The sequence below is a fragment of the Cibotium barometz genome, chromosome 19, assembly GCF_041138505.1.
Source record: "Cibotium barometz isolate CiBa-2024 chromosome 19, ASM4113850v1, whole genome shotgun sequence".
Taxonomy (NCBI): domain Eukaryota; kingdom Viridiplantae; phylum Streptophyta; class Polypodiopsida; order Cyatheales; family Cibotiaceae; genus Cibotium; species Cibotium barometz.
The window spans coordinates 38,187,537-38,259,625 of record NC_141064.1 but is presented as its reverse complement, the minus strand read 5'-3'; positions in this window follow the sequence as shown (position 1 = coordinate 38,259,625).

The window sequence follows — 72,089 nt, the reverse complement described above, 5'->3', positions numbered from 1 at the left end:
GATTTTGGAATTCCTCAATATAGGTGCTCATAGTGATCCAAAATTGACATGTTGAGGCTGGGGGAAGAAGGGCTTGCAAGATAGGTGGTTGCAAGTCATTTATGCATGTATCCCTCCATTGTTGTACTTGAACCTCCTCAGCTAATCTACGTTGATTTGGTCCTCGGTCTGGTACTCTCACATCAAGAAGGTTATGGCGTTGGGGTGTAATTCCCACAATTTGTTTCATTAAGCCCATGCCATATCGTCGAAAGTAAGAGCGGCATAGCCAGCACATGTGTGAAGCTTCTCCTAATACGAGTCGTGCACACTCTTGATAATGTGGAAATGGATGATGTTGTTGATAGAATAAAGTGACAAAGTGATGCCCACAGCAATTTTCACCTAAGGGAGCATAAAAGTACCTAGAATGAGTTTGAAAAGGAGCACTATAACCCCCGCGATGTTCAGGTTGAGTACTATCAGGGTCAATGCATGGTGGACATGTATCTCGCCAAGTATCCATCATGAGGTATCTAGGCGTAGAACAATGAAATTTAGAAACTTCAAACTTTATACACTCATATCCATCATTACAATCCCTATCAAAAACAATGTAGATAAGATCATCTCAAAAAGAACACAATCCTCTAAAGGCATAAGGAACCACATTAGTAAAAGTGAGACTATTCAAACACTGATCTACTAAAGAATGGAGGGTATCCTCAAGGTTTGAGAACAGTTCTCATATTCTCCCAAATAAGATAGTAAGGTTTTCATTGTTTGCTTACTTCTAGGAGAAACAATTGTTTGAACTTCCTCCTGGGTGCTTGGGCGTCTAAAGTTGTTTTCTGTGCCCCTGGTAAAATCCACTTTAGAGAATGGAGGTGAAATAATAGAGGACATATTCTCATTAACTTTCTCATGAACTGCTACCCACATCTCATTTGCCATGTCCTCGTTAGCATCAATAACTTCATCATTGCATGGGAAGGCAAGACTAGGTGGTGGCAGAATGTCTTCTTTCAATGGGGTGTCAATTGGTGCAGACTTCTCGCTATGAGCTTGTGAGATCAGCTCACTTTTCATTTCCCAACTTGATGATACTTCTGGTATGGTTTCTAATGTTGGCTTAAGAGAGGTGGGGCCCCGAGGGATAGTGGAGGTGGGCCCTCAAGTATTGATTGAGCTTCCCTAATGAGTTGCTGATGTACAGCTAGATTGATCTTCTCCTCACGAGGGTTTGTGTATTCTTGAAGCTTCTTGGGTAGCTCAGATAAAGCTACAATGTGACTTCTATGAGCATCAATGATGGCATCTAGAGTCTCGTTCACCTTATCCACAAAAACAGAACCCCCAGAACTATCCTCGGTTGTACTAGCCTCATCTTGTTTAGCACTAGGCCCAGGTTGAGGTTGATGCTCCTCATGCACTTCTTGGGATGTAAAAGCTTGATCCTTCATGTTTTGTTTAGAGACTTCTTGAGAACTAGTGGATGCACTCTTAGTTTGCTTGTTGCGGTTCTTTTTCCTTCTAGTGGTCCTTTTTCTATTAGAATGTAGGATTTTGTCCATTAGATTTGCCCTTGCATCCCTAGTTCGAGGTGTCTCATCAGTCTACATTTCGGCATTGCGTGTCTATGATCTAGTCATGACTCTAAGATGCACGACATCCTCATTCTTTGATGAAGGTGGCGATGGAACTACCTCTATAAAGTTGAGTGAGACCTTTGGTTGAGAGGTGCCTTCCTCATGTGGTTTCAGCAAACAATCCTTTAGAAAGTGTTCTAGACAATATCTTTCAATTGGTGAAAACTGTGCTACTGTTGTATTGGATTGAGCTGCTTGCCTTGGGCGATGTGGACAATCACGAGCCTAATGTGGTTCTCCACACTCATAACATGGGCCCATTAGTTTGGCTTCTACTTTCCTTTGCTGCCATTGACCTGAGGGGCCTGGAGTCCTAGGTTGGTAGCCGCCTAGCAACATCAAAGAATTTTGTTCCCCCGGAGGCTCCAGTGCTTGGCTTGGATATACGGGACTTTCAAAGAGATTTTCCTTGGATGAATATGATGCATATGCCTCCTCCACATAGCTTGGGTTTACCAAGTCTCTACACATATTTGAATTGTCGTAGTCAACAAACCTCACAGGAGCAGTCCCAGGAGCAGGAGGTTGAGCTCCAAGTACAGGTCGTGCTTGCTCTTGTGCCATCGGTGGCTTATGTTCAAAATTAGTATATTGTTGATGCATTTGTGGAGCCACTGCACCCCTTTGCTGCTCACGCTCCTGTTTCATTCTTGCAATGCGAGTACATTCCTGTGTGGTGTGGGTATAATTCCAAGCACAGGCCTGGCACCACTTCTTTGTGGGTTGATTTGTGACTAGAGGAGAAAAGGTATTACATTCTTCGGTTTTATGGTTACCGCCACATGCTCCACAAAGATGAGGACCTGTAGGTAGTACACTTCTCATTCTTTCCTGCTGTTGTTGTGGCTGCATGGGTGGACGATAGGTTTGTCCCAATCTTCTTAGTACTAGGTTAGCTATCTGGTCTGGATTTACTAGTGCGCTAGACCCTGAACTTTGGTCATCACCCCACTGATCTCTAGGTTGCACCTCAGGGCCACTATCATCTTGGAATTTGAAGTTATCTATGAAATCCATAGCATCATGGCAACACTCATTGAAATTTGTATGCTTCTTTGCATAGAGATGTGTGTGCAGTGTTGAATTTTTGAGTCCTTTTAAGAAGAGAGAAATTAATCGACTCTAGGTGGGCTTCTCATCTTCTGGGCAACGATTAATGTACTGCTTCATCCTATTTACATAGTCTCTAACACTCTCAGTCTCGCCTTGCTTGAAAGAGTAGATGTTTGCTACTGTGTCATGCTGAATCCCCATCAAGGAAAAAGCAGCAATGAATCTCTCTTCTAAAACTGGTAAAGAAGATTTGTCTAAAGCCTCTAGTGCCTGAAACCAAGCAAGGGCCTTTCCCTCAAGAGTGAGCCCAAATCCTTCAATTTGCGTATGCTTGTCAGTCACTTGCTCAGCTCGAACTGCTTGCCTAAATGCTGCTACATGGTCATATGGATCTCCCGACCCTTCGTACTTCTTTACCAGTTTCTGAAGAGTCGATGGCCTTACTCGTCTTGAATACTCATCATCGGGCCTACGGCCTCTCGCTCTCAGTGGGAACTGTTCCTCTCTTTGGTAAGATGGTCCACATGCATCCCAAATTGGTGTGGGTCCCCTATTACCTGCCTCACCAACCCCCTCCAAAGATCTTGATACCCGCATTTCAGGAGGTGCATTTATGGGAGGCCGAGTTGGCTCCCCTACCCTCCGATTGTCATAGTGAGAGAAACGTTGTTGTGGTGTGATCTGTGGTCGCACTTTTGGTGTAGGATAATATCTTGGTGCTAGAGTTGGGCTACTTGCAGTGGTCCACTTTGATGTCGAGGAGATCAAGCTCTAAGAAAAAGTCTGCGATCTTAACGAGATACCGTTGTTGTGGATCCCTAAAGATCTCAGCTCCTGTCTCACATTGATTGGTAACCCCATGGTGTCAGCTTCAAATGGATTAAAAGATCTTGTGGGTGTCTTATTTGGGGCTAAGGGATGACTATTTGGCCCTAGATTGTCCATAGACAATGAGCTAGTTGTCCTGGAAAGGGTATCAGATTGGGATTTAGAAAAGGTTTCAGTAATATCTGCCAAATTTCCTACCGATTGGGTCCCACTTTCTTGCATAGGTACTCTAGAAGGTGCCCTAGGCCCTATGGCAGTGTCTATATGACGTCCTGACCACAAGTGCATAAGGTCAAATTTTAAGGATTTTTATTTAAAAAAAATCTAAAAATTTTCAAGTTGGCTCAAACTTTGCTAGAACCCATTTTGAACCCCCTCGAACACATTAGGCCAAAAAAATAGCGTATTTTTTGGATCAAAAATCGCCTAAAATTTACCAGTTTCCCATACTGACTCACTATGGGAAAATGGTTCCGGGACCGAAATTTCGACGATGGGTGTTTTCTAACTCCTGTCGAAAAGTTAGATAACCTCTCAAATTTTTACGCGGCAGAAAATGATTTTTTTTTTTGCACCCCCTTATCCGGTGCGGTGGCGGTCTTTATGGTGCGGTGCGTTGTTCACGCACAACCGCTTTCTTTTATTATTTTATTTTTTTCTTTTTTGAAGTGCATGTGTAGTGAACTCAATGCATGTGCAGTTGTGAGATTTACAGCGAATTCAATACATGTGCAGGGAACTTAATGCATGTGCAGCTCTGAGATGTTCAATCTTCATGTGTGTGTACAGATTTTAGTTTCTCTACAGGTGCAGGTTTAACAGAGAACTAAAATGCAGGTTTAACAGAGAACTAAAATGCACAAAATTAAAGATGCAGAAAACTAAACTAAGCTAAGAACAGAAAATAAAACGAACATGCAGAAAATTGAAACTGTAAAAATTATCCTCAAACAGAATGACAGAAATGCAAAAATAGGTCTCTCTCTTTCGCACACAAATTGAAATTTGTAGGTTTAGAGCCTACCTCCAATCCTTCCCGTGTGTTGAATCCTTGTCCTAACCTCAAGGGAGAAGCGTAGCTAGCCAATCGCACTCAAATTGCAAGACAAATAAAGAGAATTTAACAACACAGATTAGTCTTAAATAAATACCAAAATTAGTCCCAAAGCCAGCTCTCCTATCCAACAGTTTTACAACCGCCGATTGGAGCTTAACAAGGAGTGGTAGTGTGTGTATGGTACTCAACTAATGTAGGCACTCGCTCCCCGACAGCGGCGCCATTGTAGAGCGGTTCTCTCTATCGTGCAATATAGTGCTCATAGAGTACTACTGATCAACAAATGTGTTAAGAAACATAATGTCAATCCGAGGACTCGACCCGATTAGTGCATGAAGGCTCATCCCACGAGGGAGAGCTCACATACACAAACCACCACTTGACGATTCAACCATTCAACACCTCAATCAATCTCTCAATCCCTTAAATCCACTACACTAATCAAGAGAACAAGCAATGCATGGCAATCTCTTAATCCCATTCAAACATTGATTAAATCTTAGCTTTCCCTAATGCTTGCAAATCCATAAACGTGCGTCTACTAACCCACAAGCTTAAGCAAGCATAGAATGTAACATTCACACACCCACAAGCTCATAGAGAGAGTCTATCCATGAATAACTCATTGCCAATGAAGTGGGCAAGAGCTTGCATCAATGGAGACTACACACACACACACTACAAGCATGCATAGCATACACAAGAGAAAGAAAGAAGCATTCAACTAATCATAGATTAATCTACTTCAATGATGCTAAAACAGATTAAGAGAAAGAAGTGGAGCTATACTCATTGGAGCTTGATGCTCATTAGAGTACAATAGAGAGAGTTAGAGAGTTGCCATAGCTAGAGAGCTCAAGAGCTTTCTCAATAGCTTATGAGAATGGCCAAAAACGTCCACTTTCTTTAGCTAACATCTCTTTTGTAGAGATGTCACTAACCCTAGCCCTAGGCCTCTTTTACACATGGGTGGACAACCCCATAAGTGAGCCTTGCTTAATACACTTAGAACTCTCATTTAGAACCCACATTGGCCTAAAACGATTTACATTGCACTTCGGCACAACAATATAGAAAAATTATGTGCGTCTTTATGTTCCCATGGCTATAATCCCGCTCTTTCGCATTAATTGCTTTCGGCCTCCTTCCATAATCCGTGTTCCGTGAGTGTTCCCATGGAACACCATCTGATATGCATATTGCTTTGCACTTTGTAGTAAAGCGTTTGCCATATCTGAAATGCACGCATCATACAAGCTAACCTTTTCCTTATATCCTTCACCAGCAAGCCAACTCCCATGTACACTTTCAGATAAGTTTGTTCGAGGGGTTTGTGCTAAATCCACCAAGCTTAAGACCACCTGCACACAAGAGGTTTCATACATGAATTCACAAAATTGACTCTAATGCAAATACATCCATACAACATATCATTTCTCCATAAAATTTCTCACCCTTGACATGAGGTTGCCCCAATGTGCTATTCGTACTTCCCACCAACTCATCCACGTATCCATTATTTACTGATAGTTTTCCCTCATGAACATGTCCATTTCTCCACCACTCATGAATCTCTTTACTTTTTAAGAAAGCTGACTCCTTATTGGTTGCCAATCTCCATTCTTCACACAAGTCAATATGGTGTTGTCGACTTTCTACCTTCACACATTGTTTAGCATGCTTCATCAAACTTTGTTTCCAATGGAATAAGCACGTTTGCTCCCTGTCCTCCATAATGTTGTGCGGACCCCCATTGAAAACGGTCCTAACTGCACACCAATTTGACCTTGCTTCATCAGCTAAACCCATAGAAGTGTGCGGGTGCATAACCGCATTGCTCCATTGTGCTATTCAGCATTTCCCAAAATAGTACTTGGCTTTTTGTATCCTCCTCCTTCATTTTGCATGTGGCATTTGTCAATAGCTCTTGAACACTATAGGATTTTGGAGAGAACTTTTTTCAATCAGCTATATCATTCAAGGTAAATGAAAGAAAGGAAAAAATAGAAGTATGTAGTCTCACCTTGGGTCGTAAACATGTGACAAGCCATTGTTGACCAACCAAAAACTCGATGAGTGTGATCAAACAAAGCCCAGGACTTGGCCAAGTCACCTCCACTATCACACCGCATGCGATTCACCAAGTCCACGCCTGATGCTGGTTCTCGCAAAGACATCTTAAAGACATAACATTTGTCATCAGGGCCACCTTGTCCTGGGAAACGACTACCTTGTATAAATGAATAGCGAGATCTTCTCTACATAAGAAGGATGCTATCAAAGCCCTCTCCTGTCAGCATCAATTTTCTTTTCTCCTGGGATACAATGCGTCTAAACCTAAAAAACATAATTTCACAATAAAGAGAGGACCGAATGTAGAAAAATACATCCAAATATAATTAAGTTATAGAATGAATACTCACCTACAAGAGGACTCAACTCCTCTAAAAAATTGCAGAGCTCATGATCCCCAATACTTGTAGGTAGCTCATCATTTTGATTCATCATGGAGGAAAACAGCATATCCTTCACAATATCCATCTGTATTTTTCGAGGACCTACACTTCTCTGGGCTTTCAACACTTGAGAAACAAACATTTTCACGCACTCCAACATTGACCTTGAAGTTCCTGGTGGCTGAATTGGATGTTCATGCAGCCAGTGTGGAGCATCATTCTTGTAATAGTTGTGTCACGAGGCATTACGTAGTAATACTACACAACACATCTACACACTTGCACATAGTGTGCAGTTTTGTGACAAAAGTGACAAACTATTTTAGTTTTCTCATCCTCTGCCAGAAGTCCAACTACAATCTTTTTTGTTAGATGTCCATGAAAGAAGGTGTTGTTATACCTTTTATTGTTCAAGTAAAAAGGACAGCTGAGCCTATGGCACTCCAAAGTACCAACAAAATAGCTAATACGCACAGTACAACTTACAGACATGTTTGATGTTACTGGAGGTGTCCATAGGTGACCATCATATTTTTGCTCCATTCCATCCATATTTCCTATTTTGCCATATGGTTGTGGAAACTCTAGGATGGAATCACCATCATAATGTCTTGGCACCTCCTGGACTTGGATGACTCGAGTAACTTTTTCCAACAATGAACGTAGAAGAGAAGGTTGCTTCTTCTCACGAAGAACTGAAAGTATACTCTCTAAAGCAATACATTCATCTTCAGAGATATTGTGCTTCGAACCTTTTGGATTGCTTGTGCCTTCACCTAGTTGCAAAACAGTTGTTGAGCCATTCAAGTCACACTTAGAGGAGGAGCTCGAGATATGAACATGGGTATTTTGTGTCCCTAATTCTTTCTCCACTGAGGTCTCCAAATGTCGGACATCTTGGGCAATGTCATTAGCACTAGAATCAAGACTATCAACAGCACAGAGAGGACTACATTGTAGCATATATGTTTTACTTCGAGTAATATCTACAAGGTAGTTTTTATTGCCCTCCATGTCATAATGAGTGATGATTTCTTGTAGGCTTCCATTGGTCCTAGTAGCTTTCACTCCAGAAAGGGCATGTGATGAAGGTAGAAACCCTTGTAGATATCCATGACTGACAAGCATGGTCTGGTGGAGAAGTATTAAAGTTTGAGATTTTTTGCTGCAGCCATCAAGCTCCCACTCAAAGGTGACAGTGTGCTCCATAGGGAAAGCAATACGAAGATGCAGAAAGGACAGGAGAGACGAAAATGTGAAATGAAAATATAAAAACGAAGGAACAGGTGGACTTTATAAAACAAAAATAGAAGATCAGGTATCTAGACCGAATCAATCATTGTCAAGTAAGGCAGCTGAAATGATAAAACAAGGTGGAGCAATCACGCGATTGAGAATGAAGGCGGCTAAAATGATAGAACAAGGTGGAGCAATCACGATTGAGAATGGTCACGATAAATTTTTTTTAATAAAAAATATACAAATATATATGTATCTACAAATACATTAAAAAATATACAAATATATACATTTATTGGTTCTAAGTATTATATGTATCTTTTTATATTAGTTTTTTTATATGTAAGTAACCTTTAAAATGAAAATAATCTGTAACTGTCTATAGGTCCTATTTAGATAGTAGACGGGTTGACATCAAGGTTCATAGTTTGAGTTCCTATATTTATCTCCTATATGTATCTACATATGTACCCACAAAGGAAACAACCTTCCAAGTCAAAGACCCAACCATCTCGACCACAAATAGAACTAGTGCTAAGCCTCATGAACTAGTGCTAAGCCTCTTGATAAAGAAGAAACACGAAACAATACCCAACCACCTTGAATGAAATGGGTAAAGAAACATCTTTTGTTATAATCTCAAGATTACTGTGAAGGAAAAGAGGTGGTGTGGATACTCTCAACTTAGCTGTGGGGCGAACGCATCTATGAACTTCGAACAGGTAAGGTACTTCTCTTTTCTGAAAATTTCTTGCTGTTCTCTCTGCTATTCTCGTTCTGAAAATTTGAGGGCCAGTAGTGGTGGTGGAGGTGGCGGCTGTGGAGAAGATGGCCTGGGCACTTAGAGATGGGGGCGGGCGGCGATGATGGTGAGGGAGAGGGCGATGTGGATAGAGATGGAGGTGGAGGGCGGCGGTGATGGTGAGGGAGAGGGCGAGGCAGAGGTGGAGGTGGAGATGGAGGTGGAGGTGGAGGCGGTCACGATCTCCCCCCTTGCCCCTCGTTGGAGGTGGAGAGGGCGAGGCGGAGGTGGAGGTGGAGGTGGAGGTGGAGGTGGAGGTGGAGAGGGCGAGGCGGAGGTGGAGGTGGAGATGGAGGTGGAGGCAGAGGCGGAGGTGGAGGTGGAGGTGGAGGCGGAGGTGGAGGCAGAGGCGGAGGCGGAGGTGGAGGTGGAGGCGGTCATGATCTCCCCCCTTGCCCCCTGGCTGGGTGCCTGGAGTGGCCGGAGCAACGGGGGGCAAGGGGGGAGATGTGCAGTGGAGATGAGGCGTTCACAGCGATTTGAGGGCCGGCGGTGCTGGGAGGCGGAGGAGGGGGTGGCGCTGGGAGGCGGAGATGGAGGTGGAGGGCGAGGTGGATGGAGATGGAGGTGGAGGTGGGGTGGAGGTGGAGGCGGTCCACGTGGTCATGATCTCCCCCCTTGCCCCCTGTTGCTCCGGCCACTCCAGGCACCCGGCAGAGCTGGGGGATGGTATGCACTAGACCATCCCCCGGCTCTATCGGGTGCCTGGAGTGGCCGGAGCAACAGGGGGCAAGGGGGGAGATGTGCAGGATGGAGATGGAGGTGGAGACGGACATGGACATGGAGGATGGAGATGGAGCTCTAGGTATCATACAGGGACGTGCCTCCAGTTTCTAATTGAAAAAATAATTAGAAAATGGAACGGCAAGTACAAAAATTAGCAATAGTCACCAGTAAAGGCTTGTACGATTCAACTCTACACTCTGTTTGTGAGGGGGAGGAGGCGGCAGCATCCGACACAGAGATGGAGGTGGAGGGCGAGGTGGATGGAGATGGAGGTGGAGGTGGAGGCGGTCCAGGCAGGTGTGATCTCCTCCCCCTTGCCCCTTGTTGCACTGCTTGCTCCCAGCTCTGCCGGGTGCCCGGATTGGCTGGAGCAACGGGGGGCAAGGGGGGAGATGTGGAGGATGGGAGGAGTCACCGTCTGTGCGATAGTAGTAGTAGAGCAAGATTCATGACCTTTCGTCTCCTATTTGTCATTTAGCTGAAACTGTTTGTTACTCATATTCAAGTCAAAAGAGAGAGAGATGGCTCCAAGAAAAGCAGGAAAACAACAGGCAAAGACTAAGAAAGGTATATGATGTGAATAGCCAAGATTCTACTGAGATTGTGTTTTAATGTTTTTAGATATACTTACTTGGGCTTGGTGTGTGTGTGTGTGTGTCTTACAGACAACAGGGGATACTCACTTAGATCTGGGCGTGTTTGTTTGACTCTTATAGTGAGGAAGCTCAATCACGGACACCTGTGTCCTCACATGTATCTCCTGTTAGAGAGGAAACAGAAGCGCATAATTCTCTTGTACATGATGAGGAAGAAGCGCTTGTGTTGGAGAACAAAATTGGCTCAATGAGCTCACCTCCTCCAACTCACATGGAGATGCCTGAATCTAGTACTGGTCAAGGGAAGACCCATAGAAGGCTTCTTGGAAAATCTATTGAATTGGGATTGCTTGGTGATGTATTCACTAAGTTTTTTGTGCAACGCAATTCCTCTACCCCATTGGTCCCTTTATGCAGGCTGATTCCAAATGAAGCCATCCGTAGAGTTTCTAGCCAACTTGAGGTGTTTCGTGATTCCTTTGACTGCCATGGCTATGTCAAAGCATCTCCTCCTTTTTTAGTTTCACTTACACATCCCAGAAGCTCTATGTATTTCGTGGTCACACAAATAGACTTGCAAGAATGGGGACCATACTAGGTGGTACAACATGACAGATTTGAGGATGAAATCAGAGGAACTGAGTGGGAGGATCTCAACGGTAAGAAGTTTCTTGTTTGGGATGGCAATCATTGTGTGAAGGCATGGATGTCTCGAGTGCGCGAAGGTATGTTCTTTTGAATGCCATAGAGTGATTTTATGCAACATTAAAAGTAATATATTGTAATATCTTTATTTTGTTTTCTCTAGCTTGGTCTCATAGCCCCTCACGCCATGTCCGGGTCAAATGTCAATTTTTGGTTGTGGACAAGAAGCAAGAAGGAGAATTGCTATTGGCTTTGCGATCTCAAAATGAGTAAGTGATCTCTCTCTCTACTTAATTACAGACATTGTGAAGTCATTGTGAAGTTCTTGGTTCATTGTGACTCTTTACAACAGATTGGTGCGCACTAGTGTTACACCCACATTGTCACATGAGATCTTCATGTTTCAACGATTTGGAATGGCGGACAAATCATCCATATTGGACTACCTTGGTGAAGACGTAAGGAGGTGGGATTTAATAGAGCTTAGTTTGGAGCGACGAAGTGGAGAGCAATGGTACAATGCTCCAGCTACAATCTTGGCACAGCTTGTGTGGAAGGTAGTATTTGCATTTTTCATCTTTTATTAACAAACGGATTATCAATGTTTTTTAATCGCGTGAGTGATAATGAGTACTTTTTGTTATACGTAGACATCGTTTGAAAATGCGGTGAAGCAAGCTATATCATGCATTGATAGACATGCCATGGGGTTGCAAGAATATGAGACAAAATGTGAGAAAGCCAAACGTGGTGTAGAGCAAACATTTCGAGATAGAGCGTACAAGATGCTCATAATTGCAAACCCATGCAATGGTGATGCATTCTTTCAACTCGTATATAACTATGATTGGTCTAAGAAGGGATTGGTTGCTCTGACCAAAGAAAAGCTCTATATAGTCGCCATATCTCGGATTTCAACTCAAAGGTATGTCACATGTCAATAAACCTCCCTTAACATAAACTAATCTCAAAGGTATGTCACATGTCAATAAACTAACCTTAACATCTAATCTCTTATGGCTTTGGTATGATGCTGAAATAGGAAGACGGAATTGCTTCAAATGCTTATGATGACTGGGAGGGCGAAGGACAAGGTAATTTTGGAGATGTTTGGGGATAATAAAAAAATGTTGCTGCATATGAAGAAAGAGTTGTATTGGGAAGAGCTAATAGGGGAGGCAGACTCTATTTTGGAGGGTTTATTGGTATATGATGATGTTATCTACATCCCACCATTTATGTAATGGGTGCAAGAGGAGCGATCGAAACACATACCATGGGTCTTCCATGAGGTGTGGGCAAAGATTGGAAAAGTGAAGGAAGGCCAAAAGCAACCTGAGGTGGAGAATGCTGCAAAGAGGGTCGTCTACAGGTATATATCTTCTAATGCCATTCTATTTTTGCAGAAAATACATATACGCATTAAAAAAAATATTTTAGTGCTATTTGTTTTATTTTGGATATGTAGGTGGGTCCAGCTACTCATTGGCCAAGGTCTAATGGACGAAGAGACAGAAGTAATTAAAGAATGGGCAGATCCAAATTCCTCGGAAACAATGTACCCGAAGGAATGGGTTGAGAGAGGGGTTTCTCATTGGGAATATAAGAGAAGTCCTTGGTGGCTGGACTATTCTCTAAATCATGTGCCTCCAAGTGAGGAGCTCCTAGACAAAGGTACTTTTTTGCTTTTTTCTACTGAATTATATGCATGTAAATGTATATGTAAACCTTCCTACCTGTACAAATACATACCTATACATACATATAAATATATACAAACTATCCATATGCATATACATATTAGATACATATATATACATATATATATTTATATACAAATACATATGTAAACATATATATGTACATATACATATGCATACATAAATACATACCTACATACATACACTAAATTATATACTAAATTCCTACATACATACAAAGTGCATGTTACATTTAAGATTTGGCATGCTAGATTTTAAAGAAACATTGTTAAGTTTTGAAGTTTATTTTGGATTTTTTAGAAAATACAAAGGAGATGCTGTCCAATTTTTTTGTAAATTTGTACATACATACATACATACGTACATACATAGTTCATGTTACATTTAAGGTTTGGCATATCAGATGTTAAAGAAACGTTGTTAAGTTTTGATATATACATACCTACATACATATACATATAAATAGATACATATACCTACATACATATACATATACATACATATACATAGATACATACCTACATACATATACATATACATATGCATATACACATACATATACATGTACATATACATATACATATACATAGATACATATACATATGTTATATATATAAATATATAAATATATAAATATATATACATAGATATATACACATATACACATATACATACATATATATATATATATATATACACACATACATATACACATATACATACATATATATATACATGCATATATATATACATGCATATAAACCTACATACATATACATATACATGTACAAAAAGGTCTGGGGATTTCTACCTTTTTACTAAATTTTCTTGATCTACTTCTTTAAGAATTTAAGAATTACTGCCAACTCTCCCCCGCCATTTCTCCCCCCCCGTCTTCTCCTCCGCTTCGCGGCTCTTCCCCCCACCTTCTCCCTCACCTCCCCCTCCGTCTCGCCCTTCCTCCCACCGCTAGCTCCCCCCCGCCTCAGTTCCCCCCTCCCCCCTCCCCCCGCCGCTCCGCCCTCAGTTCCCCTCTCCCCCCGCTCTGCCCTCTCGCTATCCTCTCACCTTCCGCCTCTCCGCTTCCTCGTAGGGCTGTGTCCCTCCCGTTGGTGACCCCGGTCTCTGGCCTTTTCCCTCTGGAGGACTCCATGGAAGCCGCTCCGTCTACCACTGCCGATTCCGATCTCCGTCTGGAGTTCACAGAGCTGCAGATTAGCAGTTGTTTGTTTCCACAGTATCCGCTCTTGAGGCCTCCTCCTTGGTTTGCAAGATAGTGCGTAGCCGTCCGATGCGGAGAGAGCTTCGTGACCTTCTGCAAGGCAGCCTCGTTGGCGTGCCTGCCAAGATCGTCAGCGTCGATTTTCTGGGATGTGGCTACTACCAGGTGGATTTCGAGTCCCCCCAGGCAGCTGAGACGGTGCTGGCTCGGAGCCCCATTGCCCTCCGCTCATCCCGGGCGTTCCTGGTGCGATGGACTCACGGTTTCGACCCCGCTTCTGACCCGCTAGCAGGTGCGACAGGTTTCCCCATCACTATCTGCTTTCCTGGACTCCGCAGGGAGTACTTGCCCCTCTTGTCATCTATTGGCAAGGCGTTCGGGTAGGTGGTGGAGATGCCTCAGACAGCGGCCTCAGTGATAGCTCGGGCAGCAGGACTCTTGGCCGTTCGTGTTGTGGTTCCGTCACCGGAGTCCCTCCCGAAGACGATCCTCCTCCCTTGTCTTTCTGGAGGACATCTGATATAGCGCGTGGAGTATTCGGGCCTCCCTGGCCAATGCTACATCTGTCGGGAGATGGGCCACCTCGCACACGCTTGTCCCCGCAAGGGGGTTCATCCTTCACGCTCTGCCGCCTCTGGACCCCCTTCAGGAGGCCTGAGGGGTGGCCATCCACCTCAGAGATCGGACATCCCTGGCTCGTCTCAGCAGGCGCCATCATCTGACGAGCAAGCCCCGACGGAGGATGCCGCGCAGTCCCAGGAGGTTGGCGGATGGCAGGAGGTTCGCCGGCGGAAACGCCCGGCCCGCAGGGACCGTCACAGATGCCAGAGCAGGCAGCACAGGCTGGCGGATAGGCGACCCCGGCTGGCGTCCAGGCACCTACCCACACTTATGCTCCAGTTAGGGATAGGCTGTTGGAATTAGGGTTGCAAGAATGCACACACAACTTCAAGAAGATGAGGAAGCTTGAGCACAACACAGTAGTGTATTATGAGTGCCAAAAATGAAAGATTTCTAGCCCTAGAAGATAATGGGCGTATATACAATGCACGGGGGAAAAAACCTCCTAGTGAGGGAAAAAGTGCCCCGGCGGTCCTAAGTGTGTTCACACACATCACTACTATAATATGGTAACAAATCCCCCCTGGAGTGATGCGGTGAACAAGAGCTAGCACTCATGTATAGGGAAGTGTCTAGCTATGTGGACGAATCCACAAAAGGGAGTAAGCCCAAAGCTTTGCGAAAAGCTTCGAACTTCTCACGAGGCAGAGCCTTTGTGAAAAGGTCTGCAAGGTTATCCTGTGTTGGCACATAAGCCAAACTGATCTCTCCTGCAGAGAGTCTCTCCCTGACATAATGGTAGTGCACCTCAATGTGCTTCGTACGAGCATGGAACACTGGGTTCCGCGCAACTGCCAATGCGCTCTGACTGTCAGTGAAGATGGTGGTGGCAGATGGCTGCCCAACACCCAAATCAGCCATAAGGCGTCTGAGCCACACACACTCAACCGTAGCTGTGAAAGCTGCCCTGTACTCAGCTTCACAACTAGAAGTGGCCACAGTAGGCTGCTTCTTGCTCAACCATGATATGCATGAGCTTCCAAGCATGAAGCAAAAACCACTCGTGGACACGCGTGTGTCATAACAACCAGCCCAGTCAGAATCTGAAAAAACATGTAAATCTGGCGGCAATGATCCCCCCTTGGGATAAAACAACCCAAGATGCCGAGTACCACTCAAATAGCGAAAGATACGCTTCACTGCCTGCCAATGCTTAATGCCTGGGCTATGCATAAATCTGCTCACCTGTGAGACTGCAAACTGAATGTCTGGCCTCGTAATGCATACATAAATGAGGCAACCAACAGCTGTCTGATAGAGTGTGACATCAAAGTGATCTCCAGCATCATGAAGACTCAACTTCAAACCTGTCTCCATTGGAGTAGCAATAGGCTTGCAGTCTTCAAGGCCAAATCTCCGCAACAATGTTTCAATATACTTTGTCTGACACAAAGCAATACCTCCATCACACTGCTTAAATTGTATCCCCAAATAATGATGCAAATGCCCCAAATCTGACATCTCAAAAGAGGCATTCAAATCAGCCTTAAAATCAGCAATATGACTCTCATTTGGTCCTGTGAGCAGCATGTCATCGACATAGAGAGCAATGATTAGATGTACACCATCCACACGTTTAACATACAAAGTGCTTTCTATTGGACTATTCTGAAACCCATGTGCAGTCAAATATGCATGTATTTTTTCATACCAAGCTCGTGGAGCTTGCTTTAAACCATATAAAGCCTTTTTTAACCTGCACACTTTGTTTTCCTGCCCTCTTTGAACAAAACCACGAGGCTGCGATACATACACCTCCTCATGCAAATCTCCATTTAAGAACGCAGTCTTTATGTCCAGCTGATGTACATTCCAACCATTATGAGCTGCTAATGCACAGATGCTACGAACAGTGGTCATACGACATGTGGGAGCAAAAGTCTCATCAAAATCAATGCCCTTCTCTTGAGCATAACCTTTTGCAACAAGCCTAGCCTTATGGCGATCCACTGTGCCATCAGGCTTACGCTTCAATTTGTATACCCACTTAGTGCCAATGGCCTTCTTGCCAGGAGGCAAGTCACATAAAGACCATGTACCATTCTTCATAATAGCATCGTATTCTGCTTGCATAGCAGCCATCCAATTTTCTGAACTTTGTGCCTCATCAAATGAAACAGGCTCACTTTCATCGCACATACTAGAAACAGCCAATGCATAACAATCTGACGCATAAGGGGTACCATGAGAGCCAGAACGAGTGCGACTAGACAAAGGGGCATCCAACTTGCTGTCACGCAAAGTCTGCACCAGCCATCTAGGCATATTCCTAGAGCCCTCAATCTCTTGTCTCTCATCCTCAAGTGCATCATGCACATCTGCATCAGATATAGGCTGATCTGTGCCATCATTTAAAACCTGCATAGGCTGAAAAACTGCCTCATGAGGTATTGCACTTGACTGTGCACCACTGAAAAGAGGCAACAATGTATCATAGACATCACGTGAGCTGATATCTGTCTCCTTAGTACATGAAACCAAGGGCTGAACTGCATCTTCCACAAATACAACATCACGGCTAACCAAAATGCGCTTTGTCTGTGGATGATACAAACGATAGCCTTTGCTCTCAGCACTATATCCAACAAAAATACATTTGACAGCTTTGTCATCCAATTTTCTGCGATGTTGCACAGGCACTAATGCATATGCCAGGCAACCAAAAACACGTAAATGGCCAACAGATGGCTTGCGGCCATGCCAAGCCTCATATGGAGTGACAACCTGTAATGCTTTGGTGGGACACCTGTTTAGTACATAAGTGGCACACATGACAGCCTCAAGCCAAAAACCATGTGGTAGACTTTGACTCTTAACCATACATCTTGCCATTTCCATGAGAGACCTGTTTTTTCTCTCAGCCACACCATTTTGCTGTGGTGTATACGGCACTGTACATTGGTGTTTTATCCCACGCTCAGCCAGAAATGCATTAAATTCTGAAGACATATACTCCCCCCCTCGATCTGAACGGAGGGTGCCCATCTTACTTTCTGACACATTTTCAGCCATAACCAAAAACTGTTTGAAGCACAAAAACACTTCGGACTTTGCCTTCAAAGGATATACCCATGCATGCCTGGTAAAATCATCAATGAAAGTCACGAAGTAAAGGTAGTTTCCAAATGATGGAGTTTGCATGGGTCCACAAACATCACTGTGAACAAGCTGCAATCTGCGTTCAGCTCTCACTGATCCATCTTTGGGAAAGGAAGCACGCTGCATTTTACCCAATATGCAGCCCTCACAAACATGCTTGACAGGTGCCTCAAGCTTAGGCAAAGAAGACACCATTTCAGATTTCTGCAGGCGCAGCAAACTTGCAAAATTCAGATGACCAAAACGTGCATGCCACAGTTTTGCATTTGAAATAGCCTGCGTATCCATAATAGCACATGCTGAATCCTCTACACATTTGCCATCCATATTGAGCTTATACAGCCCTCGACATAGTGAACCAGATGCTACAATGATGTCACCACAAGAGAGATCATGAACAGTACATCTGTCATCCACAAATTTTACAACCAAACCTGTTTTGGCAAATGCGGAGACTGACAGCAGATTCTTTTTGATCCCTGGCACATACAATGCATCAAAAAGTGTAAAGGTGTTGCCATTTGCAACATTCAGCACAATCTGTCCAACTCCTTTAACGGGATAAGAGGAGTTATTGGCACAAGTGACAGTATTCCCTGTGGGAGCAGACTCAAGGAAAGTGAATAAACTGCGCTGCGAGGTGATATGCTTAGTGGCACCACTGTCAAAGTACCATACATCTGAATCTACTGCAGACATACATGTGTCATGCAAAGATGGGTCATAACTGCACTGCGCATTGAATGCCCATTCTGTATCTAGCACAACATTAGCAGATTCATTGTTAGAAGGAGAGGCATCTGCAACAGCCATACCAGCCTCTTTCTTCTTAGCCTCTTTCGCAGCCAGCTTAGGACACGCTTTGATGACATGATCATTTCCCTTACAGTACTTGCAAAATGTCTTCTGTTTGTCACCCTTCTTCTCATCTTTGTCTTCCTTCTTTGGTTGCGCAGCATTTGCAGATTTCTGCTTACTAGAAGAAAAGCCAGCTTTACCTTTCCCGCTTCTCTGACTAGCAACGAAAGCTTGATCTGCGACACGCATATTATTCCTGTTTTGCCTTGACTGGTCTTCTTGCAGCAAAACAGAAACTAACTCCTCAAGTGATAAGGCATTGGGATTGCCTTTCATCATCAAGCGAAGAGTGGAAGCAAAACCCTGATAAGAATCTGGTAGACCATTCAAAACAGTCTGCACAAGTGAACTGTCTGACAGGATTTCATCTGCAGAAATGAGCTGCTCTTTGAAATCCTTGATCTTTGTCAAAAAGCTATCCATAGAATCACCTTCGTTCATATGCTCATTCTCCAACTGTTTTCGGAGGTAAGCAACACGAGCCTCATTTCTTGCCTGATACAATGTGGCAAGTACATCCCAAGCATCCTTAGAAGTCCTGCAGGAGCGAATATGTGGGATAATGGTACGTTTGACAGACAGCGCTATCAAGGCATGAGCCTGCGCATCTCTACCATCCCAACGAATCTGCTCTGCTGAAAGTGGTGGTTCTCGAACAGCTGCTACAGCACTTGTGCCTGCACCATCATCTACAGTACCTGTTTCTGATGTGTTTGCAGCATTCCCAGCCACAATAGGATGTGCATCAATACCCTGCACAATGTTCCATAACCCCTTTGCTACCAATACATGTCGCATCATATATGCCCACAATGGATAGTTGGTGCCATCCAACTTATCCTCAGCAGCCAACATGCGGAATACATCATTGTTGTCAGCCATGGCCAATGACTGTACTACTAGATGTAAATGCTGTCTGTAAGAGGTAAACCTGTATAAAATCGACCTGTGCTATGCAGCACAGCCCAAAACAGACGAATGGGCACCTGTCCTGCAGATTTTAATCTTGACAGAAAATCTGCACAGTAGGACGATTTTGCCTGCGCAGTACTTGGAATGCAAAAACGGAGGGCGAAATGACTTCAGATCAAAATTCTGAAACGACATATACTAACCTGCAGACGCTCGTGAAACCTCGTTGCAATCGGAGGAGATGAAGCGGCAGGTGCCGGTGATGCTGCCCGGGAGAAGGAAGCCTGCTCTGATACCAATTGTTGGAATTAGGGTTGCAGGAATGCACACACAACTTCAAGAAGATGAGGAAGCTTGAGCACAACACAGTAGTGTATTATGAGTGCCAAAAATGAAAGATTTCTAGCCCTAGAAGATAATGGGCGTATATACAATGCACGGGGGAAAAAACCTCCTAGTGAGGGAAAAAGTGCCCCGGCGGTCCTAAGTGTGTTCACACACATCACTACTATAATATGGTAACATAGGCGGCGAGCAGGTCCCACCCCGATGGACGAGGATTCAGTCTCAGTGCCCGTTGAGGCTGCCGGTGGAGCCCCCCACGTGGAGACCCCGCTCCCGCCTCCCCTCGTGTGGTGGGGGGCCCCGCCCCCTCCATGGAGCAGATTCCTGAGGATCCCAGGCCGCACTCTGCGACCCCTGCCCCCTCTTCCCTTCACTCGGAGAGCACTCCTTCCTCCCTCCCCTCTCCCCCCCCAGCCCCCCCTCCCGCCTCCCCCGGCGGCCCCCCCTGACACCTCTCCTCTGGCAGATGCCTCTCCATCCTCTCCTCACTCTCCCCCCTCCTCTCCGCGAGCCACCATCCCTCCCTCGGCCTCTCCAGGATACTCCTCCAGACCACCCACTGCCCCGGGGCAGCGCAGCTGGGTAGGCCAGAGTTCAGTTCAGCGGCTGTTCCACCGCCACTCTGGGCCGGTGGAGATGGCGATCATAGCTTCGCCCGCTCCCACAGAGTTCTCTCCCCAGCCTCCCCTGGGGGGCCCCCGCGAGTGATGGGGCTCCCAGTGGATTATGGTTTTTTCAGGTGTCTCCAGCTGGATGCTGGCCCGTTTGAGACACTGGTTGCGCCCTTGCGAGTTTGCGTGGTGTTCCATCCCTCTCGTTCTCCTTCAAAGTGGGTGGTGAGCAGCATGGTGGCCTTCTCCTTTCCTCTCAGTGTTGCCCCAGACACAGCATGGGATTGCAACTCTGTAGAGGAAGTTTTGCGTGATCAGATACTGGAGTTTTCTCACCACTTCAGTGACCTGGGGCTCACGGACCTATTGCCGACCCGATTACACTCAGCCCGCATGAGCTTGTTTGGCATAGGAGATTGGCGGGCGGACCCGGTCCACACCTCAGTTGAGGCGGTGCTACTGATTCTCCTCCACGCTGCCCCGAGGGTGCAACCTACCTTTAGATACATATATGCAGAGGATTGGTCTCACGCCTATGCCTTGGACAGGGCGAAGGCGGAGTGGGGCTGGACACAGAGACAGGTCACCCTTTTTTTGGAGAGACTCCGCACCCGGACAGACAGTGATTATTCTCCCTCCAAGCCGGCGCCCAAGACTCACAGAGTGGAGGGCAGTTCATACGGGCCGGCTGAGAGGGGTGAGCCAGTGGTGGGTGGCGGCTGCTTCACTTGCCATAGCTCATCCATGAGGATCCTCTCATGGCACATCCAGGTTCTTGGTGGACCTCGCTGCTACATTGGTCGGGGTAGACTTCGCCAGGAGATCCAGAGGGCTCTCGTTGGAGGACCCATAGATATCCTTTTCATCCAGGAGCACCACCTTTCTGCCGGGCATACCCGCACCTGCGGGAAGATCTTGCTAGGTAGGAGTCACACTTTTTGGTCACCGGCATATGGCTCCCAGGGGAACCAGGGTGGAGTATGCATCTCAGTCAGCGAGCAACTTCTATTCGAGGTTGTGGATTCTGGCACTCTGGTCCAGGGTCGAGCGCAGTGGATCATCCTTCGGGTTGGGGAAGACCGCATTGGCTTCCTCAACTTCTACGCCCCTAATGGGGTGACCGGGAGAGCTGAGTTCTGGAGCACCATTAGGCAGTCCCTCCCCATGGCAGACCATTGGTGCCTAGGGGGGGATTGCAACATGCTGGAGGATGCAGAGGACAGGATGGGGGGCAGCTAGGAGACCATTCATGGGCTAGAGCTCGCTGCCTGGGAGGAACTAGTGCTACAGGTGAGAGGCCAGGATCCATGGACTCTCTCGGAGTTTGGCAAGTTGCAGGGGAGTTTATCTTTCTTGCGCTCAGATAGATGGGCCACAGGAGTTAACCTTTCTCGCATCGACAGGTTTTACATTGATGAGTGGGCTTGCGATAGAGGTGGCACTGTGGGTATACTTGCAGGCTCCTCGTTTTCAGACCACTTTCCAGTGCTTCTCCAGATCGATGACCCTATGAGAGGAGAGCGAGGCCAGAGCATCCGGATTCCAGATTGTCTCATAGAGGAGCTCGAGATTGCGACCAGAGTTGAGCAAGTCTGGCAGGAGCTTCAGTTCAGGAGAGGATCGACAGCCCCAACGATCTTGACAAGGGTTTGCAGGAGATTAGTAGGATGCTCATACAGGCTGCCTTGGACCTTCTGGAGGCTTTCAGAGAGCAGGAGAGGAGCCTGCGGAGGAGTCTAGCTTCCCTTCAGAGACTTCAGGAGAGGGAGCCTACGAGGCCTTGGATTTCAAATGGAGTCAGCTCGCACAGAGATCAGATCCATCGAGGAGAGGAGGGTGGAGTTCCGATTCCATGCTCGGGCTTCTTTTTGGACACAGGCTGGAGACAGAGTGACTCGAGACTTTTTTGAGGCGACAGGGCCTCGCTTCAGACGAGAGGGTCTCAGGCGTCTTCGGCAGGCTGATGGCCAGGTGGTGGTGGATCCCCCCAAGGTTCGGGCGATCGCCACAGATTTTTACAGGGATCTGCTCTCTGCTGAGCCAGCAGATGACAGGGTGAGAGAGGCTTGGAAGGCAGTCTGGAGCTTCACGAGACCGGTTGTGCCGGCCCATTTGCAGCACTCCCTTCTCTCCCCCTTCTCGGATACGGAACTGGAGGAGGCTCGTCAGGCACTTCCTCGGGGCAAATGCCCTAGTGAGGATAGTCTCTCAGTGGCTTTCTTCCAGAGGTACTGGGGTCTCTTGCATAGGGGTTTCAGATTGGCATTCCAGGAGATCATGGAGTCGAGAGACATGCCGGACAGCATGGCAGAGGGGTTGATTCACTTGATCCCCAAAGAGGGAGGAGACAGACTGGAGATTAGACAGTGGAGACCGATCACCTTGCTAGGCACGGCCTACAAGATCCTAGCTAAGGCGATCAGCAGGCGGCTTCAGCCTCACCTTCCGGACATCATCCACTCCACGCAGACAGGCTTCATCCAGGATAGGAGCATCCTGGATAACATCTCTTTCTGGGAGGCTACGGCTTTGGCTAGATTTTGGCAGGAGGATCTGGCAGTGCTCCTTCTCGACTTCGAGAAGGCATATGATCGGGTGGACTGGGCCTTCTTGGAAGGCACTATGGAGAGGATGGGCTTCCCCCCTTAGGATCCATGGGGTCTCTGCACTCTACACATCGGCCCATAGCCAGGTGCTGATACAGGGCGTGCGCGGAGAGAGGTTCCAGCTCTTGCGCTCGGTGCGACAGGGGTGCCCCTTGGTGCCCTTTCTTTTTCTTTTTGTGGCAGAGGCCATGAGCACTTTCTTGACGGCACAGGATACAGGTTTGCGGGGCCTCCAGCTCCCCATCCGCACCTCGGAGGAGCTCCTAGAATCGGAGTTTGCGGATGACACTGCTGTCTATCTTCAGGGAGGGGAGGAGAACCTCCGCCGCTTCGCCTCAGCCATGGACAAGTTTTGCAGAGCTTCGGGCGCTTTGATCAACTGGCACAAGTCGTGTGGGTTATGGGTCAGTTCTGTGCCCCCCCGACTTGGAGGCCAGTTGATGGGTTTCAGTGGGCTGCCCCCCGGCACTACAGTGCGCTATTTGGGATGCTATGTGGGCATTGACATCTCTTCGGAGCAGCAGATAGCCCCCCTTTTTCTGAGCATTCGGAAGAAGCTTCTGTATTGGAGTACCGCTCGTTTATCTCTGGCTGGCCGAGTGGTTGTGGCCAACCAGGTTCTGCTTGCTACCATGTGGTACATCACTTCTTGCTGGGCCTTCTCACGGGCGTGTATTGGCCAGGTGCAGAGGCTCATCAGGAACTTTCTTTGGTCCGGTGGCGACGGGCGGCCCGCCAGGGCCAAGGTGGCATGGGCTGTGATCACCCAGCCGAGGGAGAGAGGCGGCTTGGGCATAGTTGATCCTATTTGTCAGAGCCGAGCTTTGCTTGGCAAGTTGGTGGTTTGTGGCCTCCTACCAGGCGCGCTGAGCCGTGGAAGGAGTTTCTTGTTTCCAGGATTCTCAGCCGCACTCCTTCTCTTAGCGGCCCCTGGACCCCCAGCATCAGGTGGATCTTTACAGAGCAGCGATCCAGAGGAGTGGGCCTTGGCTTCGAGGAGCGTTTTGCAGCTAGCCTTCTAAGGGCCTGGGAGCATCTGAGGCCGTCACTCTTCCAGACTCCCCCGGGCACCGATGAGGAGCGCCTGAGGCAGCCATTGATCTTGAACCCCTTGATCCGACTTCCCAGTGGTCATATGGTTGGATCGCGATCTCACGTGTCGTGGGGCCCATTGAGCTTCAGCTCACAGCCCAGTCCCTAGACGACTGGATATGTTTTCAGCAGCTGCCTCTAGAGGCTCAGGAGAGGAGACTCAGCGGGATGAGGGGCAGAGAGTTGATGAGGCAGGACATTGAGGCGGCCATCCCCTGGGAGTGGCGGACTCCAGTACAGGACCCTCCACCTCCACAGTGGATGGGTGTCTTTACTCGGCATGAGATCCTTCTAGCGGTCTGCGGCTCAGCAGAGAGAGTCGCCCCACTCACCTTCAAGGTGGGAGAGGGAGGCCAGCTTCAGAGGACCCGACTAGATTTGGATGAGTTCAAGGTTTGTATCTTTCAGAGGGTGCAGGTGGTCGGCTTTCATCAGAGACAATGGCATGTAGACCCCTCACCGGCCTTGATAGGGGAGGACTATTCTTGGAGATTATGGGCTTGGGACAGCAGGCCTCTTATTCGCCTTCAGTGGGATCCAGGCGAGTGGCTTTGGCGAGATCCCTACTCGGCCCCTACCAGCCCAGGCACCCCCTTTTTTCAGTACACAGCGAGGCTGGGGCGGTGGATCCAGAGGCATAGGACAGCGAGCACCCCAGCGGCAGCCGAGCATTGGCAGCGACAGGGGCTCTCCCATGCCTTCCTTAGGGACTTCTGGCAGCGCCTTTGGGCTAGCTTCTGGACTCGGAAGGTGACGCTTTTTCTCTGGCTTACAGCGTATAGAGGACTGGTTGTGGGGGCTTGGCTAGCTTTTGGCAGACACCCAGTGTCCTGTCGGTGCGATGAGTCGCAGCGACACTGCTTATGGGATTGCCCACAGGCACACCAGGTCTGGTAGTGCGCTCTCAGGATGGTTTTTGCAGGCTCGCCAGGTGAGATGATGGCGACGTGGGGTGCGGTGGCTTGGGCCACGTACAGCGGCCCGGCCCTTAGATACGAGGACGTCCCTGACAGTGTGACCATCCAGGTCTCTGACAGGGTGATGGCGGTGGTTCCGACGCGCCAGACTTCTCTTCGGCAGTCTCCCAGGAGGGGGACGGGCACAGATGGGAGATGATCAGCAGCATGACAGTTTGGCACATATGGAGAGCCCGATGCAGGGAGGCCATAGACCGCCAGGCGACTCCACCGGCGGAGGTCATACATGCCCTCTGGGTGGACATCATTCACACCTTGAGAGGACACTTAGGGCGACTCGGATCGCATGAGAGGTCGCCCCGCAAGGCGTTCCTATGCACTTGGCAGCCTGGCCCTTTCCTCATCGCTCGCGAGGGGCGAGGATGTCACTTGGCACTACAGGCCTCCAGTTTGGCTCTTCTCACCTCCCGCATGTACTACTAGGTAGCCCCCCCAGAGAGTGGCCAGCCCCACGGGGGTGGAGCTCCGCGGTGTTCACTGTGTTTATTATCCCTCCTTGTGAGGTGAGCTTTGTAGCCTTATGGCGTTTTCTCATTAACTAATAGAAGGATCGTTTTTCCAAAAAAAAAATAAAAAAATTTAAGAATTACCAATCTGAGCTTGAAAGAGAGCCCCCAACTCAAGAAGACTCTAGAATACCTTCCCCGCAGCCAACAAACTTGACCCAGTCTCTCCAGTAGTTGGATCCTCGCGCGTGGCCCCAAAACCATCCACACCACTATCACGAGTGCCACAATCACACCAAGAGCATACATCTACATCATCTCACAACGTGAGAGGCGAACAAAGAGACGTCTTGACATTATGCATGATGTTCAAGAGGGAGACCCCACAAATGAAGATCAAGAGAGAGACTCTCCAGAGCATCTTCAAGAGGGGGAGGTGTCAGGACAACGTGACATCATGGACATGACTAGTAAGAGTACTTTTCATCGTAAATTTATTTTGAGACGTGTGTGCTTTTGAAATGCATCTCATTTTTTATCTTGTTTACTTTTTACAGGTGAGAGATGTTCTTCACACATATTGCTGGTAGACGTCCACACTCTTTCGGAGGGCTCCGATAGGTAAAAAGAATAATTTCACCATATAATTAGTTTTCCAAGTTATACTTACCAAAACCAAGCATCATAAATCTTTTATGTAGTATGGAAGAATTCTTGATGAAGATTCCCAAGGCTCTATCTCATAGAGGTGCTCCCTCAGATATAGTGGCTCGCCTCATATGGGCTGACTTTCCTACAAGTTTACAGGTTGTTGATGTAGATATGGATGGATGTCCCTCATGGAATCAAGTTTCTTCATCATTGATACGTGTCACGCTCAGTTTTGTTGGTTTGTTTGTGGCTGATGAGGGTTGGTTTGTGTGTTTGAGTCTAATGGATCAACTTCCTAAAATATATTCCATGGGAAAGAAAGTTGGATTGGTCATGCATCAAACAATGTCTGTTCATGTGGAATCAAGTTATTTGTATGAGAATGGAGAACGGGTAAGTCCTTTATGCATACATGTTATGTGGTATGGATATCCAAACATAATGTTTTCTTGTTATGGTAGGTGGATACATTGGTGATGATTAGTATGTTCTATCGAGTAAATTGCCATGTCCCTATTATTGATCGCGAGGTTGGGCAAAATGTTTCAAAGAAGTTATTCAACGCTCAACGAAATTTCATTTTTGAGAAGCATAAGAAGCATCCATTCCAATGCACGATGGTCTTGGAGCGCTACATTCGAGGTGGTGCAGAAAGATCTCCTATGTTCTTTAGGTGAGACAATTTTCATTCTATTCATTTTCATAGCTACTTTTTCAAAATACTTAGATGCACGTTTATGATTGCATTTCATTGTAGGTGGCTAGTGGAGACCTTATCAAGTGAAGGAGATGGTGTCTTGGACGTTTTTGCGGGATGTGGAGGCTTGGGACGTGCATGCCAAGAGTTAAAAAGGCACTATATGGGGATAGAGAATGACATGGAGGTAGCCAAAGTATGTCTGGGAGATTTCTCATTAGGTCGGGATGACACGTAGAAGAATGCTATAATTTGTGGATCAAAAAACTTTGTAATCGAGATTGTCATGGTTTGGAAGTTTAAAGACCTATATATACATTTTTGATCTTTAAAAGATTGTGTTTTATATTTAAGTAAGTAAGAAAGTATGTATGTAATGTATGTATATATGTTACTACGTAGGTAGCTCTTGTATGTATGTATGTATATGTATATGTATGAGGTGTATGAATTTAGGTAGATATATGTATATATATAATTATATCAATAAGTATGATATGGATCAAAAGACTTTGTAATCGAGATTTTCATGGTTTGAAACTTTAAAGATCGGTATATACATTTTTGTATCTTTAAAGGATTGTTTTTTATATTTAAGTAAGTAAGAAAGTATGTATGTATGTATGTATGTATAAATGTTAGTATGTAGGTAGCTCTTGCATGTATGTATGTATATGTATAAATGTTAGTATGTAGGTAGCTCTTGCATGTATGTATGTATATGTATATTTTGTATGTGTATATGTATGAGGTGCATGAATTTAGATAGGTATATGTATATATGTAATTATATCAATAAGTATGATGTGGATCAAAAGACTTTGTAATTAATATTTTTATGGATTAGATCTTTAAAAAACTGAAATTTATATTGTTGATCTTTCAAAGCTTGTTATTTATATGTAAGTAAGTTCTTGGTCCTTTACAAAGCTCATAGTAAGTTCTTGGTCCTTTGCAAAGCTCGGACTACTTGTTCATTGCTCCAAAAAGCTCAGCAAAAAAAGCTCGCAAAAAAAATCCCCCCTTCTTGGATTGCAGCCAAGGCAAGGCTTTGCATCCTCTTGTCTTGGCCCCCTAAATCGTATAGTATCTCTTAGACAAGACGTGCAAAAGGATCTCTCGAGATGAGGAGGTCGACACTCTTCTGGAACCTCCGAATCTCCTTTAGAGCTGCCATGCCATTGCGTTGTTTCCTCTTGGGGGCACGAGGAGGAGGGTTTCTTGTGGGTGGTCGAGGAGGACATGCATGAGCACTCCAATCTCGTGCACATTTACGCCAAGACAATGATGGAGCTCCTTCAGCTGTTGCTGCTTCTGTTGCTACTGCTTCCGTTGCTCTGCTGATGCCACCTCTTCTCGTGTTGGCAATGGACCCATGCCTCGATGCAAGCTCTTCCCCCCAGTTGTGGAACGTATTGGGGGGATAGGAATATCAGCCCATGGCACTCCATCAAGGTCAACATCACTCCCTGTCTCTTGATCAGGGTCAGTGGTGGTGGTCTGGTCAATGGTGTTTGGATGAGGGGGAGAGGGAGGTGGAGCTGGAGCTGGAGGTGGCGGTGGAGGACGATGAGGTAATGGTGGAAGCTTACGTGCAGTGTTTTTCATGAGCCATGGCAAAAAGTGAAGTCAAAATATAGAAATGAGAATGAATGAGACTATTACACCTTTATATAAAGTCATTTATAATGTGTTCGGATAGTGTGAAACCAGCCAAAAATATAAAACCACCAAATTAGACACGTTTAACCCAACGTCTGCCATGTCTTGCCATTGTGGCATGCCATGCGACATGGCCTGCTCTTGAACTTCCATTTCCCTTCTCTATGTTCTCCTTCCTTTTGAGTCGTGCGGCTTTAGCAATTGCTGACATTTGAGCCTATTCCCTAGTATTATTTCTTGCAAGATTGTTGCGATAGAACCAATTAAACATCTCCACAAGATAATTGCTACATGTCTTCCCTCCACCATGTCGAGTATTCTTGAAGTACACTCCTTTGGCTATGTAATGTGATTTTTCCATGCCTTGGGTGCTGAACATATCCAAAGACCCGTATTTTTATAGAAAATACGGTCCATGTGCATATATAATGTGCTATGAAAAAATGTCCAAGTAAGAAATTATGAAGACAAATGTTTATGGAATTTTAGTAAGCAATTGCAATGGTAATTAAGATGAGAATATCTTACCATGTAATATGTAATTGAGGTATCTCCCCAACGCTTGATGAATTCTATCACATCTATTTTGAACACACTTTATTCTTCTTGAGTTGTTGTGCTCTTTACCATAGTTGTCACAACCTTGTCAAAGTAAGCCCACACCTTCTTTTGCTTGTTTTGTAGAGTTGGATCCTTGTCGAGATCTGTGGTGCACTTGCAAAGATCTTTCCAATGCTCCTATCATAGGCTCCTCCCTCGATCGTTCATAGGATGCAAGAATCGCCTCGCCTTTGCCCCGCTCATTGACACTTGTTGAGCAACAATATGACGTGCCCCAGACTTCTTAAGATCTTTCACAATCTTTACATTCCCGCCATGCACTCCCAAAGAGTTGAGGAGCTCCTCCACTTGCTTTATTGCTTGGGCTGAGCGTGAGGCTGGCTGCATATAGTGAATGCATAGTTAATGTGAAGCTTAAGCAACCTATAAAAAATCCTCATCATGGCATGCAATGTGCAAAAGTGTATACTTTTCATTGGGAAAGGAATAATTGGTGCCCAATTTGGATCCTTTGTGTCCCTATTGGGTGTTGCATCTAAATCGGAAGACAAGATCCCCTCCACCCATCGGAGCTCATCCTCGCTCTTTGGCTTGAGAATTGACCGCTTCATGCACAATGGACACGGATGGAGGCATTGTGCACTATTGTCACAATTACACATGCATTTTATGGTCTTCAAATCACCACCTAGATGCCAATCCACACGAAAGGAGCCCACACCATCCACTTCAAGCTCCTCCCCATTCATCTGTTGTTTGATGACTTCTAGAATTTTAGGGCATCGTTGAAGCATCCAATTCAACACCTCAGTGTTCTCCTTTGGAACCTCAAAGGCTCCAAGACACCAATTATCCTTCTCAGATTGAACACTGAAAGAAGAAATTTTATACTTGTCCTTTGCATATGCCATTGCTTCATTCATATACGTGACTCCCATTCGCTCCAATCTTTTCCCTTTTACTAGTTGAGCCTCATTCAACTTTAGTATAAGTGATACGACTCCCTCCGATTCTATATATCACATCAACCAAGCCAAACAACACATGTAACTCATGTCATTGATGATAAGGTAAATTTGCAAGTTAAACGATAAATTCTCAAACCCAATCTTGATGTGAAACCTTATAGAATCGGATCATATGTTGTTGAAGATTCTTCAGGTCCACAGAGAGGTTATTATATGTATTATACTGTACTTCAAGCCTATCCTTGGACTTAGGATCTAAAACCATTGTTCCTTCTACACATAAATATACTCACCAAGGATTGATTTAACATCTGTATTGCTTGCCTTCTTTTCTAATGATACTTTGTAGGAAGGAGGAAAAAGTACTCTCGAGTCCCTCGGGTACGAAGAGATCCTTTGATGACTCCATAAATTCCCTCGTAACCCTTGTGATGAGAGTGATGCCGGCTTCATCACATGCATCTTTTCTTGTACATCCCTTGCACTAATAAGCCCCTGATGTCTTGCATAATGTTCTTTGAAACCACCTCAAATGACTCTCTTGTAATTTGGATCACGGATGATTGATGTTATCTCTTTGTTCATGCATAGTATCTCCCACACTAGATGCATCAGCTAAGAAATTTGTGGGACATAACAAAACCACTATTAAATCTATTAGAAAAAACCTTTAAATTAATACATATATAAAAAATACTCCCAAAAAATTCCATAGAAACATACCTGTTGCCATGACCCTCCGTTTCCTTGTGCCGCCTTACACCAAAAGATTTTGAATATTAGAAAGGTTTCGTTTACGCTCACGTGCACCAATTGGTGTGTGCTTCAACCTCCTTATTTTTCTTTGTAACCTAAACAATTTATCTCTTTGATTATTTATGAGTGTTTCTTGTTCCTTATTTTTCATGTTTAGGTCATGTGGATGTTTTTTCAAATCTTAAATACTTGATTGAAGACTTGAATTAATTGAGTGTAAGTATTGGTTATGAAGACCACCACTAATAGAAAGTCGTTTACAATAACCTAAGAGCCCATTTCCCCCATCACCTATATATCGAACAAAACTAGTCAAATCAGAAAATGGTGGAATGTACAAGGTCAAAGGATCATAGGGAAAGTGATTCCCATACACCCAAAGATCAACATTCTTCTTCTCCTCATTTCTTAGTATGGACATGGTTGAATTAGGTAATGGTTGCCTAACATATGGACGTTTTGCTAGTGAATAATCTTCATCTATACGAATGTGAATGTCTACTTTATGCTTTCTACCATTCGTAATATCATCTAAAGGCATGTCTAATTCAAGATGACAGAAAAATAAGATTAATAGAGGATTAGAAAAGATATTTATATTAGATAATAATATTTTAACATCTAGAATAATCCTAGAGAAATATATATTAAGAATATACCTCTCTAAAAAAGCTATTTTTGATATTCAAAAAATAAAGATTTCAGTTTTATGATTAAGAGAGATGATAAGAATGAAAGGAGTGGGGTGGCATTAAATGACATTAAAAAATTACATTACATGAGATAAGGATTTGAAAATGATATTTAAAAAAACTTTCAATATATACATATTTGGGAGGAAAGTTTTAAATGAAAATAAGTATCAAAAAGTCATTATTTTAGTGGCCTCAAAAAATGCCCTGCTATTTTGGGATATAAAATATTATAATGCATCTTGTAATCATTAGATAGTATAGCAGTTAGGAAGATATGACAAGAGTGAAGAATGAAAGGAGTGTGGTGACATTTAAATGACATTAAATGAAAGGAGTGTGGTGACATTAAATGACATTAAAAAATTACATTAAATGAGATAAGGATTTGAAAATGATATTAAAAAATAAACTTTTCAATATATATATATATTTGGGAGGAAAGCTTTAAATGAAAATACACTAAAATGTGAAAAGTATCAAAAAGTCATTATTTTAGTGGCCTCAAAAAATGCCCTTCTATTTTGGGATATAAAATATTAGAATGCATCTTGTAATCATTAGATAGCATAGCAGTTAGGAAGATATGACAAGAGTGAAGATTCTGAGGAAGTTATGAAGATATGACAAGATTGTTATGAGGTAATTATGACTAAGAAATGATATAAAATATTAGAATGCATCTTGTAATCATTAGATAGCATAGCAGTTAGGAAGATATGACAAGAGTGAAGATTCTGAGGAAGTTACAAAGATATGACAAGATTGTTATGAGGTAATTATGACTAAGAAATGATATAAAAAATTAACTTTTTGAATTTATATATGTATAAGGAAAGTTTTCTTGATGAAAAAACTCAAAAAAATAAAAATTTAAAAAAATAATTTTTGGGTCTCCCTTGGTGATGTAACTTGCATTCTATTTTTGGTATAAAATATTAGAATGTACCTTGCAATCATAAGATATCATAGAAGTCAGAAAGATATGACAAGATTGTTATGAGGTAGTTATGACTAAGAAATGATATAAAAAATTCACTTTTTAGGTTTATATATGTATAAGAAAAGTTTTTTCGATGAAAAAGCTCAAAAAAAGAAAAATTTTAAAAAGTCAATTTTTGGGCCCCCTTTATGGCTGAAAAGTGAAACCTTAGGAATGGTGATACAACTTGTATCTAAAAGTAATGGGTTAAAATGTTCCAAAACTATAGACTATAAAAGTACTAAAAGCTAGTGAGAGAGTGTATAAAATGTAGATGGTAGGATCTAAAAAGTCTATAAAAAAATAGAGGAATCATTTGCTTTATCTCCCACTATGGCTCAAAATTAGCATTTTTAATCAAAATATTACTAAAAATTATAAAAATTAAGATTTCTTACAGGACCCATTTCATAGTCCAAATTTTTCCTAATGAGTGTGAGCTAGGAATTCTGAATTTGTCAATCATAAGCCACTTGCAGGCTAAATGAGCAATCAGGAAAGGCGCACATTGTGCGATGATATACATTCTGACTGCCCATATGGTGGCCAGTGCTTCCGAGAAGGATTTGGCTCTCCATAAAAAGTTAAAGAAGATTTTTCTTCAGGATAATCTCTCTCCCTAGCTCCCCTCGTCCAGACCGGAGAACCACAAGATCAATCTCCTCCTCCCAAGCTTGGAACCCTTGAGCAAGTTTTCATATCACCTTTCTAAGAAGGCAATGGAATCGGAGTTGGTGGACTGCCAACTCCAAGAATTGTTGCAATCTAGCTTCATCCGCCCTAGCGTGTCACCATTTGTAGTACCGATCCTCTTTGTTAAGAAAAAAGATGGCTCTTCTCGTTTGTGTGTCGATTATCGTGCACTAAATAAGCTGACTAATCAAGAGTAGATTCTCGATGTCTCGAATAGATTATATTCTCAAGAGGCTGAATGGGACTAAGGTGTTCTCGAAACTCAATTTAAATAGTGGGTACCACCAGGTGAGGATTGTGGAGGGAGACATCTTTGAGACAGGCTTCTGTACAAAACGGGCCCACTATGAATTTGTGGTCATGCCTTTTGGCTTGACGAACGTCCCAACCACATTCAACTGCATGATGATGCATGTGTTTTGGGAATTACTTGAAAAGTGTGTGTTCATATTTCTGGACGACATACTAGTATTTTCAGCTACGGTTGAGCAGCATGACATTGATGTGGAGAAAGTCATGAAGTTGTTAGAAAGCAACGAGCTCTATGTCAATGAGAAGAAGTCATAATTTTGTTTGTTGGAGGTTCATTACCTTGGATATATAATTAGTGTAGAAGGCATTTGACTTGATCCGGCCAAGGTGTTCGAGATTGTCAATTGGGAAGTACCACAGACTGCTTATGATAGTAGATCCTTTGTGGGTATATGCTAGGCATACTCCCCCCACATAGACAAGTTTTTTGACCTCTCGGTGGCCAGCGGATCTCCCCGATCTTCTAAAGGGTGTCAAGACAAGAAGGCAACAGATTTGAATGACTCCACGAGTGTTGGAGGCATTCAAGAACCTCAAGGTGGCTTTTTCAGAAGCGCCTTGTGGCACTTGCCTTGTGGGATGAGCCATTTTAGGTGATCATCGATGCGAGTAATATTGCAATTGGAGGTGTATTACAATAGAATGGTCATTCAGTAGCTTACATGTCTCGTAAGTTACTACCCACAAAAAATAATTACTCAGTCTACGATCATGAACTTCTCACAGTTATACAAGCTTTGAAACATTGGAAACATTTTCTTTATGGCTGTGACTTTGAGGTTCGCACCACTGACCATCAGGCATTATGCTGGATTCAGACAATGGAAGTGCAGAGTGGAGTGACCGACAACAACGCTGGAGCCAAATATTCCAGCAATTTGGTAGTATGATTGAGTAGCTTCCAGGAAAGGCCAATCTAGTGGTTGATGCTTTGAGCAAGAAGGGACAAGTGACTTTGATTCAGACCACTAGACTCGACCTTGTTGGTACTACGTGACTAGACGACATGAAGCACATGTACGCAAATTCTGAGAAATTTGGTACACAATGGGAACATGCATTGGATGCCACAGGACCATGCCACTTTTTGATACGTGATGGTTGGCTTTTCTACAAAGGCCGACTGTGTGTTATGAAGTCATTCAAGGAAGCTTTTCTTCATGACACCCATGATGCCATTACTGGTGGTCATAGGGACACGAATTTGACTTTGGAGGAATTAGAACGACAATATTATTGGCCAAAGATGAGGTGAGATGTGTTTTTATATATACAACACTGTGATATTTGTCAAAAATGAGGTGAGATGTGTTTTTATATATACAACACTGTGATATTTGTCAAAAGGTGAAAGCTCCTCGTGGGAAGAAGATAGGGTTGTTACAGCCCTTGCCAATTCTTGAGGGACCTTCGCAGATATTTTGATGGATTTTGTCATGAATCTGCCTCCTCCCAGTTTGGATTTTGTCATGAATCTGCCTCCTCCCAGTTTGGGTAAGCGTAATACTCAGTGCTTAATTGTAGTTGATAGATTTAGCTAATTTGTTATGCTTATTTCATGATGCAAGGCCAATGTGACCACCAAGGATGTTGCCCAGTTGTTCATTCGGCATTGGTACTTGATTGATGGGATTCCTAGGACCATAGTGTCAGACCGAGATGTCAACTTTACCAGTCATTAGTGGAGGGCATTGTTTGATAACTTTGGTACTAAATTGAATTTTTCCAGTGCATTTCAACCACAGACGGATAGCTAGATAGAAATCTACAACTAGTTGGCCTTTGATGTGTTGAAGTGTTATGTCCCCATGATCAGCAAGGTAAGTGGGAATCATATTTTCCTTTAGTTCAAGCTATTTTGAATGATTCTTTTTCTTCATCTATTGGCAGGACTCCATATGAGGCAACGTTAGGAAGACCATTCCAGTCGCTATTGACTAGGACATTGTCTTCAGTACTACTACATGAAGAAGTGAATAGATTGATAGAGTCCTACCAGGAGATTTTGGAGTCAGTAAAAGACAGGTTGGCTAAACTGTAGGAGGCCTACACTTGACAGGCCAACAAAGATCGAAGGGATATGAAGTTTTCAGAAGGTGATTGGGTGTATCTTTGGATTATGAAGCAAAGATTGAAACCGGTGGTGGGCAAGTGATGCCCAAAGTTGTCATTCAGGAGCTTCAGACCTTTTCCCATCCAAAGAAAGATTAACGAGGTTTCAATGAAGTTGAAGCTACCTTCAAGTTGGACTATGTAGGATGTGTTCCTCGTCAGTTGGTTAAAACCATATGTAGGTCCGATCCCTTCAGACCTTTTCCCATACAGAGAAAGATTAACGAGGTTTCAATGAAGTTGAAGCTACCTTCAAGTTGGACTATGTAGGATGTGTTCCTCAGTTGGTTAAAACCATATGCAGGTCCGATTCCTTCAGAAGTTAAAGACGAGGCAGAACAAAATATCATTGATGAAGCTGAAGTTATGGTTCCAGAATAGATCCTTTTGCACTACTTCAAGCATGGCTCAGGCCGCCGAAGACAAATACAGTTCCTCACAAAGTTTCAAGACCGAGGGACCCACGAAGCGATATGGCTTGACAAAGAGTTTTTCGACGACTATCCGATGTTGACCGATTATTTGGAGGCTATTCAGCTTCCATCAAGTTAAGTGCAGAAGGGGGGATGTCACGTGCATCCCGCACTTGGATGCCAGGAAGACATATCTGTGCAGAAGGTGTAGGACCTGGGGTAGAAAACTGGCCCATGTGAGCCCATTCTGGGATGAGTCAGCCAGGGTTCCACTCTAGTCAGGTGTGCATTGTCCTGCACATGAAACAATGCCAGTCCATGCTGTGAGTCTCCTTCTAGAATGATGTTAGTGATTCTGTGTATCTGGTATGATACTAGATGCCAGATCTCTGTGTAGACATGTAGGTTTGCATGTAGAATAGGGCCTAGCCCATAGGGCTACCCTAGAGCCAAGCCTAGCCCATAGAATAGGGCCTAGCCCATAGGGCTACCCTAGAGCCTGTTGAAAATACAAGTGAATAGGGTGTGTGTGGGAACAAGCTCTTGGATAGAGGCTGTAAAAGAGGAGATGTAATTGTGAAAGAACCTGTGAAAAGGTTAGAAGAATCTACTGGGAGAGAATAATGGGTAGCATGAGGGAATTTAGGAGTGTGGAGATATTCTGGGAGATATTCAGGGAAAAGAGAAGAGGTGGAGAGAATCAGGCAAGAGGTGGAGAAATTCAGGGAATGAATCATGGAGAAATCAATGGGATTTGATGCTTGATGTAAACACTATAAATTGAGGCATAGCCCTAATGAGAATTTGCTGGTTTTTGAGTATCCATGCCTACATTAATCTATCTGCTAATTATTCAGTAATTACGTGTTAATCATTTGCTAATCACTTTCTTAATCATGTTGATTCTAGTGTATGATCCACCCTAGCTCATCATTATGCTCAAATTTCAACATGGTATCAGAGCCATGCCTAGAATCAACCAGATTTATGAGCCCATTAGTCAATTAATGAGGATTAGTAAGATAATTAGCAAAAAATCAAATTTTTAGTGAGTTCTTCATCTTCCCCTTCACCCCCAGCCAGTGGAGGAGCTCCCTCTCCTTGCACACATAAAGTTAGGCCAAACCCTTCTAGGACATGATAGCCATCTCAGTGCTCTTCAAGCTCATCAAAAAAGAAGTGCAAACTGTCGACGGAGTTGGGAGAAATCGCTGTTTTAGCAGGCTACGTTTTTCTGCAGCAAATCACTAATTCCCACTTCATCAAATCAAATTGCTCTAATTCCTCTTAGCCCCGGGGGTTTTCAAGCATGCTCTACAAGCTGGTGAAGACAGAATTCAGTTTCATCAAGTCTACAGTGAGATCCAAACTCCTCATCAAATCTGCAAGTGACTTTGGTAAAACAGAGATTAAGCTTTCATTATTTGGTCAAATCTTGTGTTTCTTGGCTTAATCCTCTACTAGACTCATTGCTATTGATGCCTTTGAAAGCATTTGAGCTCATTTGAAGTGGAAGGCACCAGATCTGAGCTCCCCGCATACTCTGTTTTCTGCACACAAACTAGAGCATTAATTTGCTAATCAGTGATTAATCAGTGCTAATCACTGTACTTTGGTGCAATTGAGGGTTCAAATTAACCATTAGGTATCTGATACAGATCCCTATAACTTCAGATTTCAAATCGGAGTTGGTTTGATACTCCAACCATCCCGTACAAATTGGTTACCCTTAATTTAGTGTAATTTCTGGGAAAATTGTACTGATAAAATTGTGAAAATCATCATTTTGCACTTAACCCTTGGTTAATGCCTGTAAATCTCACTCAAATTCAAGATTATTCACAGCCAGAATTGCATTTGGAATGTGCATAAGAATGAATGCTATACGCATTATGTATTGGGCACATTTTATCAGTGTAAAAATGGGAACAGACACTGCCCTTGTCCAGATTAAGGCAAGAGGTAAGACCTCCCGCATAAATTTGGGTTTGCATTGCATAATGATAAAAGATGAACATCAAAAGCCCAAAGGAACTGTCAGCAAAACATTGAAACATGTTGCTCACATGGAGCAAAATGACCTGACGGACGAGCTCATGGCCCCAGCCATGAAAGAAGAAGAATATCTCTTCCCAAGAAGAGGATCCACACCGAGAAGAAGACCTGAAGGAAGACATGGACATGAGAAGAGAAGCTGCCACAAGAAGAGAAGCTGCCCCGAGAAGACTGAAAGAAGAGATGGACGCGTGGAGAGAAGCTGCCACGACAAGAAGACTGAAGAGAAGAGAAGATGTGAGGCTCCAAAGAGCGAGGAGCCATGTGAAAATTTCTGAGAGAGAGAGAGAGAGAGAGACCCCACAACCCAATGTAACCTGCCCCAATAAAGTAAAACCACCTCTGAGCCACCGATGATGTAGGCCACGTGGTAGATGTATGTGTGAGCACTTTAGTCAAGGTCGCGGGCACTTATAGTAGCCTTGGACACATAGAGAGAGAGAGTGTCAAGGACTATGGAGTTTAGGGACTTGAGGCACTGGTCGCGGACTGTCAAGTAAGAAAGAAACTTGATACAGGGTCCAGGTGTGCTGAGATAACTTGAGGGGAGGAGTAGACACTGGTCGCGGACTACTAAGTAATGGGTGGCAAACTTGGTATAGGGTCTAGGTGTACTAGGAGTATTCACTTGAGGGGAGGTGTTGAAAATACAAGTGAATAGGGTGTGTGTGGGAACAAGCTCTTGGATAGAGGCTGTAAAAGAGGAGATGTAATTGTGAAAGAACCTGTGAAAAGGTTAGAAGAATCTACTGGGAGAGAATAATGGGTAGCATGAGGGAATTTAGGAGTGTGGAGATATTCTGGGAGATATTCAGGGAAAAGAGAAGAGGTGGAGAGAATCAGGCAAGAGGTGGAGAAATTCAGGGAATGAATCATGGAGAAATCAATGGGATTTGATGCTTGATGTAAACACTATAAATTGAGGCATAGCCCTAATGAGAATTTGCTGGTTTTTGAGTATCCATGCCTACATTAATCTATCTGCTAATTATTCAGTAATTACGTGTTAATCATTTGCTAATCACTTTCTTAATCATGTTGATTCTAGTGTATGATCCACCCTAGCTCATCATTATGCTCAAATTTCAACAGAGCCAAGCCTAGGGTTTATGTAGTAGGCATGGGGAGGTTTAGAACCACCCCAAGGGGCCAAGAGGGCCCCATGTTATTCCCACTTGCCCTAGCTTGGGCTGGAAGGGCTGTAGGCCAGCCCTAGGGCCCCTACAGACAGGAAGTCGATAGGGCATCCAGCCCTTAGAGGCCTGTCAGCCACACGCGCTACCCAGCAACCAAAGGCAGATGCACATGCTGGCCAGCTAGCCAGGTTTGAAGTGCAAGGTTTAATAGCATTAAATGCTATTTTCTACAATCACCCCGCGAGGCTTTTAATAATTTGCTGCCTGGATTCAATCCAGTCGACTAGCACACTAGAGGGGTATAAATACCCATTGCATAAATCAATTTCATTTATCTCATATTTCACCAAGTGCTGAAGCCAATCAAAGGGCCAGGACAGCCAAGGAGAAGCTAACACAAAGGGGTGAAGGATTGAAGGTCAAGGGTAGAGGATTCTCGTCAGCCAAGAAGGTTCAGTTCAGTCTTTTATTTTCAGATTTGCATCAAGCAAATGCACCATCCAAGGTGGGGGCCATACACAGAGGGTATTCGAGACCCAATACTGCGTCCTCTTCTCTCTCTCTCTCTCTCTCTCTATTTTTTTGCACATCTACATTCAGTTTTGCGTGTTAATTTCGTCGTGCAACAAGTGTGTTGATTTTTGAGCATTGAAGTTATCGATCTCCCCCAAAGCTTCTGCATGTTACATAGTCACTACCAATTTCCACCAAAGCATGGGTAGATCCTTTAAGTTGAAGAATAACCCCTTTAGCCTTTCTAACTTCATTAAATTCTCTTAGCTCAAAGACGATCCTCTACCAAGCTTCATTCTTTTACCCGTTTGGCTATAACACCATTAAATTTTGATAATATCACCCTCTTAAAAATTACATTAGTTGTGTCTGCTCTCTCTTGAAACCTAAATTTGGGGTTCTCCTCATCTCCTAGTTAGGATTTGGGCCCACTTACCCACTTCTCTCTTTATGTCTACCCTTGGATTGTCTCTCCTTCTAGTAGCAGTTCTTGGACTAGTCTTCTTGAGTTTAACTAGGCTCAAGTTTAACTAGGCTCAAGTTTAACTAGTCTTCTTAAGTTTAACTAGGCTCAAGTTTTGGGTAGGTCTTTCATTCTGAGCAATAAGCTTCTTTATCATGTTGGATGTTCCTCCTTCTAGTAGTAGTCCTTGGAATAGTCTTCATTGTGCCCAAGTTTTGGCTAAGTCTCTCATTTTGGGTAATAGGCTTCTTCATCATGTTGGATTATTCCTCCATTCAATTCAAAATAGCATTTATATTCAACCCTTCCATATCAACCCCAATTTAACTATAATGAAGCAATTTTAGGTGTACATGCACATGTGGGATTAGGGTCATTTATACATGTGGGCACATGGGCCCCTTGGAACTATGAAAGGAACATGTCTTGTGTATTTGGTACTTTTTGACATACATTGTACCCTTCTTGGAGATTATGGCCCAAGCTTTCATGGCAGAATTTCCATATTTAGGTGCCTCCTCTCTATGATGAGTAGACATGTGTGTACTCCATGTATAATGAGGGCAGTACCCTTCCAACGATCAGATGATCGGGCTCTTAGATCATAGATGATTTGACGATTCCAATGATATGACGATTGGGCTCTCAGATCATGGATGATCTGATAATTCTAACAATCCAAAGATCAAGCTCTCAGATCCAACTTCCTGAGCATTTGTTGGAATTAGGGTTGCAGGAATGCACAAGGAATGCACACACAACTTCAAGAAGATAAGGAAGCTTGAGCACAACACAGTAGTGTATTATGAGTGCCAAAAATGAAAGATTACAAGCCCTAGAAGATAATGGGCGTATATACAATGCACGGGGGAAAAAACCTCCTAGTGAGGGAAAAAGTGCCCCGGCGGTCCTAAGTGTGTTCACACACATCACTACTATAATATGGTAACAAATCCCCCCTGGAGTGATGCGGTGAACAAGAGCTAGCACTCATGTATAGGGAAGTGTCTAGCTATGTGGACGAATCCACAAAAGGGAGTAAGCCCAAAGCTTTGCGAAAAGCTTCGAACTTCTCACGAGGCAGAGCCTTTGTGAAAAGGTCTGCAAGGTTATCCTGTGTTGGCACATAAGCCAAACTGATCTCTCCTGCAGAGAGTCTCTCCCTGACATAATGGTAGTACACCTCAATGTGCTTCGTACGAGCATGGAACACTGGGTTCCGCGCAACTGCCAATGCGCTCTGACTGTCAGTGAAGATGGTGGTGGCAGATGGCTGCCCAACACCCAAATCAGCCATAAGGCGTCTGAGCCACACACACTCAACCGTAGCTGTGAAAGCTGCCCTGTACTCAGCTTCACAACTAGAAGTGGCCACAGTAGGCTGCTTCTTGCTCAACCATGATATGCATGAGCTTCCAAGCATGAAGCAAAAACCACTCGTGGACACGCGTGTGTCATAACAACCAGCCCAGTCAGAATCTGAAAAAGCATGTAAATCTGGCGGCAATGATCCCCCCTTGGGATAAAACAACCCAAGATGCCGAGTACCACTCAAATAGCGAAAGATACGCTTCACTGCCTGCCAATGCTTAATGCCTGGGCTATGCATAAATCTGCTCACCTGTGAGACTGCAAACTGAATGTCTGGCCTCGTAATGCATACATAAATGAGGCAACCAACAGCTGTCTGATAGAGTGTGACATCAAAGTGATCTCCAGCATCATGAAGACTCAACTTCAAACCTGTCTCCATTGGAGTAGCAATAGGCTTGCAGTCTTCAAGGCCAAATCTCCGCAACAATGTTTCAATATACTTTGTCTGACACAAAGCAATACCTCCATCACACTGCTTAAATTGTATCCCCAAATAATGATGCAAATGCCCCAAATCTGACATCTCAAAAGAGGCATTCAAATCAGCCTTAAAATCAGCAATATGACTCTCATTTGGTCCTGTGAGCAGCATGTCATCGACATAGAGAGCAATGATTAGATGTACACCATCCACACGTTTAACATACAAAGTGCTTTCTGTTGGACTATTCTGAAACCCATGTGCAGTCAAATATGCATGTATTTTTTCATACCAAGCTCGTGGAGCTTGCTTTAAACCATATAAAGCCTTTTTTAACCTGCACACTTTGTTTTCCTGCCCTCTTTGAACAAAACCACGAGGCTGCGATACATACACCTCCTCATGCAAATCTCCATTTAAGAACGCAGTCTTTATGTCCAGCTGATGTACATTCCAACCATTATGAGCTGCTAATGCACAGATGCTACGAACAGTGGTCATACGACATGTGGGAGCAAAAGTCTCATCAAAATCAATGCCCTTCTCTTGAGCATAACCTTTTGCAACAAGCCTAGCCTTATGGCGATCCACTGTGCCATCAGGCTTACGCTTCAATTTGTATACCCACTTAGTGCCAATGGCCTTCTTGCCAGGGGGCAAGTCACATAAAGACCATGTACCATTCTTCATAATAGCATCGTATTCTGCTTGCATAGCAGCCATCCAATTTTCTGAACTTTGTGCCTCATCAAATGAAACAGGCTCACTTTCATCGCACATACTAGAAACAGCCAATGCATAACAATCTGACGCATAAGAGGCACCATGAGAGCCAGAACGAGTGCGACTAGACAAAGGGGCATCCAACTTGCTGTCACGCAAAGTCTGCACCAGCCATCTAGGCATATTCCTAGAGCCCTCAATCTCTTGTCTCTCATCCTCAAGTGCATCATGCACATCTGCATCAGATATAGGCTGATCTGTGCCATCATTTAAAACCTGCATAGGCTGAAAAACTGCCTCATGAGGTATTGCACTTGACTGTGCACCACTGAAAAGAGGCAACAATGTATCATAGACATCACGTGAGCTGATATCTGTCTCCTTAGTACATGAAACCAAGGGCTGAACTGCATCTTCCACAAATACAACATCACGGCTAACCAAAATGCGCTTTGTCTGTGGATGATACAAACGATAGCCTTTGCTCTCAGCACTATATCCAACAAAAATACATTTGACAGCTTTGTCATCCAATTTTCTGCGATGTTGCACAGGCACTAATGCATATGCCAGGCAACCAAAAACACGTAAATGGCCAACAGATGGCTTGCGGCCATGCCAAGCCTCATATGGAGTGACAACCTGTAATGCTTTGGTGGGACACCTGTTTAGTACATAAGTGGCACACATGACAGCCTCAAGCCAAAAACCATGTGGTAGACTTTGACTCTTAACCATACATCTTGCCATTTCCATGAGAGACCTGTTTTTTCTCTCAGCCACACCATTTTGCTGTGGTGTATACGGCACTGTACATTGGTGTTTTATCCCACGCTCAGCCAGAAATGCATTAAATTCTGAAGACATATACTCCCCCCCTCGATCTGAACGGAGGGTGCCCATCTTACTTTCTGACACATTTTCAGCCATAACCAAAAACTGTTTGAAGCACAAAAACACTTCGGACTTTGCCTTCAAAGGATATACCCATGCATGCCTGGTAAAATCATCAATGAAAGTCACGAAGTAAAGGTAGTTTCCAAATGATGGAGTTTGCATGGGACCACAAACATCACTGTGAACAAGCTGCAATCTGCGTTCAGCTCTCACTGATCCATCTTTGGGAAAGGAAGCACGCTGCATTTTACCCAATATGCAGCCCTCACAAACATGCTTGACAGGTGCCTCAAGCTTAGGCAAAGAAGACACCATTTCAGATTTCTGCAGGCGCAGCAAACTTGCAAAATTCAGATGACCAAAACGTGCATGCCACAGTTTTGCATCTGAAATAGCCTGCGTATCCATAATAGCACATGCTGAATCCTCTACACATTTGCCATCCATATTGAGCTTATACAGCCCTCGACATAGTGAACCAGATGCTACAATGATGTCACCACAAGAGAGATCATGAACAGTACATCTGTCATCCACAAATTTTACAACCAAACCTGTTTTGGCAAATGCGGAGACTGACAGCAGATTCTTTTTGATCCCTGGCACATACAATGCATCAAAAAGTGTAAAGGTGTTGCCATTTGCAACATTCAGCACAATCTGTCCAACTCCTTTAACGGGATAAGAGGAGTTATTGGCACAAGTGACAGTATTCCCTGTGGGAGCAGACTCAAGGAAAGTGAATAAACTGCGCTGCGAGGTGATATGCTTAGTGGCACCACTGTCAAAGTACCATACATCTGAATCTACTGCAGACATACATGTGTTATGCAAAGATGGGTCATAACTGCACTGCGCATTGAATGCCCATTCTGTATCTAGCACAACATTAGCAGATTCATTGTTAGAAGGAGAGGCATCTGCAACAGCCATACCAGCCTCTTTCTTCTTAGCCTCTTTCGCAGCCAGCTTAGGACACGCTTTGATGACATGATCATTTCCCTTACAGTACTTGCAAAATGTCTTTTGTTTGTCACCCTTCTTCTCATCTTTGTCTTCCTTCTTTGGTTGCGCAGCATTTGCAGATTTCTGCTTACTAGAAGAAAAGCCAGCTTTACCTTTCCCGCTTCTCTGACTAGCAACGAAAGCTTGATCTGCGACACGCATAATATTCCTGTTTTGCCTTGACTGGTCTTCTTGCAGCAAAACAGAAACTAACTCCTCAAATGATAAGGCATTGGGATTGCCTTTCATCATCAGGCGAAGAGTGGAAGCAAAACCCTGATAAGAATCTGGTAGACCATTCAAAACAGTCTGCACAAGTGAACTGTCTGACAGGATTTCATCTGCAGAAATGAGCTGCTCTTTGAAATCCTTGATCTTTGTCAAAAAGCTATCCATAGAATCACCTTCGTTCATATGCTCATTCTCCAACTGTTTTCGGAGATAAGCAACACGAGCCTCATTTCTTGCCTGATACAATGTGGCAAGTACATCCCAAGCATCCTTAGAAGTCCTGCAGGAGCGAATATGTGGGATAATGGTACGTTTGACAGACAGCGCAATCAAGGCATGAGCCTGCGCATCTCTACCATCCCAACGAATCTGCTCTGCTGAAAGTGGTGGTTCTCGAACAGCTGCTACAGCACTTGTGCCTGCACCATCATCAACAGTACCTGTTTCTGATGTGTTTGCAGCATTCCCAGCCACAATAGGACGTGCATCAATACTCTGCACAATGTTCCATAACCCCTTTGCTACCAATACATGTCGCATCATATATGCCCACAATGGATAGTTGGTGCCATCCAACTTATCCTCAGCAGCCAACATGCGGAATACATCATTGTTGTCAGCCATGGCCAATGACTGTACTACTAGATGTAAATGCTGTCTGTAAGAGGTAAACCTGTATAAAATCGACCTGTGCTATGTAGCACAGCCCAAAACAGACGAATGGGCACCTGTCCTGCAGATTTTAATCTTGACAAAAAATCTGCACAGTAGGACGATTTTGCCTGCGCAGTACTTGGAATGCAAAAACGGAGGGCGAAATGACTCCAGATCAAAATTCTGAAACGACCAAGCCCTACGGGCTCTCCCACGGCATATACTAACCTGCAGACGCTCGTGAAACCTCGTTGCAATTGGAGGAGATGAAGCGGCAGGTGCCGGTGATGCTGCCCGGGAGGAGGAAGCCTGCTCTGATACCAATTGTTGGAATTAGGGTTGCAGGAATGCACAAGGAATGCACACACAACTTCAAGAAGATAAGGAAGCTTGAGCACAACACAGTAGTGTATTATGAGTGCCAAAAATGAAAGATTACAAGCCCTAGAAGATAATGGGCGTATATACAATGCACGGGGGAAAAAACCTCCTAGTGAGGGAAAAAGTGCCCCGGCGGTCCTAAGTGTGTTCACACACATCACTACTATAATATGGTAACAGCATTTGGCTCTCAGGTAGTATGATCTAGCTTTTCGATCATCCTGGCATCCTATGATCCCAACAATTATAGCGTCCTATGATCCCAACATTCTAATGATCCAACGATTTGTTTGGGCTCTCAGATCATAAGTTAATCCTAGCTTTTCAATGACCTAATGATTCTAGCATTTTAACAATTTGACAATCTTCTATTGTGCTACTCTAAGACTACAATGATGTAGACGAGGGCATCAACACATCAACACACAATCATAAAAAAGAAATGAGCTTGCCCATGCTCACCTTTCTCATTAGATATCTCTCTCTCTAATATCACACATAAAGGCAAGGGTGGAGTCTTGGGAAGCAACAAGCTTGCCCTTGCTCACCTTTCTCATAAGATCTCTCTCTCTATAATCTCACGCAAAGGCAAGGGTGCAGTCTCGGGAAGTTACAATTAATCTAAATCCAACTCTAGTGCCTGGGAGATCTACACACCAAACCCTAATAGAGACAAGGAAAAAATAAGTTGAGAACTTCAACAAAAGGACATCAGAACTTTTACCATCATTGAGCTCGAAGCTCTAGGCTGCATTTTCTAGGATCACCACAACTCAAGTGAGAGGAAGAAGAAGAAGAAGAAGATGGAAAGAAAATGTGAGAGCGAGAAGAAGGTGGAAAAAGAGTTCTAGCCCTTCACCAAAGACCCTTATATCTTTAATCCTTAGGGTTTTGACTCCCCTTTTTACACCTCATAACCTTTTTCCAACTCACACCTTGTCTGCTCCATTACTTGTGGCCATTTCCCATCCTACATTCCATACAACCATACTTTATCTTGAGATGTATTCACGTCTTGTGTTTTGTGGACATTGTTCACACGTCGATAAACGAGGTCTTTTGTGAATTTGTTCACACCCATCGATTTCCATCATCAGGGCTTTTTCGGGAGATTTGGCCGAGATTGAGGATGTTTATGCATCGTGAAATATGAAAATAATGCATCACCACATAACACTGTCATGACGATCATGACATACTCACTCTAAACCATAATAGAGACAATAATTCACAATACACAAGAGACATACTCATCCTCAAATGATTCATTACTACATGGTTTTTTAAACATAAGAGGCGAATGCAGAATGCACTCCTAGAGAGGAGCTCAAATGAAGCTGACCACCCTCAAGCTCTCGTCACCCCCCTTACAATGGAGGGTGACTAAGGTTTTGTAGATCTTGGAGCTGTAACCCATGCACCGCACTACCAGTGGGCCAAAGGTACTGCCCCTAGCTCTCCCAATCTAGTGGTTAACCTATCTTATCACTTTCTTAGAAGTATGAGGATTTACCACATTAGAGAGCCCTTATTGGATGATTCATCGTAATGGATACCAGGCATTGGCTATTCTGGATGGTGGGGCAGGGTACCAAACATTGCTAGGAAAATTGGGGGAAACCTGATCTAAAAAAAGAAGATCTAATGGCTGATGGAACATCTTCGAGACCCATTGGGCTCTTGGAGAATGTTAAATTCAGACTTTTTACGTTTCGCTATTGTCATACATTTGTGGTCATGGGCTTCCTATGCCAACCTGATACATATGACATAATATTGGGACGACCTTTCATGAGAGGGAATCCAAATTGGTGCATGATTGGCTTTGGATCATGTGTATGTACGCAGGGACTCACAAATCTTGAAGATTGATCTAAGAGCATGGAAAACACACCCCATGGAAGGGCAATTGTTGGGTTATGATTTGGTCACAACGGAGCAAACCACATCCATACAGATACGCCAACCTACAGAGGGGGAAACCAAGGATGAGGAGGAAACGAGAATGTATGCATCGCTACCCCCCTTGGACTTCAGTGAAAATTGGATGCATGTGTTGGCAACCATTGATGAAATGCAACCCAAGGGAACCCAGTATATGGAATCTAGGACCGTCCCCACGACTTCTATATGCATGGTTAATTGGTAGACCATGGATGAGGAATCATGAGGGGAGACATCAAGTACAGAAGGTATTGTGGCACAAAGCCGTACTAGTGTTCAGTGCCTCATACGATGAGACAGAAATGGTACCTAGCTCGACAAAATGGCTTGTTTTATGAAGTAGACCTACGGATGCCCAATGGTTAAGATACCTTGAGGCTACAAAGGTACATGATGAATTCTCAAAGGACTAGGGAGAGGAGTTGAGTAAACTATCATTGGAAGGGAGGCACAAAGAGAGAAACACCCTTTAAGAAACCGATGCACCCAAGCTTACAAAAGCAGGGCGCCAAAAACGCAACAAGGCCCTAGCAGAGGCAAAGCATGAGGCCAAGAAGATCAATGCAAAAGCCAAAAATGATAATGAGGACAAACCAGATTTGCTTTCAGTACCTGACCATTTCAAGAACTATACACGGTGGATGATCAAAAAATGGTCCAGCTGACAGCTACTAGGGTAAAAGAGGAGGGGCTATCGGTATCATACGATGGCCCGACAGAAGTCAAGGAGGTTGATATTGCGAGACCGGGGGAAGAAGCACGGCCCGTATACATTGCTAAAGATTTGACTTCTACAGAGGATGAAGAGCTCATTGTTCTCCTTAAGGAATATAAGGATTGTTTCACCTAGAATTAAAAGGAAATGAAAGGGGTACCACCGAAGGTAGTGCAACAACGATTCCAATCATGTAAGGCTTGAGTTCAGCTAGGCAGAAACCATACCAGATGAATCCTAAGTATGCAGCAATTGTAAAGGAGGAAATTGATAAGCTCATTGCTATAGACTTTATCTATGAGATCAAACATACGGATTGGTTGTGTCACCTATTGTGATAGTGCCTAAAAAGAATGGGAAACTGAGAGTATGTGTCGATCTTAAAAAAGTAAATGCGGCCACTCAGAAGGACCATTACACATTACCTTATACTAAACATTGTTAAGAGGTAGCGATTGCGGTTGTGCAATGCTACATTGTATGGATGATGGATGATGGGTGAGTTGTGGAACACCTCGATTAAGAGGGGGTGTTGAGAGATATAATCGCGGTGTTGTGTATGTGGGAAAGCACCCTAGAGGTGCAAGATATTGTGTGTATGTGGGAAAGCACTCTAGAAGTGCAAGATATTGTGGTGAGATGGAATGCCACATGTAATATTGCATGGTGTGTGAGAGTTGACCAAAAGAAGTGGAAAAGGAGTTGCCACATGGATGATGACATGTAAAGTGGGATAAGGCTAGAGAGCCTATATCATTGTATGGTTCATTGTGATATGAAAGTGAATACAAGGGAATAGTGTTGAGTGTGCAATCTCCCTCTCTCTCTAGTTATGGAGTTCTTAGTGTGGTTTAATCCACCTTAATTCTTATGCTTAATCTATGTCCTTCACCATGACCAATCCCATTTCTAGAATCTTAACATGGTATCAGAGCCAAATGGGCTCTTGGTCATGGTGTTTATTATGTATATTAGCTTGTTTGTGTGTTTCTTTGATTAAGCATTATTTTCAGTTATTATGAGAAAAAAATTATGCACACTCATATTATCATTTGTATTTGTGAGGATTTGAGAGGAGATTTACATTTGTGAGAGGATTGAGAGGAGATTTGCAACAAGGAGGTTGCATAGAAGCTGCCCAAGAGAGTTGCAAATGGAGTTTTGCAACATGGAGAGCTTGCTCATCATCAAGGAAGCTGAAAATGGAGATTTCAGCATTATGAAGGCTATGGAGTCTTCATCATCATCAAGGAAAAGCTGCCAAGAGAAGATATGCTGCTGATTATGCCTCAAGAAGGTTGGTTTTGTGAAGTTTTGCCTCAAAGTTTTGTATTTGAGCATGGAAGAATGTTCATATTTGAGAAGGGTTGCTATGTGTGGGATTTGTGGATCCCATGGTTCTTTGCATTTGGGCAAAGAGTGTAAGAGGTGCAATGCTTGTCTAAGAAGGGACAAGCGGTTATGGGCTTAGAAGAAGTCCATGGTTGAGCACATTGGAAAGAGTGATGCTCATGGTTTTGCTCATAGAAGATGGGCAATGTTTGGTGGAAGCTTTTGGAGTTTTCACATTGGTTTGCACCTTGGTTTCTTGAGAGAAACCAAAATGAAAAGCACCCTTGAATGGATGCATGCATTGAAGGAAGAGCATGCTGATTTGGAGGCCATGAAGGCTATGTCAATGGTAATGGAACACCTCAATGAGAGAGGTTTAGAAGAGGCAAAGAGATTGAATCAAGAAGAAGATGCATTCATGGACATGCTCATAATGATGGGCATGATGTGGTGAAAGTAGTAACTTTCACATGGTTGGCACCTTGGTTTCTCTATGGAAGAAATCTTTATAATAGCACCTTTGGATTAATTGCATGCAATGGAGAAGCATGTAGAGGATTTAAGTTCATATTGAAGCTTCCATTAGTCAAGATAGAGGCTACATTTACAGGTTTTTGGAGGCAACAATTTGCACCAATGGACAGTTGCATTTGAAGAGCATTGGAGAGCTCACAGTATTGGCCATCTCAATGGCTATGGAAGAGTTGGAGCAGCGGCAACACCTACCTTCAGAGAAAAGCACAGAGGAGAGAGAGCTCGTGAGAGAAAGACAAAAACAAGCAAGTGAGCTGAAGCTAGTCTCAGTAGCGCAGTTCAGACTTGGAGGCAGTGGCTAGCGAGAGGAAGCATGGGCTGTGGATCGTGCTGCTCACATGAACGAGTAGAGCCTGAACATCAACGAGCAAACAAGGCAGCAGCAAATAATAGCAAAGGAAGCACAGCAACAGGAGCGAAAGGAGTCCGCCATGGCTGCTGTGCAGAAGCAGTCGAGAGGATGGATGAAGAAGACGACCTGGTGAAGTGGGTCCGAAGCAGTAGACTGGCGTAATGCATTTGATGCTCACCGATTTGATGCTCACCGAACAGAGACTGCAGCAGCGCAGACTGGGCTCATCGGCGCACAGAGAGTATTTACTATTCAACGGGCAGTCGTGCAGCAGAGCCTGCACGATTTCAAAGTAGCTGCAAGTCGCCGCACCTCTTTATTTTTTTTGGCTCACCCTAAGGGTTATCCTTAGAGATGGTGTAAAAGTGTACTTCACAAGGGGTACTCACATGCAGGCTAAAGGCGATAGATATGTAAATGGTATTGTGTTTCTTTGGTTGGAAGGCTAATGCTTGTTCACACACACTTGGGTTCACTGCCCGGCTTCGGCCAAAATGATCGTATTTTCACCCATGATTATGAGAAGGGTAATCGTACACGAGTTTAAAGCTCAAAACGAGATATGTATCATTCACCCATGGTATGAGGGTCGTCATGCCCGAGCTCACCTAGAAGCTCAAAATTGTTGTTGTGGTGTGTGCAAGAGCGATGCACGTGTGAGGTGCATGCGCATGGGTTTGATCCCACCCGAACTTCCATGTTCAAATCGGACTCAGTGGTTCCGCTGTGAGCGATGAGTCGGCTCAAAATGGACAAGGTGTCTAAGATAGTAGACACGCGCACACATGTTTGGTTGATAGACACTCCAATGTATCATTGAGGGGGAGTGTTAAGAGGTAGCGATTGCGGTTGTGCAATGCTACATTGTATGGATGATGGATGATGGGTGAGTTGTGGAACACCTCGATTAAGAGGGGGTGTTGAGAGATATAATCGCGGTGTTGTGTATGTGGGAAAGCACCCTAGAGGTGCAAGATATTGTGTGTATGTGGGAAAGCACTCTAGAAGTGCAAGATATTGTGGTGAGATGGAATGCCACATGTAATATTGCATGGTGTGTGAGAGTTGACCAAAAGAAGCGGAAAAGGAGTTGCCACATGGATGATGACATGTAAAGTGGGATAAGGCTAGAGAGCCTATATCATTGTATGGTTCATTGTGATATGAAAGTGAATACAAGGGAATAGTGTTGAGTGTGCAATCTCTCTCTCTCTAGTTATGGAGTTCTTAGTGTGGTTTAATCCACCTTAATTCTTATGCTTAATCTATGTCCTTCACCATGACCAATCCCATTTCTAGAATCTTAACAAACATGTCTTGGAAAGAGTGGCTGGGAGGGAAGCGTATAGCTTCTTGGATGGGTTTTCTGGGTACAATCAGGTGTCCATAGCACCAGAAGACCAACATAAGATAGCCTTCAACAAAATGTGGGCTTCATTTGCTTACAAGGTTATGCCGTTCAGTCTCACAAATGCCCTTGCAACCTTTCAATGGTTGATGTGCATAGCTTTTAAGGACTACTTGCAAAAGTGGTTGGAGGTGTTCATTGATGATCTATGTGCACATTCTCGATGGGAAGATCATCTGGCTTGCTTGAGGAAAGTGTTTGAATGTTATCGATTATATCATATATCACTAAACCCTTTGAAGTGCCAGTTCTGGGTTAAGCATGGTGTGATATTGGGACACATAGTCTCAAAGAATGGTATATCCACCACTGATGATAGCAAGGTCAAACTGATCTTGGAGCTACCACCGCCTACCAACAACTACAAGGGAGTGCAAAGGTTTATGGGTCATGTGGGGTATTATCGACGCTTCATCATTGTTTATGCTAAGATAGCCAGACCCTTGTACAAACTTCTCATTGTCTTTGAGTGGACTGAGGAGTGTCAAGAGGCTTATGATCATCTGAAGCAAGCCTTGGCAAGCGTGCCTATTTTGCGACCTCCCAATTGGGATCTCATATTTCACATACACATTGATGCATCAAATTTTTCTATTGGCTATCCAGTTTGCTTCGCTAGTCAGTCACAGTTGAATGATGCATAGGTGAACTACACCACTATAGAAAGAGAAGGATTGGCCATGGTCTACGCCGTCAAGAAATATCGACATTATCTCTTGGCCAACAAGTTCATATTTTTTGTAGACCATCAAGCCTTACTATATCTAGTGAATAAACCTTGCACCATGGGAAGAATCACCCGGTGGCTACTATTGTTGTTGGAATTTGACTTCACTGTCACAGTAAAGGAAGGGAACACAGCATGTATTAGCCAACCACTTGTCCAGAATTCCAAATGGAGAACCAGCAATTGCTGTCGATGATGACCTTCTTGATGCTTGTTTATTCAAGTTGGATATGGTACCTAAGTGGAGCGAAGAGATCTCAGAGTATCTGGCTTGTGGTTTTCCACAGGACATATCCAAGGATAAGATGCAGTAGCTTATCAAGCTTGTGACACCATATCAATTGATTTGTGGGAGAAATATATAGGCTAGGTAAAGACAATGTGCTTAGACGGTGCATAAGAGAGGATGAATTCGTAACCATACTAGAAGAATCTCATTCAAGGATAGCAGGCAGGACATTTTACTGGAGCAATTATAGCTCGAAAAGTGTGTCAAGCTGGACTCTGGTGGCCTACGTTATTCAGGGATGCCATAGAGTTTGTCAAACGATGCGAGGAATGTCAACCTTTCGCTATTTCACAACACAAGGACAAGATGCCGCTAACCGCCATCATCGTAAGGCAACCATTTGATAAATGGGGGATAGATTTTGTGGGGCCGATTAGTCTAGCGGCACATTCATCCCAAGCCCAGTACATTATCATGGCCACGGACTATTTCACAAAGTGGGCGAAATCCAGGGCTTCAAAAGAAAGCTGATGTGCGAAAACAACTGTAAACTTTGTATATGAGCAAATCATATCAATGTTCGGCTGCCCATTAGAATTAGTGAGTGATTACGGCTCACATTTTATCAATGAGGTGATTAATCATTTACTTGCACGATTCTTAGTGATCCATCGAAAATCATCACCTTACTACCCCTCCACAAGCCAATGGTCAAGCAGAAAGTACCAACAAGATCTTGTGTACCATCTTGATAAAAACATTGGAAGCAAGTCGAACAGATTGGGAGCATAAGTTGACAGCAGCTCTTTGAGCCTACCGCACATCATATAAGGTAGCGACGAGATATACACCTTGTCGTCTAGCTTAGGGTGTGGAAGCGGTTATGCCCATGGAATACCTAGTCCCCAAGCTTATTAAGGATTGTTGTACAGGAGCGTCTAACTGAAAATGCATTAGCTGAAAGGCTAATTGACTTGGAAAAACTGGATGAGACCTGGTTGATAGCATCACATGGGCTCATGGTCTAAAAGTTACGTAGGAAACACTGGTTTGATAAAAACCTTAAGCAAAAAGAACTAAAAATGGGGGACCTTGTCTTCATGTATGGTGTGCGAAACGCTAGGAAAAAGAAACTCAAATACCAAGGCCTGGGACCATTCCGAGTATCAAAAATCACACCACAGGGGTCTGTCCAAATAGGAACATTGACGACATCCAAATGGAGGGCTATGTCAATGGGAGTAAACTAAAAAAATATTTTGGACCATTGACCCAAGAGATGCTCTTGCAAGAACACCTCTTAAAACAACAGAAACAACTGGCAAAAGAAAAAATCCAGCAAGCGCAAGAGAAAGCTAAGGCTAGGCAAGTCAAAGCTAAAATGCATAAAGGCTTGATTCATGTCAACATGGCATCCGTAACCCTTGTGGTGGGGACGAAGGGATCTAAACATTGAGCCAGCATGATTTAAGTTGGGACTCACAACAACTAGGGACATTGCAACAAGTATTGCATTAATAGATACAGGGTCCATATAACTTGATATCATATGATACTTGGGTAGCCTTAGAAAGACCACACCTTGAACCGACGGGACGTGCAGGTTCATAGGTACACCTAACAACCACAAAGACCGAGGGGTATTTAAATGTTAATATTTCCATTAGAAATAATTCCTTGGTCGGAAAGGTGTTTGTGATGCTTGCAGGTACAATGGAGGAAGATATGATCCTAGGGTGGTCTTGGATCTATGCCAACAAGTGCAATATCTAATGGGAAGAAAGAACAGCATCATTGAGGATCGGTGGGATGGTTATGTCCATACCATTATGAAACTCGGCAAATTAAGGAAAAAAAATCACTTTAGAGGCAACGCCTCGGAAAACAAAATCTGCACCCATTATGCTGAATTTTATACAAGGGTACACAAAAATGGGTGCTCAAGAATTAACTTAAGGATCAACCAGAGAGGAAGGACACGAGTAATGAAAAGAATCAGGGGAAAACACAATTCAAAAGTCGGCCATTGCCAACACCTACCAAGTGGCAGAACTCCAAGCACTTTGCAGAGGCCTCATGACTGTTGTCACATCAGCAATGGGTCCAAAAGGAGCTACTGCAAGCACACAAGGCTACTATCAAGGCAATGCAGTAATATGGGTACCCAAACCCAAGTCAATGGCCAAAACCACAAACGGTTTGAATCAACAAACAAAGAGATGTGATGGCTTACAACATCAACTTCCCGATCGAGCCAGCACCACACCTACTCTTGTGTGGAGGAGAAAGAACATTCAGCCAATTGAATTGAGGATGACCAAGGCAACAGCAATACCTCCTCTGACTATAGAATTGAAAAAGACATGTGAAGATAGAAGCAAAGAGGTTCCAAAAAGAAACCATCCACAAACATACATAACAACAAAACTATTTAGTTGGGTGAAAGGAACAATAAGAAGCTCCCACATAGAACTAAAAAGACTACATCAGCAAATGCCCAAAAGTACCCAGGTGAACCCTTGGTTTTCATGGTAAAATTAAAGGGACAAGGTAAGCAATGCATCATCATATGCATGTGTGCGTGTTTGAGCGCACGGAAGATAAAAATTTGATCTTATAGACTCCAAGTGAAATAGCCGAAAAAAGGTTCATGCCATGAACCACCCTAAAGTCGTTCACATCGTGAACCATTGTTTGGCTTTTCACACCATGAAAGAGTGTGAAGAGTTTCATGCCGTGAAACGATCAGAATTGCGGTAGCCAATTATGCAATGATACATGGCTTTTCATTAAACATAGCCACCCTGTCCGATGGTTGCATTATAAAATCAATTTTTTTTTGTAAATTTGCATCATTTGGGAGTCGTGTCTTCATCATCTGCGAGCTACGTTCGTTCATCACCCATTTGCATTCAACCACCTACCAAAGCCCTTCGAGGTGGAAGCTTAACCTTTTTCTTTTTTCTTTGCTTTCCTTTTTTCTCTCTTTTTCTCTATGATGATATCAAATTGATCATGTGAGTCCAAACATGTTTTAGAATCAATTGATTGAATGAATGAATGCCTGTCATCTTGTGTTGGATATAAATCCGCCGGTGTATATAATCAATACATGCCATTTTTCAATATATGTAAAACTCCATTTTGGACCTGTGCATGCACTGTTATAAATTCATGATTACCGATTCATGTCCCTGTAAATTCACGTCTGCACATTCATGACCCATCGTTTCACATGTGTATGTTTCACGTCTGCACATTCACGTTATGATGTTTCACATCATGCTAATTCACGCCATAGTAATTCACGTCTAGTGTTTCACGTGTATGTGTTTCACGTCATGTTTCACGTCTGCACATTCACGACCCATTGTTTCATGTCTAGTGTTTCACGTGTATATGTTTCACGTCATGATGTTTCACGTCTGCACATTCATGTCATGATGTTTCATGTCTGCACATTCACGCCATGTTGTTTCATGTGTGTATGTTTCACGTTATGATGTTTCACGTCTACACATTCATGTCATGATGTTTCACGACGTCATGCTAATTCACACCATAGTAATTCACATCTAGTGTTTCACGTGTATGTGTTTCACGTTTGGTGTTTCATGTGTATGTGTTTCACATCTGGTGTTTCACGTCATGTTGTTTCACGTCTACACATTCACGACCCATTGTTTCACATGTGTATGTTTCACGTGTATGTGTTTCACATCTGCACATTCATGACCCATTGTTTCACGTCTGGTGTTTCACGTGTATATGTTTCACGTCATGCTAATTCACACCATAGTGATTCATGTCATGGTGACTCACACCACCCAGTTTCACGTCTGTACATTCATGTCCTGGTGATTCACATCATTTTCACGCCTAGTAACTCATCACTAGAATACTAATACACTACCATTCTCTCATCCAGATTAACATACTAACACTAAATAACTAACCCAAAAAAAAAAAGAAAAAGAAAAAAGAAAAAAAGAAAAAGTAACTTTCCACCAATCATTTGACTGATTGTATATGATGATACAGATGTCGGGGTCTTCGAATTCGAAGCACGTGAGCAACCATCCACTACCCAAGCAAGCAGTGCTACGGGTTCCCCAAAACCAGCCTGACTACAAGCATCAAGCAAGTTGAAGACCAATTTCTTGGGCCCGTATGCCCAATTATTCCAGGGAAACTACGTCAGGTAGGAAGTCATCACACCCCATGGGAAGGTGACTCTCCAATGCCACAACCCAGAGTACCTCCATCTATAAGAAGATGTAGAAGTCAAAGAAAAACTGGACAAAGTAGGCCTTGGTAGAATGGTGGAGGTACTGCCCGCGTAGTCGTCGTCGTCGACACCGACCTCTGTGCCGAGTACCTAAAGACATATGACAAGCAAACAAAGAGAGGAAGAATTACAAAGGCTGATGGCACCACAGAATATCTACTCATCACAGAGGACTTAATCAGAGATGACTTACAACTCCCAGCTGCTGCTGCAGTGAAAGCCCACAAGCACAACATTGACACAATGCCTATAAATGAAATGCTCAAGCGAGATTCTTACAATTCAAATGGAGCAGAATATGACAACATCAGAGATGAGGCTACAGAAAAAGCATGTAGAGCAATGTCTCTCATAATGAAAATAAAGCCTGTAGACAGGTACAATGGGGTGGGCCTAAACAGGATCGCAAAAGCTTATGAGGAAAAGGAGGAGGATTGGTCCTTCTATATGCATAAAGAGATGGAAAACTACTTGAAAGCCCATCAATCAAAGATCAGCAATCCTTACCTCCTCACTCACGTACTTAACCATGTAGCAAAGATGCATCTGAAAGAGCCTGAACCAGAGGAGAACATGCAGCTAGAACTCATCCCCGACCAACCTAAAGAAGCTACCAGCAAGTTAGAAGAAGGGTAGGCAATATTAATGGAAACACAGGATCTCATCAAGAAAATCAAAAAAGACCACAAAAAGAAAATAGATAAAAGGATGAGAGGAATACTTGTTGATGTAGCAACAGAATCACAACAACTAGAAGCGGTGGTGGCCAATAAAAATCCGCACATACCAAGAGGCCCTTCAAGAAAAGATACTTGGCCCCCCTCTAGCAAGCCCCACACAACTTAGTTTTAAAGACCTCTCTCCTCTAACTGAGGGACAAACACTGAGGAACCTAGTTGTGGAGAAACAAGTAGTAGAAGAAGCAACAATCACAGTACAAGAACTGGTGGAGGCTCCCCCAGAGTCAAGTAAGAGACAACGAACGTCAAAACCTTCAAGTCTAATCAAAAGGAGAAAGTTGGACGATAAAGAGCAACTGCCCTAGCTAGCCTCCTTCCAAGACATGGATTCTCAACAATTCATCTAGGAAACCATGGAAGGCCTCGAAGTGCTCCTTCATGATCCACTTAAAGAATTGGAAGCTGAGTCAAGTACAAACTGGGAACAAGAGCAAAATGTATGGCATTGCCACCTATTAACAACACACATGTTATATGATGGGAACGCCACCCTCTGGAAGCAGCTGCAAATTTTCAAGTGCAAAGCATAAAAGCAAATCTTGAGGTAGCAGAGTCAACTCATAGGGAGGTTGTTAAAAAACCATCCTAAGGAGGATCAAACACTAGCTCCATTTCATAGTTGAATAGAAATGAAGAAGATGAAGTTAAGCTACTAATCATAATGATGAGCATAATGATGAGCATAATGACAACATAAGTGAGGGGCAAATATGTGTTGATTTCAATAGATGAGAGCCTCTTTATATAGGCTGAAGTACATGAGGATTAAGCTCAAGATTAGGTGTTAATCATCATCTAAATCATCTCCACCTTCCCTCCTAGATTCAAGCACCTAAAAGTGACCACCAACCCTAGAATCTTGCTAATCACACCAATGCTACCTAATCAAGGGATCACGACCCCTTTGGCTGATGTTGAGCTCCTAAATGACTCTTTTACATCATGGTAAGGTTGCATAATAACCTTTGTATCCATTTGCCCATAATCTATGACTTTAGTGCATAGTGCTAGTTACAAGGTATGTGCCCTACACATCATTTTAGTGAAGGTGTTTGCCATATTTTTAACACCCCTCCTCAAACACTGAATCCACTCAATGATGCAGTTGGTCATGCTGACTCTCATGAGCCTAATTAACCACCCAATGCTCAGTGATAGCATGCATGAGCGTGGTCTGACTAGCAATGCCATACATAGGTTATGCCAATGTGAACTCAGAGGCTTTAGTCATGCGTACAAAAGAGGTATGGGACGACTTTAGAAGAGTGTGACAAGACGTGGCTACATGTATGAGTGAAGAGGACACCCATGTGTATAGGGCATGCCCTTGCTTTTAGCACTTTAGAATAAATGATTTGATCTAATCATAGATAGGGCCTCATGATGGTGGCCCTTGTCTTCATCTTTTTCTTCTTCTTGGTCTTCTTCCTGCTGCACTTCTTCCATGATGTAGACTCGTTGCATCTTCTTTTTGGCAAAACAATTCTTCTCTTCATGACCAGGTTTGTGACAAAAGTCACAAATGAGATTGTTGTTGTTGTAGCCCTTGTTGTAGTTGCCTTTGTTGTAGCCCTTGTTGTAGTTGCCTTTGTTCTTGCCATACCTACTAGATCCTGCATAATAAGCATTTTCAGTAGACAAGGTTGATGACGATGGAGACTCCATTTGCTTGGTCTTTAGTTTTCTCTCCTCCTCAAGAAGAGATGCTTCAATGTCCACAAGCTTTGATATTGGCATATTGGTCAAGGTTGTGACCACATGGTCATATTCTTCAGGTAAAGATTTAAGTAATACACCAATGGAGACATCTTCATCCATCTTAAGACCTATTCCTGTAAGTTGTGTTAATAGGCCTTTCATGTAGTTCAAATGTGAGGCTAGGGATGTGCCAGACTTCATTTCTAGCTTAAAAAATTCAATGAGCAAACCAAACTTTGAACTTTTAGATCGAGCCCCAAATAGAGTTGTGAGTTGGTCCCAAACTTCCTTGGAAGTTTCGCATCCATCCACATGATGAATGTAAGTGTCATCAAGCTCCAATGTGATGATGGCACGAGCTTTGTCATCTCTTACTTCCCAACAAGGAACATCAGCAAGAGTCCTTGGCTTCTTCTCATTCCCATTTACTATGTTGAAGAGCCCCTTCTTCATGAGCATTAACTTGATGCGGGTTTGCCATGTGTGAAAACCATGACCTTTAAAGCGCATTGATGGAGAATCCTTGGTAGCCATTATGATATGGAATGAAGGGGGTCTTACCTCTGATGATTGAGGCAGTGTCTACCCTTTTACAAGAGAGATTAAGACCAAGGAATAGTGCTAAATCAAGTTATTTAGCATATGCTTTCCAAAAGATAAAACCAGAAAATATATTGATTTGTGGGAAGCAAGGGAGACACCTAATCAAGGGGAAAATTAAGTGTGAAGTAATAAGGGGATGTAGCAAGTCCCTAATGACATGTATGAACCACTTATTGCACCAAATGATAAGGATTAGGATAGATTAATCATTGATTAGTGGAGTTGAATATTCTGCTCACTATGCAGAGAAATGAGCTCACTTGGAGTCAATATTTGAAGGAGTTGCACAAAGAATGAGCTAAAAATCTTCAAGGGCATTGAATAGCAGTATGTCTAGATGATTTTAGAGCCCACAAACACTTGCTTAAGCAACTTAATCAATGAGTAATCTCAAATTTACCAAAGTACCTTTTCTGGCTATGGCAGTTCTGGATAGCACCCTGGTTTTTTGCTTGGTGTGTGAAGCACACTCAATCATTTGCAAAACCCTCTTAGGAGGAGTAAGTTTAGGTTCCAATGAAGCCACACCTCAGAGGAATTAGACCAATTTGATGTGTGTGAGCTGCAGCAATACTTTTGGTGGTCGCCTATCAAAAACGTGCCTGTTTTGGGGAAAACGAAGTTGCCGGCGACGTGGAGCTATGAATGGTGCAATTGAGGTGCCATGCCCCTTAGCAATATTGCTGGTGAAGTGCCCACAAAAGGATTTTGGCAATGGTTACGTGGTTTGTGAGCACCAAGGCCTCCACTCAGCTGCTATTCTAGATCCTATTTTCTAGGAAACCCATAAAAGCTAATGAAACCCTAATTTTCACTAATCTCTTGCTAAACAAATAAGATGGGGCTTGATTCTAGATGAATGGGCTAGTACTAGCTCTGATACCATGTTAAAAAACCATCCTAAGGAGGATCAAACACTAGCTCCATTTCATAGTTGAATAGAAATGAAGAAGATGAAGTTAAGCTACTAATCAAGAAGTAATTAGCATAATGATGAGCATAATGACAACATAAGTGAGGGGCAAATATGTGTTGATTTCAATAGATGAGAGCCTCTTTATATAGGCTGAAGTACATGAGGATTAAGCTCAAGATTAGGTGTTAATCATCATCTAAATCATCTCCACCTTCCCTCCTAGATTCAAGCACCTAAAAGTGACCACCAACCCTAGAATCTTGCTAATCACACCAATGCTACCTAATCAAGGGATCACGACCCCTTTGGCTGATGTTGAGCTCCTAAATGACTCTTTTACATCATGGTAAGGTTGCATAATAACCTTTGTATCCATTTGCCCATAATCTATGACTTTAGTGCATAGTGCTAGTTACAAGGTATGTGCCCTACACATCATTTTAGTGAAGGTGTTTGCCATATTTTTAACAGAGGTTATCATGAAGAGCTTAAAGGCTGCAGAGGAATAGGAACACAGGTACAATTCCTCAGAAAGTAATAACCTTGTCTTAAGCCAGACAATTGTATAGAAGATTAACGAAAATGTTGACTTAAACGCAAAGCTAGAGCAAGCAAAGGATCAACTTTAAAAAGAGATCGCCCACACATAGAACCTCACAACTTTGCATGCCCGACAAATCAAGGAGTGCCAAGACAGTGCAAAGGCTAATGAAGATGTGCTTCACCAACAAATCAAGCTCCTAACAGCCCAAGCCAGAGCAAGAAAGAGTGCAAAGTCTGCAACAAGAAAGAGAACAAGCAAACAAAGCACATGCAGAAAAGATTAAGGCCCTCAACGAAACCAAAAGCAGAAACGCAAAAGAATGAATTGGAGCAGAAAAGATTAAGGCCCTCAAAAGCAGAAATGCAAAAGAATGAATTGGAGCATCAAGAAGCCATGTCATAGCTTATAGTGCAACTACAAGACACTCAAAGATTGGAGGCATAAAGGCTCAATTAGATTACTGAAGCACAACAAAGGGAAGCCACTGCTCGGCGTGCACAAGAAGATGCAACAAGGAGATTTGAAGAGATGGATGCTGAAATAATGATCTGGCGGGACTCTCACCTGCAGGATCTTGCATGTCAGCTAGCGGCACAAGAAAGGAGTCTGCGCTCAAAGCCAACAAATGATCTATGTATCCTCCTTGGGTGCGCCTCGGAGTTGGGCTAGCCAATAACTCCTCGGGCCCCTCCTCACACTCTTACTTTGTTTTTTATCTACACTAACACTCTCATTACTTTAGTATGATATAAACTTAGCTGAAGCGCTCTGGGCCTAGGTGAATTAACCCTAATTAAACAAAATACTCAGAGAGATGTTGACCCAACCATCATTATGGGCATTTTGAGAGGGGACCTTGTATTAACTAACCCTCACAACATATTCTTCTACCCCTTGCATCCTATAGTACTAAACCTCCGTAGTTGGTGTTGCCGCGTGCTCCAAAATTCCAAAATCCTGGACAACAGTATCGAACTCAACCTATTTGTTCTGGATGGCATACCAGAGATGCCACCCAACTACGAGGTGGTTTGCAAAGACTTATCAATGGGTAATTAGTCATGGGTGGCTGGAAGTGTACAATACTCACCAACATTTGAATCTCTGTGAGTCCACATTATATCACCCTGTTGGCTTCCTCAAACTCTATACTAATATCCACAAGCATTTAGAAGCTATGCTCACCAATGTAAAATATAATTTTGATGCCACTCACATCAACTACCCAGATATTGATAATGAAGAAATTCATGAAATACAAAACTTTTTTAAAGTTTATAAGCCTAGCCACCCACCCCCTAGCACTGATCAAGGTCAAGAAGAAGGTCCCTCTTTAGTTTCAAAATCCACTTACCCTGTATATTCTAATATAGCCAATAAGCTTCTCAATCCCTATCCTAGCACGCCACCTACTAACTCTTCCCAAGCTAACTGTATCTACTCTTCTTTATCTCCTCTAGAGTTAGATTTTCCTACTAATACTCTCACCCTCGTCGAGGAGGTATTGGCACCTAACCCATCTCCACCACGGCAATCTCAAGCGGTACACAATCTCACTCCACAACTTTTAAAGCCAAAACTCATGTTCAAAGTACTCATGCAGATTGCTCCATTCGACCCTACCTACTAGATCATTCTAGAAGCATACTCTGCAGTCACACCAACAAGGCAACATTATGTACCATACCCTCTCCATGCACCATATCCTGACTTAGAAGAATTACTCCCTTTGGCTGGAGAGGGTACATTGTGGGCAAATGTCGCAAAACACACAAGGCTCACCAACCCTCATTTAGCTGACTTGCTGGAAATTTGCATTGTCACATTCATGATCAGCTACTATTATAGAAGATGGAGAAAGAGCCATCCTGGGCATACTAGAGGTGGTTACGCCATCATCATCACTAATGAAGAACAGCCACAAAACTAACAGATTTTGGAATCCAGCCTACATGGAGGAAGGAGTTTCTGTCAGTTCCAGAATATAACAGAGTATACATGAGCGAACCACCAACAATGAGAGTAGATCCATTGTACATTCCTATCAAGAGAAGGTGGACACCGTTGGAATTCCAAGAGGTCAAAAATAGGGACTCCCATGTTTATAACTTCCCTATCTTCGCACCAGCAACATTTGGCCATATTCAAGAACAAAGACAGCAAATGCTAACATGGATTAGAGCATGATCCGGCCATTGTGGCAAGTCTCAGGTTTATGAAATTGTTGGTGGTACTAATAGACCAACCAAAAGAAACCTATGATGGCTTTGAAGCACAGTAAACTGAAGTTTGATATGAATCAAGGGCCTTCAGACAGAGGAATGATGCTGTACTACCACCGATTAAGATGTCTTCCAGCCTACATGCACGTCACATTTGAAGACATGGTAGACACTGGCTTTTGGAAGTCACATTCAGCATTCCGTTGCACTCTACGAAAGCTCCAGTCCAAATGAAATTTCTACGAACATGAGTTCAGTGACCAAGTCTTCCGACCTCGGTAACACGTTCTGAGGATAGAACCTACATCAGGAAGGGGGGAATGTTAATCCCATTTGGATTAACAAAATGATTCTCAATTGAGGAAATTAATAAGTGTCATGCAAAGGCACTATAAAGGTTGTACATTATGAGATATTGGCCACCCAAGGCCTAGTAAGTAAGTTTTGGGTGCCTAAGTGTGAATAAGGGCCTAAGTGTGAATAAGGGCCACCCAAGGCCTAGTAAGTAAGTTTTGGGTGCCTAAGTGTGAATAAGGGCCAATTATATATAAGGATTTTTTTCATAATGAAAAGGACACAATCCCCTTTGTGCTATTGAGAGCTCTCCCCTTGTGACTTAAGAGAGAGAGAGAGAGAGAGAGAGAGAGAGAGAGAGAGAGAGAGAGAAAGGAGTGAGAGGATTCTAGCATTGTGCCTCTTTCATGCTTGTGTACTTATGCTTATATGAGAGAGTGAGAGAGAGGGCAATTGGTCTATGTGATGGTGTGAATGACTCCACTGTGACAGTGTGGAGGTGGAGCTTGACAAGCGAGCTTGGAGGCCTCAAGGGACTCGAGATCGAAGCATTGGTAAGTACCCCATGACGGTTGTGTTCTATTAGGGGAATGTGTACAGTTTCCTCTTGGAGGTGTGTGGTAGCCCATAACAATCACACGCTCTTGAAGCGGGAATCACTATAATACTCCATCACACCATTACGAGTGCCTGTCAAAGTTGTAGCTTTGGACACCATTGCTTCATATCTTGAATGTATGACCTTTTGGTGTGTCTACCTTGACTCCTTGATGTAAGATAATGGCAATAGTAGCTCTTGTTAACCCTAGGAATGGGTTAACAGGTGGACACACCACTTATGTTAGCAGTAAGAGGATGAAAAGGGCGAACAAGTATGAGGAGGAGTAAGTAGTTTCATGATGTGACCGCACCATAGCATGCTTACACGAGTTCTTCTAGGTGACAACTAGAAGAAGATGAAAAGTGCAAACGAGTACGAGTAGGAGTAAGTAGTTTCATAGCCTACTGACACGAGTTCTTGTAGGTGACAACTAGAAGAGGGAGGGATAGGTTGTCCTCGCACCTAGGTCCACCTTAGGCTTTATCTAGCCACACAACAACACTGTAGTTACCTTCTTGCTACTATTGTGACTACAAACCCTATGAAAAACATTTATACACTTGTGCGATCACGTTAACGAAATTTTGGTGCCATAATCAAGGAGTAGCACATCGAAGGCCACTCAAGTAGCATGTTGCAACATATAAAAAGAGGAGACCAATCTTAATAGGAAACAAATATCCACACAAAAGAGGCCAAAAGTGAAAATAAGGACAAGTGAGAAATAGCATTTTTATTGATAAAAAAACATTCATGAAGTTGAGATTTGGTGTTACAGTTAGCTCCACAAGAAATTCCAAAGTAAACCTAATCACAACCTTAGCATGTGAATAAAAGTAATTAGGCCGACTATTTGAAACAAATTCACAAGAGGAGGGGGAGAATCCAATGGCGAAAAATATGCCAAAACCTCAAGTCATCATCATGGAGGATGGGGGCGATGGGATGCCGAGGCAGTTAAGGACCTCTATAAGGGTTGTAGAGATAGGCTCTCCGAGGGTCATGGAGACAAGTGAGGCTTTTGGAAGGGGAATTTGTGGTGAGGCAAGGGTGGATGATAGAAGTGGTGAGGAAACCATGCGTAGAGTTGAGGGTCGTGGTGGGAGTGGGGGGAAAAGTGGTGATGGTGGCAAAGAAGATGATCTTTCGTCCAAAAATGAAGCACTGTAAACCATTTTGAGGTGACGGGGACAACGGTTAATGTGGTAGCAGGGGATTGCTTGGCTAGTTTTGGGGGTGGTACATAGAGGATGAAAACTTGCATGGGTAGGGAATTTGGCTCTAAAAATGTACATGCGTAGAGGAAGGAATATGCATGTGTAGAAGATAACTGCCTATGCAATCCTCTTAGTGAAACTTCTACATCTTTGCTCAATTTTTACCGAGATGTTTATGATCTATATGTGAGTGCTTATACATGCAAGATGTGTTCATGGAGTGCATAGAGCTAAGCCCTTAAAGAATAGAGTGGTGTTGTGCATGGATTGTGTGGGTTAATGGTGTGCTAGTTTGTGTTCTCCTTCACGCCTCAACATTTTCTCCTCCACGTCTCAACATATTCTCCTTCATGTCTCAACGTGGGTTGTGTGGGTTAATGGTGTGCCAGTGTATGTTCTCCTTCACATAACATATTATCCAACTTATTTCTCTTTGTGCTACTTTATTTAGTATTGCACCAACTCTGACTCTATCTCCCTATTTCCTTTACATTTTTTCTTATCACTTGTCCCTTTTTGAGGGGACTCAATATGGAATTATTTGCTCCTACACATCTACTTTCTTCTTTTGTCTACTTTGTTTATGTCTCCCAAAACTCTTGCTATCTTTGACTCTCTTTCACTGCTTTCTTTGGCATTCACCTCTCATCCCTTCTCTTAGGGAATCAAAGTCAAGATGCATGTGTCTCTAGTTGATGAGGGTTTTGTACCTAGACATGGTCCATGAGACTAGGCTTAAGAGACTTATGAGATTTGATAAGTGTGGGTGTGGTAAATCATGAGCTTCGGGTTACAATTGTGGTTCAGATAAGGGAGATGACATGGCTAGGTTACTTGTGGTACAATAAGCAAATTGTGTGCCTTGGGTTGGCAGTTGTGGTTTGGGTAAGGGTGATGACATAAATTTCTTTGATTTTTTTAATATCTATCAAGACTAGTCACTAATTGTAAGATTAGCACTTATAAGCTATGATTAATGACTTTTTTGATCAAGAACTTTTCCAACTACCTTAGATCATATCAATATGAATGAGATAGCTTTGCAAGTGGGACTATTAATCCATTTTTATTACCTCATACCTCGGGGGGTTCACCTAAAAGTACATAAGTATAGCATGTGAGTTCAAATGAAGGGTTTTTTAATTCAAAATTTTAAGGTAAATTTTAATGCCATTCATTAGATGCTTTCAATCCTGCATGGCATTCATTTGCTTTTATGAGATGAGTTTGAAGATAGGAAAGAAAGTACATACACTTGGTGGTCGTCATGATTAAGGTAGATTTTCTCGATTTTAAAGCCCTTGGATCAGGGAAAATTGAGCATTCTATTGACTTCTTTCTCAAACCATTCAATAAAATGCTTGTGAGTACATCATAGCACGATTTTGTAAAGGAAATCAATGTCTTACCATATACAAATTCTAGTAGCTTCTCTAATTATGACAAAGAAACATTGTATCAAGGACTTCTATGTGTAATAAGTTCTAGTGTCCCATAAATCTAGAGATAAGTATGCATTGGAATCCTTCACACAGGATTAATCTTGTATCCCATACCATAAGACTAATACATTATGTCATAAACCTCAGTTGTGTGTTTTCTTATTGTGAGCAAAAGAGATCAATGTCTTACCATATACAAATTCTAGTAGCTTCTCTAATTATGACAAAGAGACATTGTATCAAGAACTTCTATGTGTAATAAGTTCTAGTGTCTCATACAACTAGAAATTATCCCACATAAATATAGAGATACGTATGCATTGGAATCCTTCACACAGGATTAATCTTATGTCCCATACCATAAGACTAATACATTATGACAAAGAGACATTGTATCAAGGACTTCTATATGCAATAAGTTCTAGTGTCCCACACCACAAGAAATTATCCCACATAAATCTAGAGATAAGTATGCATCGGAATCTTTCACACAGGATTAATCTTGTGTCCCATGCCATAAGACTAATACATAGTGAAAAATCATAAAGCACAGTTCAAGATGGAAGGGCCAATTCCTCCAAGAAGTTCTACTTTTGATGCATAAAAACTCTCCTTGAAATTTATAAAAATTATTAAATAAAATTTCTTGTAAAAATAATCTAATGAAATGAATATGTTATCTTATAAGTTGTATTAGTCGTCGTTTAGTAGAAGTCTTCTTTGTCATCAAATTTTAGTACTTTTTTAGGCAAAATAATTTGAGAGGTGGTAATTAAAAAATATATAAAAATAACACTTACTTGATTCTCCATTGTTGGAAAGAAGCTTGTTGTGCTGCTTTAAGTTGATGATGATAAGAACTCTCTGACGTCGAAATAATCCAAAAAATAATGTGCTGACAAAGTCTTAAAAGGAGTTGTGAAATGTAGAAGAAGAAACACTGTGAAGTTTTGTCCACTTGTCGAAGTATACATAGGAACTGTCTGTATGCAATTGTAGAAGAAATGGAAATTTTGTAGAAGAATCCTCCATCAAGATTGTTGTCCTTTTGCTAAATTTTGGCTTTTATAAAACTCCCTCTCTTTTTTTATTTTTATTTTTGGTAACCAATGAGGGCTTTTGGAGCTTAAGAAAATAGAAGCGTTCAAAGCTTATATAAGATAAAAGCAAAAGCTTGTTAGACTTAGGTTAAGCTTTGGCTTGTATATCATATATAATATACATTTTAGAACAAAGTAGTGATTTTTCTACACAGTCAAGACCTCCTCCACTTGATGGCTTCGTCTATACAAGTTGATTAAAAAGATATGAACAATTGAAAAATCCGTCCAAAAAATCGTTGCACCGTTTTCGTGGAGGCTGGCCTGTTTTGCTGCATTATTAACCATTTGTTTTTGAGGATTTTAAGCTTAAGGATTTTAAGATTTAGCTTATATGAGACATAAGATTTTTTTTTTTGAGCTTAATTCACTTAAAAACGTAATAGAGAAAAAGAAGAAGCTTTTCTTCACGATTGTGAACATGCGCTGCGCGTGACTGGGAGAGAAGAATTTTAGAAAACCCGCCATAGCCAGACAGTTCTAGCGAATTGGCCTGCCTATTTGGGTGGAAAGAAATAGAGAAAAATAATTTTGCCTATTTGGGTGGAAAGAAATAGAGAAAAATAATTTGAAGCTTGATTCTCTCTTAAAAAGAGATTGAAATTAGTGGCCTCAAAGCCACAAATTGATTTATGGGCAACTCTCCACCTTCCATTATAGATTTTGAGTAGGCACATTGCTTATTAGCAATTGTGAGAATAGGCCCCTCATCTCTTCAATGTGTTGATTGCAGATTATGATGAGGATTAAGATTCATGAAAGTGGTTTTGGGAAGAAGAAGGGTGGTTTTGGGCTTCACAGAAGTGGTTTTTGAGGAAATGGTGATGACACCTTGTAGGGAAGGCACAATTATACATATGGATCTAAATTTTTTTCTACATATGGATCTAAAAAAATTTCTTAGATCCACTGTTCAGATAGACCATACTTATGAGGATGACTTTAGTGACCTTGGAGATTCCATGGTTAGTGATTTGTAGGTGATTACATAGAGATTTCTCTACCATTGGAATCTCACACCCCTTTCACTCTCTTCTCTCTTCTTTACTCTCAAGACTATGCCTCCTTGTGCTTTCTCTATTCCAAGCCATGTAAGGAAAGATGCATTAGAGATTTCTCTACCATTGGACTCTCACACCCCTTTCCAAAATCCTACGCTTCAAACCCACACTTCCTCTTGCTATCAATTCTTCCTCTCACAAGTCCATATCTCTCTCTTCTCTAAGTCTCCATTCCCTTCACATGCTCTAGCTTCAATCCCTAGTATGAGATTTCAACCCCAAGCTTGTTCCTTCACTCAAGAGAACCTTATGCAAGCTTCTTGAGAGAGGGAAAGAGGGCATGAGAGCTCCCAAAGTTCAAACGAGCATGTAAAAGCATATTAAGTGTAGAGACTTTGACTTATATACAACTTAAGTTATGAGCATTCACACTTGTCCACTGTTCATAGCCTCGTCATAGCTCACTTATTCACTAATATACTCTTCAACTCCTTATTGCTTGACTCCTAATTTTATAAATAAGGCCTAATCACATCCTTGGGCACACCCTAGTGCCATCTTGGGTGCTTCATGGTACATTTACCTCTTTAAATGACGCTTCAAGTTGAAATATCATTCCATTATGCTCCTTTTGATTATTGAGCATTGGAAACCCTTAATGTAGAGCATCAATCCACCTCTAATGAACAAATTTGTTCTTATAATTAGCGCTTTGTACCATGTGCATCTGTCTTGGGTGCTTGTCCCCCCCAAAATAGTTAGCATGTGAGCTTAATCATCTTATAAGTTTTGCATTTTGCACACATTGCTCCAGTTGGGGTCCATGCATCCTTCGCATCATCAATGAGATTGCTTTCTTGATTAACTTTGACATGTATTGATCCCCATTGTTGACTCGATCAAAGTGTTGATTGGGTTATCATCTAGTCCCTTTGATGTGCAGGTTGGCATGATTCGGAGGTTGATGTTGGTGAAGCTTATATGTGAATGCGGCCTTGGTAATGACAACAATCAGGGTTTTCCTTTTCTTCCCTTAGAGAAGGGAGTTTTCCTCTTTTTATTCACTAAGAGAAGGGAAAATTCTCAAGTGCATGCACTATATCCTTCTTTGGAGAGTCACCATTGTCTTGGTAATGAAAATCGGGGTTTTCCTTTTCTTCCCTTAGAGAAGGGGGTTTTCCTCTTTTTTATTCTCTAAGAGAAGGGAAAATTCTCAAGTGCATACACTGCAACCTTCTTTTGAGAGTCTCTTTGGAGAGTCACCATTTCTCCCTTTTAGTTGCATTAATCATGGATTGCCTAGCTTGTAACTATAAATCATTATCTTAAGTGCTTGTCATGAACTTGAACTATCTTTTGTTGCTTGCTTGCATGAAAAACCAAGTTTTGAGTCACCACTGCTGCAACTCTCCATGTCCCTCAATTGAGATGCTTCCCAATGTGTCCTTCAACTCATGCTGATGCATCTTTGTTTCTTTACTAGAATGGTCAGGCCACATTTTCTCTTCAATTGTATTTAAGTTCTATGTTTGAAACCTCCTAAACCATGATCACTACTGGGTGTTGTTATTTGCAATGTCTATGCCTCTTTTTGGCCTTGCTAAGGCACCGTGTTGCATGCACTGTAGTGAATTCCATGCCATGGTGATGTGGTGTTATTTGGTTGCTTGGACTACGAGGATTGTTTAATTATGTGGTCGAATCATGATGATGAGGAAAACCACTTGTAGTTCTTATGTCATTGACCATTACTAGTATAGTCCACCCTTGTGAAGTTGAAATTTGTGCTTGTAAGGTATCTAAGAGTGGTGCTTATAGAAGTTGAACTTGTCAAATATTGAGTGGCTTTGGGGGTTTTGAAGTGGTGTGGGAGGTCTAGAAGAAATTGGTGAATGAAAATCCTCTCTTGTGGCATCTCATCCCAAATTCTGTTACAAGGACTAAGGTACATGGAGACTTGATTAATCCACAAATTAATAAATCACAAAAATAAATCAAAGATACCATAGCAAAACTCAAGAGCATAAAATAAAAGAACAAAAGATTGGGTGCAATCTCCCCCCTCATGGGTGTAGCTCCACTTCTACGACATGAGTATTTACAGAATCGTATTCATAAAGGAGCTAATAATACTTGTGTGTACAAATTGGGCTTGCTTTTTTTTTTTCCCCACTTTTGGGTATTGCTTTACATATTATTAACCATATGAAAGTTCCTAAGGTTTGTACATATAAAAAGCTTTTTCCAAAGCTTGTGCACATTCGCAAATTCCATTAAACCGACTCCTGCA